Source organism: Prionailurus viverrinus, chromosome A3, assembly GCF_022837055.1.
Source record: "Prionailurus viverrinus isolate Anna chromosome A3, UM_Priviv_1.0, whole genome shotgun sequence".
Lineage (NCBI taxonomy): Eukaryota > Metazoa > Chordata > Mammalia > Carnivora > Felidae > Prionailurus > Prionailurus viverrinus.
Genome location: NC_062563.1, coordinates 32,254,897 through 32,307,296, shown reverse-complemented (window position 1 = coordinate 32,307,296; position 52,400 = coordinate 32,254,897). Strand labels below are relative to the sequence as shown.

Below are 52,400 nucleotides of genomic sequence, written 5' to 3'. Positions count from 1 at the left end.
AGAGCCTGGCCCTCAGGTCATCCCTACCAAGGTGCCAGACCCATGAGTAAATCCATCTTGAAGCCTCAAAACCAGTCCACTGAACAGCTGAATACTACCAATGACTAATCAATGCTAAATGGAACAAAAGAGTCATCTAGCCAAACTCCGACCAAATTCCTGACCCTCAAAAATCATGTAATAGAATATAATAAATGTTGCTTTAAGCCACTAAGTTTTGGGGGTACTTACTGGGCAGCCATAGATAACTACAACGATATTCCCCACCTTGTAAAAGGTTTGAACTCTGCCCCATTTTTCTGCTCCTGCTCACAGCAAAAGTTCTCTGAATACGTAGGAAAGCTAACACATATTTTCTCATGCCCTTAACTCACTCCTCTCTGGCTTCTGTCCCTCCCCCCCCCACCCCCAATCAACCCTTCTCTTGTCCAGCTCATAAAAGTCCTCCATTATTTAGTCTGTCAAAACCTGGCTGGCTGTGCCCCTCTTAATGAAATATTGTTCTCTCTTAACTTTCATGATTCAAAATTTTCCTGATTTTTCTCCTACCTCCCTGGCTTTCTCTCAGCCTGCTAGGCTGATTTCTCTTCCTCTGTTCCACTAGCAAATGTTGGCTTGTTCCTCTTCTCTTCTCTTTCTACGCACTTGCCCTAGGTGGCCTCAACCAGTCTACTGGCTTCAAGCACCATCTATATGGTGATGCCTCCCAAATGTAACTTTCCAGCTCTGACCTCTCCCCAGAATTCCAGTTGGATGTCCAGTTATCTCCCTCAGTATCTCCTTGTAGGTCTAACAGACATCTCAAACTTAATATGGTCAAAACAGAGCCTATGATTTTCCTCCCCCAAATCTGTTGCTGTCTTAGACTTCTCTTTCCCAGTAAATGGCCTCTCAGTCCATCAATCCTTTCAATGTCCTCAGGTCCAAGAACTTAGGGATCATCATTTTTTTTAATGTTTATTTATTTATTCTGAGAGAGAGAGAGAGAGAGAGTGAGAGTGACAGAGTGAGAGTGAGAGCGAGCGAGCGCACCAGCAGGGGTGGGGCAGAGAGTTGGGGGAGAGAATCCCAGGCAGACTCTGTGCTGTCAGCACAGAGCCCAACGCAGAGCTTGATCTCACAACCCGGGAGATCATGCCCTGAGCCTAAATTAAGAGTCAGACACTTACCCAACTGAGCCACCCAAGCGGCTTAGGGATCATGCTTGATACTTTTTCTCTCATCCCTCATGTATTAGTTTTCCCTAGCTGCTATAACAAATCACCACAATTAAAACAATATACAATATCATTCAGCCACAAAAAGGAACGAAATTTTGATATATGCTACAACATGATTGACCTTGGCATTAAACATTATGTGAAGGGTACCTGAGTGGCTCAGTTGGTGAAACGCCCAACTTTGGCTAAGGTCATGATCTCATGGTTTGTGAGTTTGAGCCCCGCGTTGTGTGCTGATACCTCAGAGCCTGGAGCCTACTTCATATTCTGTATCTCCCTCTCTCTCTGCCTCTCCCCTGCTCATGCCCTCTCTCTCTCTCTCTCTCTCTCTCTCTCTCAAATAAATAAATAAATAAATAAACATTAAACATTATGTCTGGTGACATAAGCCAGACAAAGGACAAATATTGTACAATTCCACTGAGAGGAGGTATCTAGAATAGACCAATATAGAGACAGAGAGTAGAACAGAGGTTACCAGCAGTTGGGGAGGCAGAGAAAGGAGAGTTGTCATTTAATGAGTAAAGTTTTTGTTGTGATGACAGCAATGTTACAGGCATAGATAACAGTTACATAACATTATGAATGTATTTAATGCCACTGAATTGTATACCTAAGGAGTGGTTAAAATGATACATATTGTTCTATATATTTTACCACAATAAAAACGATGACATACACATTTATTCTCTCAGAGTTCTAGAAATGAGCATTCTGAAATCAGTTTCCCTGAGCCCAAATCAAAGTGCCAGCAGAGCCATACTCCCTCAGGAGGGATTGGGGACAATCCATGTCCTTGCCTTTCTAGCTTCTGCATTCCTAGACCCTCCTCCTATCTTCATTAGTTAAGTATATTTATTTGTTTTGAGGAAGGGGGAGAGAGAGCATGAGCAGGGGAGGGGTGGAGACAGAGGGAGAAAGAGGGAGAGGGGGAGAGAGATAAACTGAGAGAGAAAGAGAGATAGAAACAGAAAGAGAGAGAGAGGAGAGAGACAGACTCCCAAGCAGGCTTCCTGCTGTCAGCACAGAGCCCGACACAGGGTTCAATCTCATGAACTGTGAGATCATGACCTGAGCTGCAATCAAGAGCCAGATGCTTAACTGACTGAGCCACCCAGGTGTCCCTTCCTCTATCTTCAAAGCCCGTAGCATAGCGTCTTCCTTCAGTCTCCACATGGTCTTCCTCTTCTCTGTAGTAAACTCTCCCTCTGCCTCTATCTTATAAAGACACCTGTGCTTCCATCAGGAGCCCATCCAGATGATCCAGGATAATCTCTCCATCTCAAGACTCTTACCTTAATCTCATATGCAAACTCCTGTTGCCATTTAAGTAACATCTACAGGTTCCAGCAATTAAAATGTGTGTGTCTTTGGGGCCATTATCCAGCCTACCACACCTCACTTCCAACCCACTTACAAGTCTTGTGGATCCCACTTTCACAACATATTTCAAATGTGAACACTCTTCTCCACATTCACTATCCTCACTGTCAAACCAGCATCATCTCCTCCCCCTTGGACACTTTCAACACCCCCTTAATGTAGCTCTCTTGCCTACAATAGATACAGCAACTAGAGTGACCTTTAACACAACCCCCTTAATCACATCCCTTCCCACCTGTCCCCTCTCCCACCATCCTCTAGCCACAAAGATCTGCTTTCTGTGACTCACACACAGCAGGCTCTTTCCTGCTTCCAAATCTTTGCTCATTTGCTCTGGAATATTATTCCCCATGGCCCTTTGCTTGACAGCTCCATCCCACCCCAGGCCTCAGTGCAAATGAAGCAAGCTTTCCGATGACCACCTCCACTCTCCTCCCCAATTCCTTTACATCACATCAGTCTGTTCATATCCTTTATAATTCTTACTGTAATCTGTAATTATCATATTCACTTACTATTTCCCAATATAGGCACAGCAGCCTCAGGGGAACTCTGGTCTTCCTAAGGACCCAGGCTGACACAACAGCCACCTTCCCAAATACTGCCAATTTTCAGAGGGGAAGAGAGAGCCCTGGAGGGTCTCACACCAGCAGCTAAATGCATTGTCTGGAAGTGATACTCATTGGCCAGAACAAAATATGGAAACATTCAACCACAAGGGGCCAGGAAGTATAATCTTACTGAGTGACCAGAAGGAAGAAGAGCTGAAATACGTGGCAAATAGCGCTAATGATCACAACAAAGCCTTTTACAAAATGACCCCCAAATAATGTTTCTGATGTCTTCTCCCTACATTCCTCCACCATGGCTCCTGCTAGTCTCCTACCATATTGAACTGTCCCTCCCCTCAACACACCAGGTCTTGTCATACCTCCAATTCTTTAATACATACTGAGCCATGCACCTCAGATGCTCTTCAAAAATAACCACTACTCTGGGGCGCCTGGGTGGCTTGGTTGGTTAAGCGTCCGACTTCGGCTCAGGTCATGATCTCATGGTCCGTGAGTTCGAGCCCCATGTCGGGCTCTGTGCTGACAGCTCAGAGCCTGGAGCCTGTTTCAGATTCTGTGTCTTCCTCTCTCTCTGCCCCTCCCCTGTTCATGTTCTGTCTCTCTCTGTTTCAAAAATAAATAAACGTTAAAAAAAATTTTTTTTAAATAACCACTATTCTGAAGATTGATTAGTTTTGCCTCTTCTTGAACTTCACATAAATGGAACCATATAGTACATACTCTTGTCCCTGGCTTCTGCTGTTCAACAAGTGTCTGTGAGAATCATCTCTGTTGTTGAGTTCATTGTTCACTGTGACTGTGCCGTCGTATGACTATGCCATAATTTATGTATTCATTTTCCTACTTATAGCCTTTGGGTTGTGTTCAGTTTGGGGCCTTCATGAATAAAGTTGTTATAAACATTCTTTTGGTGGATATATATGCTCATTTCTCTTGAGTATCAAGAGTGCACCTGCTGAGTCATTATGTAGATATATGCTTGTCATTCATCAAAACTGCCAGTTTTGGGGAATGCAAGCTGATACAGCCACTCTGGAAAACAGTATGGAGGTTCCTCAAAAAATTAAACATAGATCTACCCTATGACCCAGCAATTACACTACTAGGCATTTATCCAAGGGATACAGGTGTGCTGTTTCAAAGGGACACATGCACCCCCATGTTTATAGCAGCACTATCGACAATAGCCAAAGTATGGAAAGAGTCCAAATGTCCATCGATGGATGAATGGATAAAGAAGATGTGGTATATATATACAATGAAGTATTATTTGGCAATCAAAAAGAATGAAATCTTGCCATTTGCAACTACATGGATGGACTGGAGAGTATCATGCTAAGTGAAATTAGTCATAGAAGACAAATATCATATGACTTCACTCATATGAGGACTTTGAGATACAAAAAAAGATGAACATAAGGGAAGGGAAGCAAAAATAATATACAAACAGAAAGGGGGACAAAACATAAGAGACTCTTAAATATAGAGAACAAACAGAGGGCTGCTGGAGGGGTTGTGGGAGGGGGGATGGGCTAAATGGGTAAGGGGCATTAAGGAATCTACTGAAATCATTGTTGCACCATGTGCTAACTTAGATGTAAATTAAACAATAAATTTTAAATAATTAATTAAAAAACTGCCAATTTTCCAAAGTAGCTGCACCGTCTGACATTCGCACCAGCAGTGTCTAATAATTCTACTTACTCCACACCCTTTCCCAAACTTGGGACTCTCAGTCCCTTTAATTTTGGTCATTCTGGTGGGTGCACAGTAGTATCTCATTGTGGTTCGAATTTGCATTTCCACATTAAGTAATAACATTAAGCACATGCTCATATGCTTGATGGATAGTGTGCGTTTTTTCTTTCAACAAAATGTTATCGTGTCTGCAAGTCGCTGTAGCAATGGGGAATAAACAACATCCAAGCTCTGTAAGATTCTAAATTATGACCTTGTGTATGCAAGTTGAATACTTTTGCTTCGGGAAGAATCTTCTTTAACATACTAAAAAGTCTATATAAGCAAACCATCATTGTTCTGTGGAAAACCCCAAAGAAAGGAAATAGAACCGATCAGAAACAAAAGAAGCGAAGGACATAGAATAAATGCTCATTTGTTCAGCAAATGTTTCTTTTTTAATTTTTTTTTATGTTTCTTTATTTTTGAGAGACAGAGGGTGAGCAGGGGAAGGGCAGTGTTAGAGGGAGACACAGAATCCGAAGCAGGCTCCAGGCTCTGAGCTGTCAGCACAGAGCCCGACATGGGGCTCAAACCCACTGACTGTGAGATCATGACCTGAGCTGAAGCCAGATGCTCAACAACCTGAGCCACCCAGAGGGCCCCTCATTCAGCAAATGTTTCTTAAATACCCATTGTATGCAGGTACTGCCAAACGCTGGGATGCAGAAGTGAACAAGCTAGACACACGTTCCCTGGGCTAACAGAGCTTGCATTTCAGCCTTCTGTGACAAGAAGATAGTGTACTCACACTGATGGTGACTTTTCTCTGTCTTCCACCCCTTCTAAACTGGGAACTGCTTGAAGGGCATGGTTCAGGTCTTATTCATCTCTGAGTCCCCATTTTATACACCGAGCACCTAGGGCATGCACTGGCATGTTCTCAGGGACGTGTGTGCTGAATTGTTAACCCTGGACTGATCTATTTACTTATAGATGAGAAATATGAGACAGAAGCTCAAGAATACAGATGTTGTATTCTTATAAATAATTCTTATAAAAAATTCTTATAAAAGAATTCTTATAAATTCTTATAAAAGAATAATATAAATAATTCTTATAAAAAAAGGAGCAGCATTAAAATGCAAACCCAGTGGGGCACCTGGATGGCTCAGTCTTTTAAGCATCCGACTTCGGTTCAGGTCACGATCTCGCGATTCGTGAGTTCGAGCCCTGGGTTGGGCTCTGTGCTGACAGCTCAGAGCCTGGAGCCTGCTGGGGATTCTGCGTGTCCCTCTCTCTCTGTCCCTCCCCTGCTCACACACACACACACACACACACACACTCTCTCTCTCTCTCTCTCTCTCTCTCTCTCTCTCAAAAGTAAATAAACTAAAAAAAAACATTTTTTTCAATGCAAACCCAATATCTTACCCCAGTTTTAGGACCTTTCCACTCATGTGCTGTCTCGGGCTGTAATGAATTCCAGAATGTGCTTTATAAAAACAGCCCATGTACTGTCTTCTCCCACTCCGTACGTGCAAAATAAAGGGGCAGATTAAAGTCTGACCTCTCATTTCAGTTTGAATCCTTCCCACTACAATTTTAACAGAATCTCAAATGGCATTTTTTTAAAACTCTAAGCATTCTACAAATCCTTATGCTGCAAACTTACTGCTATTGAGGGACGCCTCAACAGAAAAATAAACAGGACTCTCAACCCATGACTATTTTATTCCCTGAAGATCATTTCCTCACAGGCAGGTCAGCCACGTCAGTGGAGCCCACTCAGGCATCTTGGTCCCCACCACCTGAAGGCCCCTTTCCTGCATTCCATTCCGTGAGAGCTGGCTGCTGGAGACCTGACAACCTGGTACCATCTCCTCCCTCAGACACTCCCCCATTCCTCCAGCTTATCTCTATCAGAGAAGAATGCAGCCTTCAAGCTAGTACATTCCGGCTCCAGTGCTTACAGGAAGAACCCTCAGCAGAACTGTCTGGCATCTGGAAAGCAGGGCAGAGGCAGCTGGCTGAACAGTCACCTGCCACCTAGGCCAGCATCCCAGGCTGCTACAGCTGTGAACAGAGCTGGACAGGACTCCTGGGGAAGCACCAATTCTGGATCTCTGGGGCAACCTATATTAGGGGTATTCATTTCTGGATTTTTGGAGAGAACAGGGGTAAGAACCCCCAGAAATTCTGCCCAGCGACGTGATGCTCATCAGATGTGTTCAACTGGTCAGACCAACGGGGAAAGACCCTGCTAATGCCAGGGCAGGTGAAACCCGCCTATGCAGATGGCTATGCAGATGAGCCCAGAATAGAATAGGGAGAATGAGGTCACCCTTCCTTCTCACTAGATTGCTAGGATTCACCTCTGTGACCTCAGATAAGCCAATTTCCCTCTCTGGGGCCATTTTCTCCCTCTAAAGTGGACAGGGGAGGGTAGAACCAGACATGTTGTAATGTCACTCTTAAGGCCAAGAATCCACAAGTCTGATTTTGATCTAAATCCAGAAAAGGAGTGTGACCAAATGTATAATTAATTGCTGGCTCATTTTTTTTTCTTCTGCAGGCTTTGGTTTTATTAACACTCTGACCTTGCGATCTTCTTCCATGTGATCTTTCCCCAAAAAATCCATGAGAGTGTCAGGAGTCTGAGTTGGAAATTTCTTTGTGACCCAATTCTCTCCTTCCACTTCCACCCCCACCCACCATACCCCTTGTCAACCCTCACCTGAGCTCTTTCAATGCTGGGATGCTGGCGGGCCTGGGAATTCTATGTTTACTGTTTTGAGTCCTGCCCCATCCACTCCTGGCACTGTGGAGGACACCGTGACTCGCCACATACTCTTCCCATTCATTTAGCGAACATTTCTCCGGAGTGCCAGGTTCCACGCCGGGCACCAGGACTACTGAGAACAACAACGTGGTGCAGTTCTCAGGAAGTTTTAATCCATATATTAGAGAGATGCCATGTCAGGGCGCTTAGGTGGCTCAGTCGGTTTAGTGTCTGATTCTTGATTTCACCTCGGGTCACGATCTCATGGTTTGTGAGTTCGAGCCCCATGCTGGGCTATGCGCTGACAGCACGGAGCGTGCTTGGGATTCTCTCTCCCTCTCTCTGCCCCTCCCCTGCTTGCACACTCTCTCTCTCAAAATAAATAAATAAAATATTTTAGAACGATGCCATGTCAATCCACCTGATGGCAGTTGACCTAGGTCAGAGAGAACACCAAGAAGGGCCTGCCTGGGCAAAATCTTGAAGGGTGCTATAGCTGAGGCTTTTGGTACCCACTCCTAGCCCACTCAATCCATGCTCAGGACAAGCCAGGCATGTCAGGGAGTTGAAGCCCCAAGAAGAACCCTCAAGCCAACAAGAAACAGAAGCTGGCAGGTAAATGCCCCAATTCCTCTCCCACTTGATCCTGATCAAGTATGCTCAAACCCAATGGGATTGAGTGATCAGCTCATTAAGGCACCTGTAGTGGCTTACTTTCCCTAACTCATTTCCTATTCCCTCTCCATGCTCCTTGGGGCCACTAACCCCAATAAACTACCTGCTCCGAAGTCCTTATCTCAAGGTCAGCTCTTGAGAGACCCCAGAGTAGATATGGAAGAGTAAGCTTAAATGGAAAGCCAGGTGGTCAAGGGGGAGAGCACCTAGGCAGAGGGAGCCACTTGGGTAAAGTGATGGAGGTCAGGACGTGGCATGGGATTTGGAGGACACAAACTTATTGTTTCCAGGACTCTGTTGTGGGACCTTAGCATCCTTGTCCAGACGGGACAAACACTTCAGTCATCTTTTCCTCACCTCCCAAAGGGGCTGGAAGAGAAGGGGCTGAAAAAGATGGCCAGGGCCTTCCTGAGAGGTACCCAGTAGCCCTGCCCAGGTATCTGCCTCAGTCCTGCACCCTCAGGGGTACAAGAGGTTTCTTCTGAAAATGAGCTGCTCAACTAGGAAAAGGAATTTCCCAACTGTCCTGGCTGCTTGCATAATGTGGGTCTATCTAAATATTTGGAAAAGGTTCTCTTGTGCTTATAGGGAGTATTACAGTGTCAAATGTTGAGGCCTATGGAAGGCAGTATGAAGGAGTGGTTAAGCCAGAGAGACTAGCTAGTCTAGGCAGCCCCTGTGAACCTGTTTCCTTATCTGTACCATGGGAATAATAGTACCTGGCGAGGATTCAATGAGATCATGCATATGGCATTAGGCTCTGACTATAACAGATGCTCAATTTTTAAAAGATGGTGTGGTGACAAGCAGAGCGCGCCCACTGGGGCAAGGCCAACCAGCCACCAGGAAGCAAGTTCTGCCATGAAGCGTCTGCCACCAGACTCTCCAGCTCAAAGCCCAACTGGGCAGCCCACCAGGGGCGTGGGCCAGAGCAAACCAGATGGCCAAGCTCAGACATTGGGTCAGCCTGTCCAGGCCAGGACTTTGCCACCATGGATGAGGTAGCCAGCAAGCAGCAGGGACAAGAAGTTGGCTCAGAAGGCCTGGGGCTCTGGGCAAGTTCAGGGCAATGCCTCAGTGGGCTTACTCAGCCCTGGTCTCTCCAGACCCCTTACCCCACTGGAGTACAGAGGAGCACCCAACATTCACTGGGATCTTCTTTTATAGGCCTCCATGGCAGTGGGGGGGACCACTGCTTTCTTCATCAGGGTCCCTGTTTCAATAGATTTGGCCCCTCACATCTGGGGAGACCTGCCTGCACTCCCTAAACCCCTGCCAGCCTGTAGTGTAGACCTGGCTGGTTTAACTCTGAGAGAAGGTTGGAAGGGAGGGGCACTGGAGCCTAGTCTCTGGCTCCCTGGACAGAGACTGCACTGCCCCAGACAGGGTTGTACAGAACAGGCCTCTCCCTGCCCCCCACCTGGGCCAGACGAAAGAATGCTTCCGAGCAGCAAGCCCCAGACTGGCACTTCGGCTGATATTTTGAGGCTGTGAGTAGAGAAGGCCTCAAAGGAGATCCCAGGGGACTTGCAATTATCCAATTAACACAACATGCCAGTCTTGAGGTGTCCTGGAGTTCCTCAGGGCTACTCAGATAAGGACTGACAGGGGGACAGATCCATGAAGTTCTGGTCCTTGTCTGTGTGCACAATGCTGGGGATGATTAACCCCGGGCCTGGGAGCGGTGGCAGGAAGGGGATGAGGGTGGGGGGTGAAGATCAAAAGCTCTCAGATAAAATGGCCAGTCTTGGAACTCTGGGGAAGAAAGGTTCTGCTCTAAACGAAGCATTTTTAGCATCGTCACAGCTTCAGCATCAACCACTTCAGTCCTAAGGCAGAAATGTTCTTTCTGCATTTCTGCCCTCTTTATTTATCTTCACAAGATGGAGAGACAAACATCCATGATGTCACCGAACTGGGTCCTAGAGAAACCAACCCCAGCGTTCTTGGGGACTCCTAGATCTGGCTCGAGCCTGCCCCTGCTCCCCAGGCTCCTCTGAGGACCTCTTCTCCTGCCACTTTGTCCTCTGAAGCTCTGCAAGCTTTCCTACGGACTGGGGTGCCTTCCTCCTTGGGAAGAGGGCTTCCTCCTCATTCCAGCTGATCATTCAGCCTCCAACCATCCCAGGAGTGGGAACTACCTGGCAGGAGGATCAGATTCCTGGGAGGTGACTGTGCTGCCTCTGCATCACTGCACCCTTGAGCCCTCAGCACTCCCTTCAGCCAAGGAGAGCTGACTCCCTCCCTTTGTCAGGCCCCCAAAAGGCAGTGTCAGGAGAGGTGAAGATGGGGGAGGGCAGGGAGGAGGTGCCAGGCCTGAGAAAGAGCAGGTTCAGGCCCAGTGGGGGAGGAGGGAGACAGGCAGTGAAAGTGTGGGCTAAGAACCATACTGTTTTGGTGGGGAGGGAGGGGCTGCAGGGACTGGAGTATCTCAGGCCCTTGTAGTGGGTGGGGCCAGGAGCAGGGGCACCTGGGAAACAGGCCTCCCTCTGGAATTCACAGTTTAGCGGCTAAGTCACTGACCCCTGGAATCTGCAAGACAAGATAGAGGACTGCAAAGGGGCATCCGGGGGTGCTACACTCCTAAAGGACAGCTTAGGGTGAGTATGACACATTGCCGGATGGGTGGACTCCTGGCCTCAGTTTTCAGGATCCTTCTCACTGCCATGACCCCCAACTAGCAGGAGGGAAGCCCTTCCCCTGTAGCCTGGCTGCTCTGAAACCTGGTGGCCAGCAGAGACAGCAGGGTAGAGGAAGTGGGGCTATATGAAGCAGTGACCTCAAGGCCAAGCCTGGTTAGAAGTAACTTTGCCGCTCCCAAACCAGCCCACAGCCACATGATCTACCCCTACCTGATCTCCCAGCTGCTCTGAGAAATTCTGGGTACTCTAGAAACTCCACACCTAGGAGCCTTCAGCCATCCCTCCAGAGCAAGGCTGACCTCAGGGGCCCTAGCTTTCTCTGGGACCAGCATGAGACCGGGAAATGTTGACTCCATGTTCTTAACCCTCACAGCTTTCTGGGGGCTCTTTTTTTCCCAAAGCGAACCTCTCAGGAAAGAGCCCTCTCAACAGAAAGTTCTGCCTTCAGAACTTGCTTTAAAATAAGGGGTGCCTGGGTGGCTCGGTCGGTTAGGCATCCAACTTTGGCTCAGGTCATGATCTTGAAGCCTGTAAGTCTGAGCCCCGAGTTGGACTCTGTGCTGACAGCCCGGAGCCTGCTTCGGATTCTGTCTCCCTGTCTCTCTGCTCCTCCCCTGTTCATGCTCTGTCTCTCCCTCTCTCTCAAAAATAAATAAACATTAAAAAATTTACAATAAAACATGACCTGCAAACCAGATCACATGCAAAACAGACTCACCTGTGGCTGGGCAGTTCTCAAGAGGAAAATTGAGGCAACTGAGTTTCCCTGGAATTGATAAAATCTTCCAGAAGTTCCATGTTTCTATTCCAATAGGGCTTATCCTGACGGGAGTCATGCACTGGCTCATTATTAATAGATGTTTCTGGAGCAGCATCTGTGGACCTGGGGAAAGTTTACAGTAATAAAGAGCACAGTCTCTTCCCTCCAGAAGCTCATGCAATGGGGACAAGGAAGGAGGTTACTTGAAAGTTCAAGGCCAGAGGGGACAGATGAAGGAGGCCTTTTGCAAGCGGTCACCTGTGGATGCTGAGCCACAAGGGAATTAGGGGGAAAGGCATCGCTGGGAGCAGGAAGGTCAGGTGTCACAGGAGCGTCCCCCGCCCTTCAGGGTACATCCAGGGCCTGTGCTTCTCCTCAGAGCCCGAGCGTAACTGGGGACATTTGCTGGCTTTAAGGGGCTGTCTCGCTCTTCTCTCCCCAGCCACGCACCATGTGGTGGTTCCTGCTGCCGCTGCTGCTGCGCCCCAGCTGGGCAGGGCCTCTACAGGAGAGGGCCCCTCTTTTCCGGCTGACTCAGCAGGGCCCCTGGGAGAGCGGGGCCAGCAACGCCACGGTCTCCCCCTGCGAGGGGCTGCCCATCGCGGGAGCCACGACCTTGACCCTCGCCAACAGCAGCCTGGAGCGCCTGCCCGACTGTCTGCCGCCCACGCTGCGCAGCCTCGACGGCAGCCACAACCTGCTGCGCTCCCTGAGCGCGGCCGAGCTCAGCCACCTGCCGCAGCTGCAGGTGCTGACGCTGCGCCACAACCGCATGGCGTCGCTGCGCTGGGGCCCCGGGGGCCCGGCGGGGCTGCACACGCTGGACCTCAGCTACAACCGGCTGGCCGCGCTGCCGCCCTGCGCCGGGCCCGCTCTGCCCGGCCTCCGCTCGCTGGCGCTCGCCGGGAACCCGCTGCGGGAGCTGCAGCCCGGGGCCTTCGCCTGCCTCCCCGCGCTGCGCCTCCTCAACCTCTCCTGCACCGAGCTCGGCCGCGACCCCGGGGCGGGCATCGCCGACGCGGCCTTCGCGGGGGCGGGCGCCGCGCTCGAGGTCCTGGACCTCAGCGGCACGTCCCTGGAGCAGGGTGAGTCCGGGCCGCGCCGGGAGTTGGGAGCCGGACTGGGCATGCCCTCCGGGGCAAGGCCGTGAACTTCCTCTAGGGGTGGCTACCGGGCGCCCTGTGCCAGGGTGGGCCAGGACGGCTGGAAACTAACCCCACCAAGACTTCCAAAGCCCCTCGGGCCCTGTTCGAAGGGCCACAGTGAGGTCAACTTCCGGAGGCCCAGGAGGTGGGAATTATTATTATCTAACATAGGGAGTTAACTCCTGGAAGACCAAGAGGTGGGGACTGTTATTATCTATCTCTGCTTCACAAAGGGGGGAAGGGCATGGACGGGAAGGCGACGACTGGCCTGTGGTCTCACAGCTCGTGCTAACCCAAAGCAACAGATGTCCTGAGGGTGAATTCATTGGTCTTTCTACTTGGTTGACTCGAATTGTTCTGTGAACGTTGGGTCTTTCAAACAAGACACAGGAGGGAGGTGAGAATACCAGCTCCCCTGTACTTGGCCGTGTTATGACTCTAATTCACAAGGTTGGTTTTATTTTTTTTAAAAAACACTTCATGTGTCTGTAATCACCTGTTCCACCACAGACAGAAAAAAGAGCGAGAATGGGAAGTAGGGGAAGTGGTATGGTCTCCATTTGTTAAGAGAGCCACGAAGCTAGGTTCTGGGCCCTCATCCAGCCTTGCTCCTCCTCTCCTACTTCCTCACCTCTCTCAAAAATGTCTCCAGTCCTTGTAGCCATCAGAGTGAACAAGAGGGTGTTTAACAAGAGGGTGGGGCAGCAGAGGCCTTGGAGACAGTGTCCTGGGTTCAAGTCCTGGTTCTGCTCCCACCCAGCTGTGTGGCCCTGGGCCTGTCATTCTCCTCTCTGACCTTGGCTGCCCCGGGGCCGGCAGGCAGGCAGGAAGGACAGACAGGCAGTCTCTGAGGGCTCTTCCAGCTGAAATAGCTATGCTTCTAGATTCCCAAAGCTGCTAACTGTGCCCATGCTCAGCAATGACCTTCATGACTCACTTTGTCCCTCTTTGTTTCCTTAATGCTGGGCTAGCCTCTTAATGTCTTCCTGGGTAGTGGGCAGTTCCCCCTCTGTGTTTCAGTTCAGTCCGGGTGGATCAGAGACCTGAGAAAGCTCAGGTCTCTCCACCTGAGGAAGATGCCCAGGCTGAGAACCCTGGAGGGGGACATTTTCAAGATGACCCCTGACTTGCAGCAGCTGGATTGTCAAGACTCTTCAGCACTTACCTTTGTCCACACACACATCTTCGAAGACACTCCTCGCCTACAGGTCCTTGTATTCCAGAAGTAAGTGTTTCTTTCTTTCTTTTTTTTAATGTTTATTTTTGAGAGAGAGAGAGAGACAGACAGCAAGCAAGGGAGGGGCGGGGGGACAGAAGATCCAAAGCAGGCTCTATGCTGACGGGAGAGGGCCTGATGCGGGGCTTGAACTTGCAAACCATGAGATCATGCCTGGAGCCGAAGTCAGACGCTTAATGAACTGAGCCACCCAGACGCCCCCGAAGTAAGTGTTCCTAAGACCCATCTGAATCACATAACTGATTTCTGCCACTGCGCTAAGTTGAACACGTGTAACCATTTATAGAACTAACCAGACCTTGATTCTTCTCCCTCTGCTCCTTCCCATCCTCTCGGGGCTTCTGTTCTTCCTCATCCTTTGGGTGATATCGTGGTCAGGTACCAGATAGTGCATCGGCCTAATAACCATGGAACTCAGTCTTCTCCAGAGTAATATTAAACTCCCAAGTCTCATGTATGTAAACTTCCCTTTAAGCCCAGGCTGAGAAACTTGTAGCGGAAACAGGGGACGAGGCATCAGGTTCTTTTCTATCTATGGATCCACCTGCTTCCCCAGGTGTTTATTTCAGCCTTCCAAGGTTTGAACGGGCCAAGGAGGAAAGGTGAAAGGCTAGAAGGGTCCTTCTTGCAGTTGGGACCCCAGGTCAGTGCTTTCAGGCCTACTTATCTGAAGTATCACTACATTCACCCTCCTTCTCAACAGGAAGGTGACTTCAACAGGAAGGGCAGTGTCACTTTGAAGATGACCCCAGGCTGCCTGCTTTCCTGAGGGCCCACATCTGGGCCCTGGGAAGCTGGCACCTTTGCCCTATCATCACTTTCAATGTAGCCATATCTCTCCTTTCTCTGCTAGCCCCAGCCACAGCTGGACTATTCACTCTGGGGCTTGTCATGACAGCAAAACAAATAGAACAGGCACACAGAGCTCTTAGCTCAGCGCCTGGCACAGGGCCCATGCTGTAACATTCGTGAAGATGATGGTGGCTGTGAAGAAGGTGATGGGAAGGATGGCAGTAACAGTGATGGTGGTGATGGTGATGATGTGGGTAATGATTGTGAATCGGTGATAGTGGATGGTAATCGTGATGATGATGGTGGTGGTGATGGTGGTGAGTGTAATGTCCTCTCTGGTTCAGACTCCTCTTCTGAGCTTCAGACTTGTGTCTAAGGTATCAGATATGGAGCCAAACTGCCCCGGCTCAAATCCTGACTCCATCCACTTTCACATACCCTGTCTCTTCCTACCCCCAGTTAAGAACACTGGCAGTTCAGCCAAGAGATTCTTCTTGGCTGAAGAAGCCAAGGGATCTGTCTAAATCATAATCTGATGGAGTCTCCTACCAAATGAAAACACTGCAGTGCTTTATGAAGGACAGGATTTAATTCCTTCTGGCTCATCCTAGGCCCCCCACTGCACCACCTGTGCTCCAACTGGGGGTGGGGAGGAGCCACTTGCTTTCTGGGTGCTCTCAAGCTTCAGAAGCTCATTAAATGCTATCTGACCTACTGGACCCTCTCTCCCCCTTTTCAGCCTGGCCTGCTCTTGGCTCTCCTTAGCTCACCCACAACCTCCCCCAGGAGGCTGTGATAAATCCTGAGTGATGTTTGGCTGCCCTGACATAGGGAGCACCCACTAGAGAGGGGATGGGCACCTTCCTGGCTTCTCTGCCAACCCAGCATGCCCAAAGCCCTCCACAGTCCCCTCTGACATGCAGGAGGGAGGGGCGGTATTTCAGCAAAGAGTGAAAAGAGAGAGCAAATGGAAACTTCTTTCACACTAGGGCTCTGTCAGTTCAGATGTAGAGACATACAGGCATGCACCAGGATGTGAGCCATCCCTCAGCATGTGGGTGGTAATTCAACTTGATTTTATCAAGTGCAAGTCACATTGGTGGCAGATATGACCACCAGAGAAGGAAAGGACACATTTTCCTTATCTGTAAAATGAGCAAAATATTATTACCTCACTGAACTGTCCTAATGATGTCAACATGAGATAATGGATGTAAAGCACTGGGCAATGTTACCTGCTCAAAAATACGATAATCCTTTCCTCTCTCCCTTCAGGCAAAAAGAGCAATATTTCCTTCGTGTGCTGAAGTGCTAAGTAAACTCTCATTCTAAGATTTCTACTCTAGCTCTGTGAAATCTCCTAAAACAAGCACATATATGTATATGCTCACATGTGTGCATATATATGTATATACCCATATGAGTGCGTTGAATTTCAATATAAATAGCACACACATATGTCTGGTGTCCCACGGGAACAGCTGCCAGGTCCCCATCACCCCGGAGTGTTAGAGCAGACCTGGGGAGTGGGTCCTTCCTCCTCTAGTACATGAGTAGCCCCCTCAGAGCAGTTGGGGAAGGCACATGGTTCCCAGGCAGATGGAGGAAAGCCAGCCTTTGGTCAGAAGAAACCTGAAGGGAAAGTGCAGCTCCTGTTGCTCTAGATAAATTGTGACTGAGTATATGTAAAGGAGGCTAGGGGGCTTGGGGAGTTGAAAACGTTGAGGCCAAACACTCTGTAAGACCCTAGGGAAGAAAGAACTGAGTGTTGGGAGGGGCCCTGCCATTGCTGGGTGTTCTAAACCCTTTGCAAAACGGCCCCAATAAGTCCTCCCATCCTTGTAGACACACCCCTTCTCAATGTGACTTTGCAGCTCCCCCTGTCAAGAAGTGGAGTCTATTCTCCACCTCTAGAAGCTTGGCTTGGCCATGTGACCGGCTTAGGCAAGTGTGGCATTAGCAAAAGTGATGTGAGGTGAGACTTAAAAGCAGTTGAGGAGGATTGGAGCTTTCCCCTCTTCGATGGTGGGGACCCCTCCACCACCATATGCACTAACCTGGGGCTATCCTCCTGAATGATGAAGGGCGCATGAAGAGGGGCCCCAGCCTAGTGGAGGCTCCATGTATGTGAGGCCATCTTAGATCTTCCAGCCCTAGCTGAACTTGCCCAGACCACAAGAACCACAGAAGCATAAGAATAAATATTTGTTGTTTTAAGCTACTAAGTTTTGGAGAAATTCTCTACTCACAAGAGCTTCACTGATACACTTCAGTGAGGCGTGTTCCAAAGGACTGGTGTTGAGTGTCATCAGCTACAGTTCAACTGCAAGAGTATATATTCAAGAGTGTTCTCATTAATAAACAGTTTCTGTCACTTCTTGTGACTGGGTCTGGAATAACAATACCTTACTTTTGTGTGGAGATTTATACTTACAAACATTTTCGTTATCACAGACTCTTTTTTTTTTTAATTTTTTTTTCAACGTTTATGTATTTTTGGGACAGAGAGAGACAGAGCATGAATGGGGGAGGGGCAGAGAGAGAGGGAGACACAGAATCGGAAACAGGCTCCAGGCTCCGAGCCATCAGCCCAGAGCCCGATGCGGGGCTTGAACTCATGGACCGCGAGATCGTGACCTGGCTGAAGTCGGACACCCAAACGACTGCGCCACCCAGGCGCCCCTCACAGACTCTTTTTTGATACAACAGTGGGCAAGAGAGTATTGTCTTCATTTGATATGAGGGGTGACAGTGACTGAATTGGGTTGGTATCTCCACTTTACAGATGACAAAAAATGAAGTCTAAGGTCATTAAGAGTTTTATCCAAAGTAGTATCGCCTAAGCCCTAACAGGATGGTTTTGCCATGACACCACCATGGCTCTGTGGGGATAGTCTTGACTTGATTTTTAAAGCCTGACTTGGGGTGCCTCTTTTGGTTGAGCGTCCGACTCTTGGTTTTGGCTCAGGTCATGATCTCACGGTTCATGAGTTTGAGCCCCACGTTAGGGGGGCTGTGCTGATAACGTGGAATTTTCTGTCTCCCAATCTCTCTCTCTGCCCCTCACCTACTTGCGCTTTCTCTCTCTCTCTCAAAAATAAATAAATAAATTTAAAATAAAATAAAATAAAATAAAACCTGACAATGGATTTTTTGTGTATTTCAGCTGCAACTTGAGTTCCTTCCCTCCTTGGAGACTGCATTCCTCCCAGGTCCTAACCATTAACCTCTTCGGCAACCCCCTCATTTGCAGCTGTGAATTGTCCTGGCTCCTGAAGGATGCAAAGAGGACTGTCTTAAGCAGGTAATACATTTACAAAGCAGATGACTGAGGGGTGAGCTGAAGTTCTCACAGCATTTGCCTTGCTCACCTTGGGCAGTATAGCGGTGTTGGGCAGGGTGGCCACCCCCAGAGAGTCACACGCAGGGCCCCCAAGGAGAACGGCCTTTTATTGCAGCCAGCCAGAGTAGCAGAGAGCATGGAGGAACAGACATGGTGGTTTTAATGGGCCAAGCCAGGAGGAGGGGGGGCGCTCATCACTACCACTCACATCTCAGTGGCCAGATGTCAGTCAGAGGCCACACCTATCACAAGGGAGGCTAGGAAATGTAGTCTAGTTGTATGCCCAGTGGGGGGGGGGGGGGCGGGGAATGGGCTAAGTGAACAGCTAGCTTGTCTCTGCCAAGGCAGTCTTATCATTGCCCCATTTTACAGATGAGTGGGTTGGGGCCCAAAGACAGGAAGTGCTCACTTAGGTTCATGCAGCTTCTGGGCAGAGGAGGCAGGATCTGTCTTCCTTGAAAACTGTGCTCTTAATCACCGGGCCCCTCTACTGAGTCCCCAAGATGTAGCCTGGTCTCCTGCATCATTCAGTCCAAGACCAATGGGCTCTTATGGGACAGGGGAAAAAAAGAAGTCCTTCAGACATCCCATTGGCTGTTGGTTACAAGAGCTGTTTTTACAGTGGGGAGCCATGCCCAGGCTGGCCACCAGGAGAGAATGGGGTGGGGGGGGGCAGGGCTGGCAGGGGACACTTCTGATCCTGAATACTCTCAAACCAGCTCCACTAGCTAAACTCTCCTCCTTGCAGCTCACTTTAGGAGAGCCCCCCCACCATCCTGTGTGTTTTTTTCTCATGTCCCACCCAAACCCAGCCATGAAACAGGGCTCGGTCTACCCCCATCCCCTTCGTGTTACCTCCAAAGATAAGTAGCTAGGCCCTTTGCAGTGAAGGGTCTCACTACAGTATTAATAAGGAGGTTGAAAAAAATGAAGACTGAGAAAGAAAGAAGAAAAAACAAAAAAAAGAGGTTGAGAGTGCAGCCTCTTCACAGCACTTACTACTATTGATTTTGGCTGCATGGCTTTAACCTCTCTGTGCCTCTATTTCTTCATCTGTAAAATGGGGATAGTAACCTACCTCCTAAGGTTATACAGATTAAATTAGTTGATACAGTTAAGTGCTGACAGTAGTCACTAGCACATGGCAAACACTCAGAAAATGTTGGCTAGTGTGAGTATTGTTACTGGTACTCAGCCAGGAAGCAGACAGGTGAGAACAAGATGGCAGACCACACTGGGAGAATCTGGACCACCATTCACAGTGCTGGCCCTGGGTTTTGGTTCTGCCACTTGCTGTCTTGGGCAGTCAGTTCCTCTTGCTGAGCTTGGGTTTCTTTCTCTGCCCAATGGGAGTGTCTCCTCCACAGGTTGCCCTGAGGGTCAGTGAGTGAAGCAGGTAGAGTGTGTAGCATGTTGAGACAGTTTGAGGGGAGCAACTGTCTGCACCGAGGAGGACTCAAAGCCCAGCACACAAGCGGCCCTGATGCCGAATACCCTCTCACTGGTTGGCCTCCCCTCTAGGGCAGCAGACACTGTGTGCACACCAGCTGCAGGATCCCAAGACACCTTCTCAGCCCCTCTTTCGCTGTCCTATCTGCCCAGTATGTGCCATTTGGACCAAAGCACTACCCTCCTGGATTCCAACTCGACCTTCTCTGTTCTGGTCACCCACGTACTATCTACACAGAGTCCTGCCACCCCACAGAGCACAGCCCCCTTTACTCCACCTTTGGAAGTCAGACAGAGTGTCACCAAGACCCCCTCCCTCCCTGCGGATTCCTCCACAAGGACTGCATGGTCGCGCAGTGGCATCAGGACGGGGACCACCCCCTCCGCTGCCATCTCCCCAGCAGATGCCAGCAACTCTAGCGCTCTGCGCAGGGCTGCAAGCACAGCCGAGACAGAGCACCAAGAACACGCCGCCAGGCTTGCCCATGAGTCTGGCATCCCAGCTGCCGCCACCCCATCCACCAGCAAACACCTTGGGCTCTTCCCCACCTCCTGGAACCCGGTGAGGATGCCCCAGCCCGACCACAGGCCACAGGCCACCCCGCAGGTGCCCCACCCGAGTCCTTCCGAGGACACGATTCCAATCTTGCTGTTGGACGACTCCAGTGAGGAGGAGGAGGAGGAGGAAGGGGCGGGGAAGAAGGAGGAGGTGGGAGCGCCTCCCCAGGACGTCCTCTGTGATTACCAGCCCTGCAAGCACCTCCAGACCCCGTGCGCCGAGCTGCAGAGGCTCTCGCGGTGCCGGTGCCCCGGGCTCAGCGGGGAAGACACCGTCCCGGACCCCCCCACGCTGCAGGCGGTGACCGAGACCACGGACACGTCGGCGCTCGTGCGCTGGTGTGCCCCCAACTCGGTGGTGCGCGGCTACCAGATCCGCTACTCTCCCGAGGGCCGGCCGGGCAACCAGTCGGCGTCGGTGGTGGCGGACATCTATGCCACCGCCCGGCAGCACCCCCTGTACGGGCTCTCGCCGGGCACCACGTACCGCGTGTGCGTCCTGGCGGCCAACCGGGCGGGCCTGAGCCGGGCGCGGGCCTCGGGCTGGACGCGGGCGTGCGCCGCCTTCACCACCAAGCCTAGCTTCGTGCTCATCTTCGCGGGGCTGTGCGCCGCCTGCGCCCTGCTGCTCGTCGCCACCCTGCTGCTCTCCGCCTGTCTGTGCCGGCGGGCCCGGACGCCACACCCGCGGCGCTACGACACGCACCTGGTGGCCTACAAAAACCCAGCCTTTGAGCACAGGCTGAAGCTCCAGACCGTCAGTTAGCCCAGCGCCCCCTCCTCCAGTGGAACACAGGCCGCCTGGGTGCAGAAGATACAGAGGGTCAAAGATGGCACCCCGTCAGCTCCGAAAGCCCCTCCTTCCTGTGAAGCCAGCGCTCCTCGGGCACACAGGAAGCTTGCCCCGCTGTTTCTCAGTCCAAGGAACCACCGCCTTCCCTTCCTCCTCCTCCCCTCTGTGCCCAGAAACGTGCACACCAGTCCACTCCCGATGCCCGTTGCCACCGGGCATCCTTGTGCGTTACTTGGGTCTTTCAGCAGTTAATGCCGCTTGTGTCCAGTCGAATAGATTGCGTATGGAAGTCGATGGAGATAAAAACTAGTTCACACGATTCAGGCTCTTTTGCCATATTGGAAGTGACATCCTCAAGTCCTTTCAGGAAAGGAAGTTCCCTTCATGGTCAAGCTCTGGCTAAGGCAGGTGTTATTCAAGGAATCAACTCCAGTGGAGTCTTCATCTGAGAACTGGGGATAAGGGAGAACTACTGGTTATGTTTCCCCGAGGCCTCCTGGGTTTATTAGTTGTGTCTCAGGATATGGCACAAAATGTGCTTTTGTCTTTGTCGTTAGAACTGCAGTCTGCTGGGAACACTTGTGAGACACAAGGAGAATCTGTGCTTTTTACTCATTGTTTACTGCATTTCACCTGAGACTAAGTAGTCAGAGGAACTATGGACTCCTTTTCTTAAGAAAGCATAATAAGGTCACTTTCAGGATTTTGTTTTTTAAGAGAAAAGAAATGAGCTTAGGAGAGAAACCTCTGGAGGCCTAGGTGGCTCGGTGGGTTAAAGGTCCGACTCTTGATCTCGGCTCAGGTCTCGATCTCCCAAGTGGTGAGCTCTAGTTCCGGGGGGTGGCGGGGGGGGGCTCTGTGCTGACAGAGCCTGCTTGGAATTCTCTCTCCCTCTCCCTCTGCCCCTACCTGACTCGTGCTCTCTCAAAATAAATAAATGAAAAAGAGAGAGAGAGAGAGAAACCTCAAGGCTCCAACTGGAAGCTAAAGCATTTTGCTCTCAGTTGCATCAAACATCGCCTTTATGATTTGTATCTGAGTGTGCATGCAGTATCTCACTATACCCCTTTTCACTGGTATACAAACTTAGGGGGGAAAAGTGATTTTACAAAATTATAGTGTGGGTCATATTTCTAGATATTAATTTTCTGCATTAGAATTTATTTTTACTTTTCTGTGATGACTGCAACAATTACCACAAACTGGATGGCTTTAAAACAACAGAAATCTATTCTTAACAGTTCAGGCCAGAAAACCATAACCAAGCTGTCAGCAGGATTGGTTTCTTCTGGAGGCTCTGAGAATTACTCCACGCCCCTCCTGGTTACTGGCAATCCTTGGTGATCCTTGGCTTGCAGATAAATCCAGTCTGCGCCTCCATTGTCTCATGGCATTCTCTGTGTCCAAATTTCCCACCTTAAATAAAAATTTCTCCCATCTTTATGGGGATATAATTGACATATAACTGTGTGTAAGTTTACAGTGTACAAGGTGAAATGACATACATATATATTGGGAAATGACTACAAAAAGGTTAGTGAACACATCCTTTACCTCACATGGTTACCTCTGTGTATGGGAAGACCTCCTTTCTAAGCAATTTCAAGTATACATTAACTATAATCATCATGCTGCCTTCTGGGGATCATTAGATCTCCAGAATTTCCTCATCTTACAACTGGAAGTGTGTACCCTTTGACCACATTCACCCATTGTCCCCCACCCCTATGAAGCACCAGTATACTGCTGTTTCTAGGAGTTGTGTTTTTTTGTGTTTTTTTTTTTTTTAGATTTTCATTTAAGTGAAATCATACAGAATTTGTCCTTCTCTGCCTTATTTCGCTTGGTATAATGCCTTCAAGTTCCATCCGTGTTGGTGCAAATGGCGGATTTCCATGTTTATGGTTGAATAATTTTCCTGTGTCTGTGTGTTTGTATATATATATATACATATATACACATGCATTTTATCCACTCATCCATTGACACTTGAATATAGTTTGAGAGAGACTGAGCAGGGGGTAATAGGCAAAGGAGGGTAGGGAAGAGGGGGAGAGAGAGACAGAGACGGAGAGTCCCAAGAAGGCCCCATGCTGTCAGCCCAGAGCCCAACGCAGGGCTCAATCCCACAACCCTGGGATCATGACCTGAGCCAAAATCAAGAGTTGGATGCTCAACTGATTGAGCCACCCAGGCGCCCCCATGTCCTATGTCCTGACTATGGTAAATAATGCTGCAGTGAACATAGGGGTGCAGAGCTCTTCAAGAGGATATCATTTCCTTTGGATATATACCCAGAAGTCAAATTTCCTTCTTCTTACAAGGACACTAGGCATTGGATTAAGGCCCACCCAAATCCAGATTACAGCTACAAAGACCCCACTTCTAAATTAAGATCATACACACAGATACCAGGGGTTAGAACTTGAACATATCTTTAGAGGAGACACAATTCAACCCAAAACAGCATTTATTTCTATTAAAAAAAAAAAAAAGTTTGATTTCCATGTGTCTTGTTTCCAAAATGTGCTGCAGCACAAAAACCATGCTGCTGCAACTCCATGTATCCAAGTTCAAGTTTGACCTGAATAGGTGTTTGAAGTTTTGAAAAGGCTTCCCAAAATTCTAAGGTGGAGCCTGAGTTTCATCACATATGTAACCAACAGAATTGGACGAAGCAATCTTTTAAGGTAGCTACCAGCTCCTGATTGAAAAATTGGAAAGCAAAAGCCAAAAATGTGACTAGCATAGTCTTCAGACATGTAATGATCTCAATGCCTTTTTTAGTTCCTATCAGGATTGAATCCATTATGTGGAGGCACCAAAATGAGTATCATGACTAACTCTGTACGCATGAGTATACACTCTAACATGTCTGATACAATTCCAGTGTTTTGTCAACTAGCAGAATTTACATTTTGTTACAGCTCAATATCCAAAACCCTGAAGAAACATGTACCATGTTTCTAATGGTTGAGGTGTACTAACCAGAGCCAGATTAAGACCTTCATACAAAAGAGACTATGGGCCCAACCCGTAAGTAGCTCCAAATAGCATCAACACTAAACCATAAAATAAACACAATGAAGTACAAAATTGTAATTTTTCCCATACTTTATCTCAAGTTATCCCATTTTAAAACGTTTGTGTGCTTGCACTTTGCTAGTGCCACGGCGTGGTCAACGTGCTCCTGGGTGGGGATTCCACCTCCAGCTTCACCACCTCCCAAGCTATGAGACTATACACAGGAGGTTCCAGAAGGAGAAAATGGCCAGCCACAGGCCATCCTTCTCTTCCTCACACCACCGTCCATCTGATTCAGTGACCGTGTCCCTGGATGCAGGCTTCAGTATACTTCAGGCCACGGGCAACTCAGCTGCTAGTCTGGAAACAAGGAAGCCAGGACCGAATGTAACTGAGGGACACACTGATCCAAGGATGCCAGCACCAAGACGCGTGAATTTTGCTTATAACTTCGCATCTTAATTTAACACAGCTCAATAAGCTGTGTTTGGATAATCTCACTGCACACTTCCATATTTCACTTGGGACAGGGGGCAGCAACAGGCCTCCACTGTTAAGAGGAAGAAACCAGCAACAGCCATGGTCTTCCTCCCCTCTCTCCCTGCATCTCCCACTCTTCCAAACATGATGGTGTAGCCAGAGTAAGGACTTGTCAGATGGTCCCCCAAAAGTTATTTTTACAATGACAGTGCGAGTGATATATCTGAATGGATTTTATGAATCAGAAAACTTACACAAGACCAAGGCTCATAGCATGTTATACAGACCACCACCACCGAAGGGACTTTTCCAGCTCTTTTATTCCTTTAACATCTTAACAAAAGATTCCCCAAAATTTAAAAAAACTTTTGAAAAATATACAGTTTCATATTATTTACATAACGTGGGTACAGGTTCCAGTAACATACAAACATTGCTATGTTAGAAACAGTGGAAGGCATGATGTAACTCACTGCCTCCTGGATGGTGCAGGCTAATGGACATGCTTTCACATTTCAACCACCTCTGTCACTTGTTATCCTGATACATAAACTATTAGGCACCTGAGAGGCTGGAAGACTACTGAACATGGACTTCAATACCTTCTATTTTGATCCTATAATTTTCAAAACTTACTGCATTTTAAGTCTCTTTACAAGTTTACTTCATCCATAACTAAGCTACCTTTATTGTCATTATCCTAAATGATCAAATATTAACCACGCGAACTATTAATGTATACACAGTTCTAAAAATCAAACATAAAACTGTGTAGCCAAGTTGTGTAGGATAGATACGTAAATCCAGGAAATTCCCTAGTGCTTTGTAAGCAATCTAAATTCTGTTAAACAGAGGTGGCAACTCTTCAGTTTCCATGCTCTGGACTATGTTTTTAAAAAATGTATTAAAAAGTGACAATAATTGGAATAATTGGTACCTTATAAATTAATCAAGAAACCTAAGATAAAAAATTCTAAATTATAGTTTTATTTGTATTTAAAAATACATTGGAAATTCTGCATATGCCCATGATCAAGCTGATTTTCAATGCACATTACTTAAATTCTGACGACATGGTTTGTTCTGACAAGTCCTTTTTCAAGCTGAACACCCAAATATGGAAAGTCCTGTGGGTCTCCACCAGCCCTGCCACCAATGATGCATATTGCTTCCTTGCTAATGATGCTGGATGACTTTCATCTGCCCTTTATCACCTGAACAGTTTTTCGACCATAATGATAGTAACTGTAAGCGGATGCAGCTGTGGTGAATGCTGTAAAACACCTTTTATGGAAGAAAGAAAGAAAGTTTAATTGTCAAGTCTAAACAACAGTAACCATGAGAATCACAGAGAATACATTTAATAGTTCTTTAAAAAGCAAACGGGCTATGGGTGGAATTCTTTTAGCTACAACAATCTAAAGCTACTGCTTACAAGATTTCATTTGAACTAGTAATGTCAAACAGAGTTAATCTAGTTAATGAGCCTGAAAATAAATAATACTAGCAACTGTCACTTTTACCCAGCCGTTACTCTAGCTGTCTTATGCTATTGTTTTATTTTCACAACCTTATCTTACAGAGGAGCAAACGGAGCGCCAGAGAACTTTGCTCAGGGCCACAGAACACTGTGGGAGCCTGGCATGGTTTTATCTCTAGAGCCCATGTGCTCTGTCCACTGCTGCATGCTTGCTTAGAATATTAGGCTTTTATTCCCTGCAGAATTCTTTTTTCTTTTAATATTTATTTATTTTGAGAGAGAGAGTGTGAGTAGGGGAGATCTCAGCAGAGAGAGGGAGAGAGAATCCCAAGCAGGCTCTGCTGACAGCATGGATGTGGGTCTCAAACCCATGAACTCTGTGTGAGATCATGATGTGAGATCATGATCTAAGTTGAAATTAAGAGTTGGACACTCAACCTACTACACCACCCAGGAGCCCCTTCCTGCAGAATTCTAGGGTCATTTTAAATAATTCCAGCTTTTTTTTTTTAAACAATTTTTCCTTAAGTGAACAGCCAAATTAACCAGATTCTCTTTGAAGTTACTGAGTGATGCTCATGGCTTGCTGAGTGCTTATGCCCTAACGGGTGCACCTGTGCATGTCTGCTTCCAGTAGCCAAGAGCGAGATCACTGAGACTCTATTTTTGTTTCATCCCAAAGCTGTCTGTGCTAGCTTGGTAATCTAAATTCACACCTAACCAATGAAACATACATGTAAGAAGAGGTGCTATTTCTGAGAACTAAGTTGGATGCCTTGGAAACACTTTATAACAAAGTGAGTTGCTAAAAACTACTGTCAAAGGAGGCAATATGATTGTTGAAAGGTCAGAAAAAATGGTAAAAATCTAGAAAGTTTCTGTACTTAGACTGCTTTGTAAAAGTCTTAGGAAGCAGCATAGAGCCTGCTTGGGATTCTCTCTCTCTGCTCCTCCCCGACTCATGTGTGCTCTCTCCCTCTCTCAAAATAAATAAACTAAAAAAAAAAAAAAAAGTTCAAAGAAGCAGCAAGTAAAAATCAGGTTATATCAGGAATGTAGTTTATTCACAGAGGAAAACTCCCACAGATGGAACAATACTCAAAGAAAAGGCATTGGTCCTATATCAGAAGATGTAGGATGAATCAGAATAAATGTACACTTATATTTTAGAAAATAAAATGTTTAGCATGTGTATCATTTTTATGCTTCTTTAGCTTAGCTGACTGGTTAACCATTCTCTGGCTCAGACTGCATCAGGAAAGGTTTTAAAGTGTACTACAATACAGTGCTTCAGTATCATCGTGGCACATCTGGACTCTGAACATTTGAATTTGACATATTTTCAAGGTGATACGTTAAGGCTCTAAGTAAGGACAATAAAATAAAAATCAAACTCCTTTCTCCAAGTTTCCCTCCCACTACGTCCCTATGCCACTAGGCTGGATGCACTTTCCCCTACCTGCTCTCCTACTCCTGACTCTGCTCAGGTCAGTCCTTCACCTCAATGGCCTACCCCCCAACCCACCCACACCCATCTCTCCCTGTATAAACCCACTAGACCTCTTGCTCAAACGCCACTTGCTGCCTGAAGCTTTCCCTCTTCTCCCTACCTGGAACCAAGTATCTTTCCCTCCTCCAAAATCCCAATACTTACTTTATCTATATGTCTCAACCCTTTTAACTTGCATGAAAACTGTAATTTCTACATCCCATGCTTGATAGTAAATTTAAGAATAGTATCAATTATACAATAAAATACCGCCCACAGCTTCACCTAGCTGGTGCTCAATAAACACAATAAGAACCGAGTAATTCTAAGACTACCATAATAAGCCAATTTGCTGACATTTGAAGACAGTAATTCTAAATTTAGCTTACCACAGTATCTGAAGATAAATGCTGTCAGCGTAATTGAAAACTGGAGCTGCCAAAGAAGCTGCCACCAAGATTAACTGGACTGCTGTGTTTACCTAAAAAAAAGGAGTCATAAATGAACAATGCCAACCAGATCCTGTTTCAAGCTCAAAAGACAAAGGCACAGCCCATCACGCTGTAACATGACATACCCTCAGCATGCTTGATGTTGTAATATCCTTGCCAAAGAAGCTGGCATGCATACAAAAGGGTGAACTTCACTAACCAGCTCCTCTGTCTGAACAGCTGCCCTTGACAGTGAGGATAAGGGCATCTGTCAGAAAATACTACTACCTTGAATTTCCATGGCAATTCAATAATGTTGCAAAGTTTTTTGCCTTTTTCAGTTGTCTGTTAAAATAGCCCTGTGAGGGGCGCCTGGGTGGCGCAGTCGGTTAAGCGTCCGACTTCAGCCAGGTCACGATCTCGCGGTCCGTGAGTTCGAGCCCCGCATCGGGCTCTGGGCTGATGGCTCAGAGCCTGGAGCCTGTTTCCGATTCTGTGTCTCCCTCTCTCTCTGCCCCTCCCCCGTTCATGCTCTGTCTCTCTCTGTCCCAAAAATAAATAAACGTTGAAAAAAAAAAATTTAAAAAAAAATAAAATAGCCCTGTGAATGTGGAAATAATAAAGCTACCTCTTCACAAAAAATGTAATGAGCTGAGTGACTAGCCTGCAGTCACGGCAGGTTACAGAACAAACCTAGAACCCAGATTCTCTAGCACTTCATTTGGTGCTCCTTCACTTGCCCAGACAGCAAACCCTATAAGGTCAGAAAACTGAAATGCACTCATCTCCATAAGAGAGGCCCTGGAAGAAATGAGTAGGTTTCCCTACATTACAAGACAGCAGGGAAGAGATAAGGAAGAAAACAGAACCAAAAATGCACTGGAGACTGCCTCCTCATCCTGAGAAGCATGCTGGGAAGTGTGTCAAGTATGAAGCACTGGGAAACATGCACAGAAGCATCTCTGTTCTAGAGTACAATCTGCAACCAAAAGACAAGGACTCCACTTCATCTTAAAAAATAAATAGTGAGGGGAGCCTGGGTAAGCTTCCAACCTTGGCTCAAGTCATGATCTCACAGTTCATGAACTGGAGCCCCACACTGGGCGCTCTGCATCAGCGAGGAGACCACTTCAGATCCTCTGTCTCCCTCTCCCTCTGTCCCTCCCATGCTCATGTGCACATGCTTTCTCTCCCTCTCTCTCTCGCTCTCTCAAAAATAAACATTAAACAAAAATAAAAATAAATAATAAAATTGTCTGGAGAACTTCTTGCACCTCTTTAAGTCACTCTCTAAACAGTGCTACACTCAAACTGCTGTACTTAATACAAATATAAGTCATTTAAATCCAAAAACAAAAAAAAACCCCACACCCTCAGTGTAGATAAAAGTCAACCCCAGGGAGTTTTAGGTATAAAAGTATTTAACCCCTCTGCCCCAAAGATGATCTGTGTCCCTAACCTAGGGACAAGGCAAAAGAATAAAGTTATCAAGGCTACTAGAAAAACAAACATGCCGTGAGAGGCATTAATAGTGCGCTCTCTGTATGCAAAGATTGGCACAGTTGCTGTCCTAAAAAGGGCTCAGGAAAAACAGATGGACAATTAAGAGGAGCAGTGGTTTATCAGTAATGAAAACTTGTTCCTATCTTTTCCATGGAATAATCAATCTTGAAAATGAAGGGCCCAATTTTATGGTGTTTCCACCACAGAAAGGTGGGTAATGAAACCAGAAAGGAACCTCCATTATATTTTTGTATCTCAATCAAGCTGTGATTACATTTCCACCTCCTCCTCCTTCCCTAAACGGTGGCCCTAATACCTCATTCAGAAACTTAGATGCTCAGACCACCAATAGAAAATACAACGCATATACTAAAGACCCAAAAAGCTAGAAAGAAAAAAAGAACTGGGTTAATGACCCCACTCTCTATCCCATGCAGTCAGGGCATTTAAATTTGTCTCATTGTCAGCTGCTCCAGACTGAGGTTTATACTCATTTTAATAACCATTCACAGGGGAGTCACTTAAAAGGACATGTGTATCTCTTACCTTGCTGATGAAAGTTGGTTTTAACCTAGCAGTGGCATAGCAAGGATTGAAATACTTAGAAAGTGTTCGCTGGCAGAGGACAAAAAGATAAAGTTTATTGAATTTATCATTCAAGTTTAAAACATTTTGGTATTATATGTAGCTAACAGTTACTGAGTATTTACCACATGCCTGGTTCTATGTTAGGCAAGCCCTTTACCTGCATCTTCTTTTATTACCCTAAATGAGCAGTGTCTATATTCCTTTTAAGTCATACACAGGTTACTGAAAACAGATTTTTTTTTTAATTTATAGATTACTCAATCCCTATAAAACTCTAACATAGTACCTATCATAAAGTCTACTTGACTACATCCTTTTTCTACATAAACTCAATAAATCTCCCTTATGGTATTTTCTCTCATAGACTAAAAAATAAAATTAATAAAATACTGCTATCTTCACTGCACTGAGAATCAAAAGATGAGGTTATTATGCAATCCCTACGTGCTCAAACATCGTAGAACAATGAATATGCAAACAAACCATTACACTGTGATTTTAAAAACTAGATCTAGACAATCCATAGTAGAGGCTAAATCAGACAGCAAAAGGGGCTTGGTTATACAAAAACTCCTAACAGTTTGCTGCTAGGGACAGGGCTAGCTGGTCTGGGTTTTATGTGCTATCAACTAAAAATGTTTTGACTTATAAACTTATAACTTTAAATCCAAGACAGTTAACATATAGTGCAGTACTGGTTTCAGTATAGTAGAATTTAGTGATTCATCACTTACATATAACACCAAGTGCCCATCCCAACAAGTGCCCTCCTTAATGCCCATCACCCATTTAGCCCATCCCCCCACCCATCACCCCTCCAGCAACCCTCAGTTTGTTCTCTGTATTTAACAGTCTCTTATGGTTTGCCTCCCTCTGTTTTTATTTTTTCTTTCCTTCCCCTATGTTCATTTGTTTCTTAAATCCCACATATGAGTGAAATAATATATTTGTCTTTCTCTGACTTATTTTGCTTAGCATAATACACTCTAGTTCCATCCACATTGTCTCAAACAGCAAGATTTCATTCTTTTTGATTAGCAAGTAATATTCCATTGTACATATATACCACATTTTTATCCATTCATCAGTCGATGAACATTTGGGCTCTTTCCATAATTTGGTTATGAAACATGCACTTTTAAAATTGGTCATTCACATGTTCACTGAACAACTACCATATTAGGTGATTCAAATAGCAAGATAACAGTTGTGTGTGTTTTTAAAATATTCTTGGTAAATGGATCAAAAACTAATGGCCATAAATTACTCCCATAAAGTGAAACTCTGGATTCAATATAGTGGGGTTTTTTTCTTTTCTTTTTTTTTTTTTTTTTTTTTTTTGCCTTAAGTTATAAGTAATAGTAAAAGAATTTTTTTTTTAAACAAACTCACCGGTGTTGGAAGAGTTCGATATCTGACATAAAAAACAGCAGCAATCAACATTACATCTCTTGAAATTATCATATAAGTAAGTGGAACTGAAAATGAAGTACAAAAAATAATTCTGATTGGGATTTTGAAAATTACTGATATTACACTTACTCTAAAGCCTCATTCAACCTTAATATAAACTGGTGTTTCACATACATAAAAATGTTATAATAAATACTTATTGATGGTTTAGGGACCTTGTAGTGAACCAGTAATTTTTATGTTCTTCTTTAACCTATCTCAAGCCAAGTGAAGAACAGACTATGGCTTTTAAAAGTCTACGTCTGCTTTTCAGAATGTTGATCCTCTTGCCTCTTTTCCTTCTTGCATATGTTTTTAAGCTGTAGCTATTAAGTGTCAGCTCTACTCAGTCCCCACAATCTCCTTTGTTACTTCTCAGCTTTGTGAATTTGGAAAAATGATCACCATGATCACTATACTTACGTGGAATGAATGGGACGGTGAAGACTGGAAAGGTTACTGGAACACTTTATTATGGTGACTCAGATGCTCTGATGGCTTCTGCATTCTGGACTGTTTTATAAGCAGTAAAATTTGCTATATGTACCACTTATGGAGAAGCCAAATATTTTAATTCGTGTCTGGCCAGTTCCTACCCCTGCAATTGCTATTTTTTTCTCCTGCCCATTCATTCAATAAATTCTTATTTAACCTGTTAATAGTTTTCTCATTATTCTTAAGGCTCTATAGCATGGCCCCAGAGCAAGAGCCAGCAAAATATTTTAGACTGATACCCAAAGAACTCTCTTGCTGAATAACAATGGGAGGGCGGAGGTCTTATTTCACTTCACATCCTCTGTGCTGCAGGAAGTCTTAGCCAAGAACATATACTGCTTTTATTAGAAAAAAAAATTTTTTTTAAGAGAAAAGGGGCAGAACACCTGGGTGTCTCAGTCGGTTCAGGCTCAGGTCATGATCTCATGTTCAAGCCCCGCATCAGATTCAGTGCTGACAGTTGGGAGCCTGCTTGGGATATTTTCTTCCTTTTCTTTTTTCTTTTCTTTTCTTTTCTTTTCTTTTCTTTTCTTTTCTTTTCTTTTCTTTCTTTCTTTCTCTCTCTCTCTCTCTCTCTCTCTCTCTCTCTCTGTCTTTCTTTCTTTCTTTCTTTCTTTCTTTCTTTCTTTCTTTCTTTCTCTCTCCACCCCTCCCAAGCACACTCTCTCTCAATATAAATAAACTTTATTTAAAAAACGATAAAAAAAAAAAGAGAGCGAAAAGTGGTGCCTGGGTAGCTCAGATGGTTAAGCCTTAAACTCTTGATTTTGGCTCAGGTCATGATCTCACAGTCCTGAGATGGAGCCCTGCATCGGGCTCTACACTGGGTGTGGAGCCTGCTGGAGATTCTCTCTCCCTCGCCCTCTGTCCCTGCCCTGCTTGCACATGCGTATACATGCAAGCACTCTCACTCTAAAAATAAATAAATAAAGTTGTTTTAAGAAGAGAAAAAAATCCTGACTCTCAGTTAAATTGTTTCAAACTAAAATAACAGGGTCACGAATATCCCTTCCATTATACTTTCGAACAGTTTTTCTACGAATTACTTTTGAGATCATGTTTATTTATGGTCCTCTCCAGTTCTGCCATTCTATTGGTTTTGCAACTTGAACAAAATCTAACTACAGATTTAACATTTAAATCTCTGTTGGTTATAGTTATGATGTATGGGTAGATCCTTGATGTATGGGTAGTTATGATGTATGGGTATGATGTATGGGTATGTCCTTGATGACAAGACTATTTCAAAGAAAAAATGATCATGGTACTTGGAGCACACAGAAGACACAGCTGTAGGAGTCAAATAACAGAAGAAGCCAGTCACGATTTTAGGAGAATTTTCGTGTTTGTAAAACAAACTTTTCAACAGCAGTCATTAGCTGACAGAACCCATCAGATTTTAAGATGCAACAAGCTCATGCAAATTACATATAGTAAACGTCCTAAACACAACTTTAGAAGAGAGTAAACACCTGTTACTGTGTCATCATAGAGGAAAAAGGAATATTATCAATCCTAAATAAGAAACTTCTACAAAAAAGATGAGGCAATTTAATATACTGCAAAGACGCGCATTTTTGTTCTATTAACCACCAAAACTACCATTTATTGAGCATCTGGCACTGTTTGAAGCAATTCATACATATTGTCATCTAATCTACATATCAACTCCACAAAATAGGGACCATCACTGTCCCCTTTTTACCAATAAGGAAAACAAGCCTCAGGCAGATTATATAATCTGGCCAAGGTCACCAGTTAGTAAGTAGTACAGTCAGGAACGGAACCTAGGTCTACAGGATTCACAGCCTATGCTGAGGTCAGTGTATTCAGCTCCAACCCAGCAGTGTGAGTTGCAATTAGCATCTCTGGTCTCAGCTTACCATCTGTAACAGCCTGGAGGAAAGGACTGTTAACAAAAATCAAGTGCTCTCTAAACTGACTGCCCACCACAGTATCACCCTGGGAGGGTTTCATAAAAGCGCAGATGAAAGCTCCCTGGGGGATTTTCACATATGGCCAGGCTGGAACCCTACCGCAGCACCGGGTGATCTCTAAGGCCTCTTATACACTGACAGCATATATACAGGCTCTTACTTTGGTTCTTTGGGCAATTCTATCCAGGTCCCTGGCTTTTGTATCTTCTAACTGCTCCTCTTTTCTCTCCAGCCTTCCCTTCCCTCTTATTCCAAGGCTAAAGCAGCTTCCACTTTGCCTATCAGAGTATGATAGTGTGTTAGTGGGGGTAGAAATGTGTAAAAATGTGTCAGGTATTGTTCCAAGGTTTCCTCCTTACTTGCTAACCCTGTCTGAAACATAGGTGAATGTCTGCAACAAAGACGTACATCATTGGCAAGTTTTATTAGCATTCAAGGGAAATTAATAAAACAAAGTCACTTTTACATATTACAAGTGGTACTATCAATATCATAGGTTACTGCATTGAAAACAATAAAATTTAATTTAGCAGAATAATTATTCCAGAAATGGACTTAAACCAGCAATAACAATTTGCTATACAGTAAACCAGTAATAATATAATGAAAAGAATGGAAATCACTATTTAGTAAATGTGGCAGAATACATACACAGTAGAAATTAACTTAGACTCACATCCCAGACTGTTATAAATGTAATAAATCAAGTAAGTTTTTTTCATCCTTATCTCCCCTCCCATAGAAAGAGCAAGAAAAGTGGAATTACCCTAGCTGAGGAAGGAAGCACATTTTTTACTCTCGGCAAAACAAAGCTATTCAAACCAAGGTGGATGGAACTTTTACAAAAATGCAGGCAGTATAAAAATAACAAAATGCTAAGACAACATATATACATTTCTCCCCCTAAAACCCTTCTAAAATGACAGTGAAGGAATGAAAAGACATAAAGTCACAAAGAGAATGGGAAGAGGAAACAAATTTCCCCATTCTGTTTGTTAGTAAGAACTACTTTAATTCCAACTGACTAAGGACATCATAAAAAGCCCAACAAATCCCAAGCAAGATAAATAAAAAAGACACTCATAACCAGATATATTACTGTGGAAAACCCCAAAGGCAAAGAGAAAATCTTAAAAACAGCCAGAGTAAAAAAGTTAACTTCAAAAAAGAAATGGATTAGCAGTTGATTTCTTATATACCAATAATGGAAATGAAAAGATAACTGAACAATATGTTAAATACGATGAAATGGCTACCAACCTAGACTTCTACACTCAATAAAAATATCCTTCAAGAACAAAGGCAAAATCAGAGAAAGACAAACACTGCCCAGTATCACTTATATGTGGAATCTAAAAAACTGAAACAAAATAAAAGCTGAACTCATAGGAATAGCAAGTAAAAAAGTAGTTGCCAGAGGCTGGAGGATGGGAGAGAAATAGGAAGAAACTGATAAAAGGCTGCAAACTTCCAGTTTTAAGATGAATATGGTCCAGGGATCTGATGTAGAATATGGTAACTAGAGTTGATTACACTGTATTAGTATTGTATTAACTGAAATCTGCCAGGCGAGTAGAACTTAAATGTTCTTATACATACAAAAGAATAAAGGCAAAATAAAAATATTTTCAGAGAAACTAAAGACAAGAATGTACCACCAGTTGAGTTGTATTAAAAGAATTTCCAAAGATACACTTTAGACAAAAGGAAAATGATCCCAGATGGAAGGTGTGACATACACCAAAAATATAAGCCAGAAAAAAGTAAATATGAAGATACATCTAAATGAATACTGTATAAACAATATCATGTGGGTTTAAGAAGTATATAAAATCAAAGTATGGCAACAATAATCTAAGTTGAAAAAGGAATAAATGGAGGTAAAGCATTCTCAAGCCCTGCCAGTGCCCAGAGTGCATATTTGTTAACAGTGAACTTTGATAAGGATGCATAATATAATTTTGAGAATAACTCAATGAAAACAGAGTGTAACACTTCCAAACTGGCACACAGGGAAAACAAGTATAATGTAAAAGATATATACAAATATAGAAAAGCACATATGAGCCAAATAGAACACATAAAATAAAGACTGCTACACAAATATTAGTAATCACAATAAATGTTAATGGATTAAATGTTCCAGTTGAAACACAAAATAGTGTTAGACTGGATAAAATAGAGAAAACCCATCTATGTATATGCTATTTATAGGAAATATCTAAAATATAAAGATATGGAGAAGTTGAAAGTCAAAGATTTATCTATCAGGCAAACACTGACCAAAAGTAAGCTAGTGGAGGTATAATATTCAACAAAACACACTTTAAGGCAATAATCATTATTGAAGATATGGAGGGTCACTTCATAATAAAACATTCAATTTACCAAGAAGACACAAAAATCTAATTCACATACACTTAACAGGACTTCAAAAGGCACAAAGCAAAAATAGGAACTACAAAGAAAAATCATGGAAAACTTGACACAAAGTAGAAAAACTAACCTACTCTCTCAGTAACTGAGAAACAAACAGATCAAACAGAAAAAAAGAAGTCAGTAAAGATTTAAACATCAGGATTTAAAATCTGACCAACTGGATGTATATAGAACATCACTACAGAACATCACCAACTAACTACAGAATACCCATTCGTTTGTTTTTGTTTGTTTTTAAATGTATATTCACTTTGAGAGAGAGAGAGAGGGAAAGAGGCAGGGAGGGAGGGAGGGGAGAGAGAGAAAGAGAGAGAGAGAGAATCCCAAGCAGGCTCTGCACCATCAGCACAGAGCCTGACATGGGGCTGGATCTCAGAAAGCGAGAGATCATGACCCAAGCTGAAATCGAGAGTCAGACGCTTAACCAGCTGAGGCACCGGGGTGCCCCAGAATACACATTCATTTGAAGCACACATAAAATTTTTATAAAATTTGAATACTGGGCCAGAGCGCTACTAAAATCTGAGCATGTTCTCTGGATACAAAATAATTATGCTTGAAATTAATAATAAAAAGATACCTAGAAAACCCCACAAATTATGAAATACATTTCTAATAGCCCTAAAAGCCAAAGAAAAAAATTAAAATGGAAATAGATTATTTTGAACTCAATAATGGCAAAAATATTCATATCAACAGATGAAATGCAGTGAAAGTGATACTCAAAAGACAAAATGTATAGCCCGCCCTAAATGTGAACTTTAGAAAAGCTAAAAAGCAATGAGTTAAATATTCATTTACAGCTGTGCTGTTCAATACAATAGCCACAAGCACTTGAAATGTGGCCAGTCTGAACGACAGGTGCTATAAATGAAAACTACATGCTGGCTTTTAAGAGCATAATATGAAAAAAACTCACTGATTTTTTTACTGATTACACATTGAAATGACAATATTTTTCATCCAGTAGGTTAAACATTATTAAAATTATTTTCACTTATTCCCTTTTGTTTTTAATATAGTTACTAGAAAGTTTTAAATTTCATATATGGCTCCCATTTTACTTCTACTAAACAGAACTGATCTAAAGAATTTAGAGAAAGAACAGCAAAGGAAACCTGGAGAAATAAATGAAAGAGCAAGATTTAGGGGTGTCTGAGTGGCTCAGTCAATTAAGTGACCAACCCTTGATTTCAGCTTAGGTCATGAGTTCACATTTCATGGGATCAAGCCCTATGTTGGGCTCTGCACTGACAGCGCAGAGTCTGCTTGGGATTCTCTCTCTCCCTCTCCCTCTGCCCCTCTCTCACTTGTGCTCTCTCTCTCAAAATAAATAAATGTTTTTTAAAAAGCAAGATTTAATGGAGTAAACCTATCAGACAAAACCCATAATTGGTTCTTTGAAAAGATTCATAAAACTGACACACCTCTGTTAAGACGATTCAAGGGAAAAAAGAGACAAAGAACTAATAATCAGAATGAAAAGGGGGGCATCACTACATACCCTACAGACATCAAAGTTAATGTGGATACCAAATAGTTAACGGTAAATCTTTATAAATGGAGCTGTAATGGACAAGTTCTTAGAAAAACACCATAACTTACCAAACAGACAAAAGATGAACCAGAAAATCTGAATTATCCTATAACCAAAAAAAATGAATCACCTATTTGAAAACTCTTTCCTAAAAAAAACTCCAGTCCTCAATTCAGTAAGTTCTACCAAACATTTAAAGAGGGAATGTTGCAAACTCACACAAACATCTCCCAAGATGGGGAAAAAAAGTAGACTTCCTAACTCTTATTATGAGATTAACATAAATTTGATACTAAAACCTAACAAGGATATTCAGAGAAAAAAATTCCAAGTCAACTTCGTGAGCATGGATATGAAATCCTCAACAAAATATTAGAAACCAAATTTAGCGATATTTTCATAATATATCATGACCGTGTTAGATGTATAGCAGGAATTTCAGGTTGGTTTGACATTAGAAAATCAAAAATATAATTCATCACATATTAACAGCTTAAAAGGAAAATAAACACAAGTCTCATAATACATGAAGAAAAAGAATTTTATAAAATTCAAAACCCAATTGTAATAAAAACTATCAGCAAACTCCCAAGAGAAGTGAACTTCCATAACCTGAAAAAAGGAGATCTATCTACATAACCGTATAGGAAATACCTTATTTAATAGCAAAATGTTGAGGAGCGCCTGGGTGGCTCAGTAGGTTGAGCGTCAGACTCCGGCTCACATCATGATCTCACATTTTGTGGGTTCAAGCCCCACATCAGGCTCTGTGCTGACAGCTCAGAACCTGGAGCCTACTTCGGATTCTGTGTCTCCCTCTCTTTCTACCCCTCCTCCACTCACTCTCTCTCTCAAAAATAACAATTAAAAAAAAAGAGAAAATGAAATAGTAAAAGCTACCATTTAGAAAACATCAAAATTACCCAGCAACTTGGAATAAATTTAATAAAAAATTGTTTATTACCTCTCTGAAGAAAACTAACATACTGACATTATAAAAAGACCTAAGTAGAGCAGATATATCATGCTTGTGAACTGGAAGATCAATATCGTAAAAATATCAATTCTTTCAAATAGATCTAGAAACTCTATGAAATCCCAATTAAAATTCCAACAGGTTTTTCTTGGGAGCTGGAAAAGCTGATTCTAAAATTTACACATGAGGAACACCAGCCTGGCTCAGTTGGTGGAGCATCAGGCTGTTGATCTCAGGGTCATGAGTTCAAGCCCCGTGTTGGGTTTAGAGATTGCTTAAATAAATTAACTTTAAAAATATATATTTAGGGGCGCCTGGGTGGCTCAGTTGGTTAATCGACTTCAGCTCAGGTCATGATCTCACAGTTTGTGAGTTCGAGCCCTGCCTGCATTAGGCTCTGTGCTCACAGCTTAGAGCCTGGAGCCTGCTACAGATTCTTTATCTTCCTTTCTCTTTCTCCCTCCCCTGCTCGCGCGCACGCTAAACAAACATTGGGGAGCCTGGGTGGCTCAGTCCATTAAACGTCCAACTTCAGCTCAGGTCATGATCTCACTGCTAGTGAGTTCAAGCCCCGCATTGGGCTCTGAGCTGACAGCTCAGAGCTGGAGGCTGCTTCGGATTCTGTGACTCCCTCTCTCTCTCTGCCCCTCCCCTGCTCATGCTCTGTCTCTGTCTCTCAAGAAATGAATAAACATTAAAAAAAAAATTATAAAAAAATAAACATAAAAACAAATTAAAAAATAAAAATATTAAAAAAATAAAATTTACACACAAAATGGAAAGGGGTTAAGAATATCAAAGGACTTGCTCTATTATTTAGTAAAGCAATAATAATTAAGAATGGTACTGGTGCAAAAATAGACAAATGAGTGGGGAATAACCAGACAACCCAGAAATGGACTCATGTATATATGACAGTACGATGAGTCTGGAAAGTAGACTTTTCAATAAAAAGTGCTGGGATAACTGGGTAACCACAGAAATAGCTAGAAAATTAATTTTTAGGAGAGAATTTTTTTCTAAAACATCAACTAGAAAAAATGTGAATTAAAAAAAAATTCCTAAAAACTTTCCAGTACAAAACATAATCACATATCAAGAAAAAGGTATCAGAATGGCATGAGATATCTCAACAGCATGATGGAATTTGGAAATCCACAGAACAGGATTCTTCAAAATTGAGTGAAAATAATCTGCAATTGAAAATTATGCTCAATTCAAATCTCAATCAAGTATGGAGGGCAGAATAAAGATATCTTAGAAATCTGTATAATAAAGACACTGTGAACCTCTAAAATGCTGGCTGCCACACTGCATCCTTGCACAAGAAACAACTAGAGGCTGCACTCCACCCAAAGGAAGATCTCAACAAGGAAGCCATAGGAGCTTGGAAAAACAGACCCACACAGAAGAGAAACAACAGAAATTCCCAGAATAATAGAAGAGAAGTCTCAGCTTGCAAAGCAACCTACACCAATTATTTAGGTAAAGGTCACAGCAACATTATCTATAATTACTAAAACCTGGATACAAATTCTATGTTCAAAAGTGAAATATCTGGTCAACCTCCATAAAATAATACAACAAAATACAAAATAACTCTAAAAAATCGGAGTCATGAAAGTATGCACACACATGCACACATGCACACACAAGATCATTTGGATTTTAAACAGTGTCAACAGAATGCTCCTTAGGTTCCTTTCCTCCCCCCATACTGTATTAGAATGAGAGTACCCCTACCCCTTCAACACCCCCCAACCATATGCATACCAAAAATCTGACTTTCAAAGAAACACATAAACATTAATCCGATTTATTTTTAATTTGTTATGGGAATTTAAAAGCCTAAAAGTAAAAGCCTCTATATTGAGGAAACTATACTAGACTGAAACACCATTACACTTCTTCCTATCAAATGTCAATAACATGCTATTTATTGAAGGACCATGTGGCAGCGCTTTCTTTATTCTCAGATTCTAACACTTGGAAATTAACAGTTTCATCTGACCCAAGGGAGAAAAACTAAGAAATAATAGCTTAAGTAGAAAATGAACAACAGAAAAGCGCATGCAAAATACAAAGCAAAAGATTATACAATTCTGTTAGAAAGAGTATTCAGATATGAACAAACTATATACGATTTGAAACTCCCTAACAGTGTCTAAGTAATACTAATGTGAAGTTTTATAGACATCCTCAGGATTTCAAAGCTCTCGTTTTTTATGATCAAATTGCACTTAATATATAATAGACTTCTGAAAACTTTAAATTGCTTTCAAAAAACTAGGCAATAAGGGTATAAAATATTATTTCAAAAAATTCTAGACTGGTATGAACTGGCACTGTGAAATAATATTTGCTTAAATTTAACTTTCAACAATCTAAGAAAACAACAGATTCTACTAATATAACGAGGACATAAATTCTAAAGTAAAATAACAGCCTGACAAGCAAAGCAATTCAATAATTTAAAATTAGGGAAATAGTTTAAAGTTGAAAAATATACTTTTGGAACAAAAATTATCTATCTCTCAATCAAGAGAAATCCTAAACTGACTAATGTCAATCTTCCCTATGCTATTTAAAAGTACTCATGATGGCGTTCTTACCTGGAATAAGATCTGCATAGGTCAAGCTAACATATAAGATACTGATAAGTATTTTATCAGCAAGTGGATCAAGAGCACTTCCCAAAGCTGATTTTTGATTGGCCCAGTTTCGAGCAATAAATCCATCCAACTGAAAATAGAAGTTTTTTTTAATAAATGTCAGGATCCGTACAGAGCAGATACCTTGAAAGTTAATAGATACCAGAAAACAACTGTATTTTCATAAAAAGTTAATAAAACCTCTTCTGTTTCTTACCTCCAAACCTTCTCATTCTTTCACTAGTATATATTCAGCTTCCAAATTACCAACTGGTCTGAAAATAACTTCACTTTTCTACAGTACTTTTCTTTCTCAAGGCCTTCAGGTATTTCTTATATTTTCATAAGGCCCTTTTGCGGATTGAACTCAGACGCAAATTTAAAGATGTAAAGAACCCAAATAAAACTCACAGAAAGCATGGCTGACAGAACAAGGACTAGGAGCCCCTCCCCTTTGAAAGCCTTGGGCTATTTCACTACAGCCAAAATAGCTGCTTTTGCTTGCAAGGCCAGACTTGTGACTCTCACTCCTACCTACTTTTCTATGATATGATCCAACACTCTTAAGCTTTCACTGTTACCATTGTTCTTTTTTTATTGTTTCGTGCAACTGTTAGTTTCAGGTCTGACTGTATGTGAATAAAAAACTCAATCCTCTGTACCTGGCCTACATAAAAATTTTGACATGCAAATTACTTATTAACTATTCTTGGGGCGCCTGGGTGGCTCAGTTGGTTGAGCGGCCGACTTCGGCTCAGGTCATGATCTCGCGGTCCGTGAGTTCGAGCCCCACGTCGGGCTCTGTGCTGACAGCTCAGAGCCTGGAGCCTGTTTCAGATTCTGTGTCTCCCTCTTTCTCTGACCCTCCCCTGTTCATGCTCTGTCTCTCTCTGTCTCAAAAATAAATAAACGTTAAAAAAAAAATTTAAAAAAAAAATTACTTATTAACTATTCCTGAAGGCAAATTGCATTTTAAAGCAGAGGGTGTACATGGTTATCAATGGGCCAAATCGGGCCTGGGAGGACTTTTGTTCAACCTGCCCAGCACTTTTAAAAATGTAAATTCGTTGCCAACATTTAAATATTCAAAAATTAACCACAAAAATCCAGACCTCAAGTTTCACTTGACAAATGGGAAGATCTCATCACCCTGGGGTCACAATATGAATCGAAACCAAGTATCTATCATCTATTCCCATTAAGTAAGGGAGGTTATTTTCTGGATTTCCAAGTCCCTACTTGGCTTTCACTCATTTAACTTCAAGCTTCAACAAATGTTTGGATTTTCTAGTCCTATTTCCAAGGAAAAAGATCAAATTAACTTAGACATAATTTAACATGGTACATTTTAAAGGATAAATAAGTTCTGTATATCTCAAGTATTCCAGTGAGTTAGAGACAGAAGTACAGGACAATGGTTAAGAACTTGCTCTGTGGCAGAACATAACTGGTTCAAATCCTGGTTCAGCCATTTATTACCTATGTGACCTTGGGGAAGTTATTTGGCATAAGTTTCCCCTTCCATATCTGCAAAACCTACCTCAAAGGGTTGATGGTCTTCAGCACATAACGGGGATGAATACTTGTTTAGTACTTGGCAAATCCTCAAAAAAAGCAGTTACTAGCTATTACTACACTAACCAAAATAACCTACTTTTTTTTCTTAAGTATACTACAAGTAACAATGTCTAACAGAAAGTACCTAGAACTGGGTACTGGGGCCTTGGAAGATTCAGGTTTCAGTTCAGTTTCTGATCTTGAGGAACTTAATCTCCCACTTTTCCACCACCATTCCATCTGGCCCTCCCCGTTCCTCCACCCACATTAGATTCCAAGGTCATCAACATCACCACTCCTTTGCAAACATCTGTTAACTCCCTTACTTCACTCTTCACCCTGCTTACACACAATTATCCATTTACTCCAGGCCTGCACCTAAGCAGCTGACCATTGCTCAAGAATACATAAATGGGCTAACTGGTCTCACTTCAAATTCAGGACCACAAATCTCCCATGGGCATGCAGTACTGCCTGGAAATCCCATACCTGGCTGCATTTACCTTCTCTTTTCATACTGTTGTTCTCACCTCAAGCCTAGTCTTCCTTCACTCCACTCATGTTCTTATCTATACTTTCCTTGAAAAATAGAAACAGGTTGTTAACACTCCCTTATATTCCCACCTGCAAATCCACCACTTACCTGCATCCATTCACATTCTCTCTGCCTTCCCTGATTCCTGATCCTAGGCCCTCTCCCCTTCTGTGATTTGCCTTTCTTCTCCTCCATCTCTCCTGCATCATCAGTCTCCTTTTTACCTGGTCATTTAATTAACCAGTTAATTAACAACAAAAATTTCCCCAGTATATATAGCTTTAAAAACTACCTTCCCTTGACCCTACACTTCCCGGTACCCGTTCAAAGCAAAACTTCCTCAAAGCAAGGTCTCTGTCATTACACCTCACATGTGTTGCCAACCCATTCAGTCCCCATTCCTTTAGAGATGGTGGTCAGAAAGGTCACCAACGTATTCTACATTTTTAGCGTACTTGACCTCAATGCAATTGAAGTACTTTCTTCACTTAACTTCTGGGACATCTGATGGCCTAATTTTCTTCCTTGCTCACCAGCTGTTCTTTCTCAGTGTCCTTTCCTGGCTCCTTTTTCATTACTCTACTCACTGCTCATTTCTCTGATCCTATCTCTTCTTTAACCCAGTCATTTAATTTCACCCAGACTTGATCATCCATATGCTGACAACTCTCAAATTTACCTCCAACCATGACTTCTTCCAACTCTAAACTACTATATTCAACTACCCAATTGATACCTCTATGTCAACAAGCATAGATATTCAACAGACATTCTTGGTATTTTTCTACCCTGTCCTACCCTGAGTGCTTCCCATCACAAAAATTATTACCTTCATGCATCAGTTGTTGAAAAGAAAACAAAACAAAAAAGTAACAGCCTATCACACATATTTCTCACTGCACATATGCAATCCATCGACATCAACTCTATCTTCAAAACATATCCCAAACCCATTGACTTCTCTCCAAACTCCCACCCCAGGCCAAGCCACTGCCACTCCCCCAGGTAACTGTAAGTCTCCTAACCAGCCTCTCTTGCTTCCACTCTCACCTTCCTACAACCTATTACCCATATACAATATCAATCAGGCCTTGCCATCCCCATTTAAACCCTGCATGGCTCCAGCCATCTGCCCAGTGGCCAACCTAGATATCAAAACCTCCACAGAGTAAATGTGAAATATGGTGCCAGATAACTCAGGTTTTCACATACACTCTCATATATATTTAGAAATATGGCAAATGAGGCCTGAGTTCAGTGAATATTGCAATCACATGTGGCAGCTAAAAAAAAAGGTACAAGGAGGGGTGCTTGGATGGCTCAGTCAGTTAAGCTTCTGACTTCCGCTCAGGTCATGATCTCATGGTTCTTGAGTTTGAGCCCCACATCGGGCTCTGTGCTGACAGCTCAGAGCCTGGAGCTTGCTCTGGATTCAGTTTCTCTCTCTCTCTGCCTCTCCCCGGCTTGCACTGCCTGTCTCTCTCTCTCAAAAATAAACAAACATTAATTATAAACATTAAAAAAAATTGTTTTTTAAAGGTACAAGTTAAAGAAGAGCAAATTGAGTAACTAAAAAAGATCTCATCTGTTACATTAAAAAAAAAAAGAAAATACAACCCCATTACCAATATAATGGCCTTTGACAGACTTGGAGTGTGTCTGAGTAAAGGCCTTCAGACTTCAGAGGCAAAAGCAGGGATCAAAAAAAAAAAAAAAAAAACATTGTGAGAATGGGGAGAAATAGTGACAAACAGGAGCTAAATTCTGGAAAAATAGAAGTAGGAACCATTTTGAGAGAATTTTTGATGCATATTTGGAAATGCTATATAACAATGCAAATGTTCTCCTTTGTTTACCCTATAAAATCTTCTATCTTAATTCTTCTATGTTGCTCACCAATGCCAACGGGCAGGTGGAATTTTGTTTCTGTGAACCTCAAAGGGAATAGTTGACACTACAGATACTATATAACTGTTATTTATAGAAAATTAGTTTCTCTTCATTCTCACTAAGTAAGTATCAAGGAATGCTTTTCAAACATAAATCCACTTGAAGAGGCACCAAATCATTATTGACTGTCTAGGTGCTCACATGGATCTCAGATCAGCCTTGTACAAGAATATACTCTATTTCTACAGGCTAACTTTGCTCTGATTTTAAATTTTCCCTCCATCTTTTCACCACTTCCCTCAACTAGGTTTTTGTAGGACATAGTTTTAAAAGCCTTTCAAATCCATTATGCAACAAGGTGGGTGATAAATACAAGTAACATCATACACGCAGCTGGCTGGTCAGTCCACAAAAGCCTATTTCATACATATGTTGCCCTCTCTTATAAAATGTTTGCCAAGTTCTAATTTGAAATAACCTGAAAAAATGCTTCCCTCTACCAAAGCTGAAACAGTGTGTCAAGTAGCTCTTTTCTCACTTGTCTACTAGGGGAGTGGAAGAAGGAAGGATGCCTAATGCCTGCACCAAGGCAGATCTTCTGCTGGGTGGTCAGATGGGTGCAGAGCAGGGAACAGGGAACAGAAACCAAATGTGTGTGGGTGCCTATGGCTTGCTCCCAGCATAAACCTGAATAGAGCTCTGACCTCTACAAGTGTCCTGGCCACAACAACTGACCCACTGTCTCTCTCTCCACCAGTAAAACCAACTATTGTTGCAGATCAGGTATCACAATAAATAGAAAAATAGTCTCACAACTTTTTTCCTTTATTTCTATCCCTAAAGCAAATACTTGGCTCCTTGGGAATTTCTAAGGGTTTTTCTTTTCCAAAGAAGTGAAAAACCAAGAACAAAAAGCACCCCCTCCTACACCTCCCAACAACTTTCACTTCCTTCCTTAGATCATTTAAAAAATAAGAGTCCCACACAAATGCTAAAGCCAAGTCGTTATACCAAGTACTAGGTCAAATTCATCTTGAGGATTTCCTTCCAGGGATAAGCAGACTTAAGGCTGTGATATTTCAGTGTAGCAGAGACCCTGATACTTGAAAGGGAAGCAAAACAGAAAAAGTGCATTTACAACTTACCAAATCAGTTAGCCCAGCTAGAGCAAAAACTCCTAGTGCAATATTAAAATCCTCTTCAATAATCAAATAGCCCAAAACTGGGGCCAAGCCAATTCTCGTCATTGACAATATATTTGGGATTGTCCATGGGTTTTCATACTGAAACGTAAAGACAACAAAATTTAAATTAAATGCTATGAACTCATACTTTAAATTAAGTATATTAGAAAAATATATATACACCAACTTAGGAGTCAGAAGCTACATAAACTTTAAATTTAGTATTTTGAGCTTTAAAATCCAATCTATTATTTACAGACCATAGCTCTAAAACTGTCTGGAATACAGAAGATGGAGATATATCACGTAACCCACAGACTAAAGTGTCTGCTATACAGAGCATATATATATATATACACACACACACACACACACACACTACCTAAAGAGAGAAAAAAAAACAAACATATATCATCTACCATACAGGTCAAGACTTCATGATTTGAAGTCAAACCTTACAACACTCTGCTTTTAAAATTGTAACTTCAGGGGCGCCTGGGTGGCTCAGTCGGTTGAGCGGCCAACTTCGGCTCAGGTCGTGATCTCGTGGTGGTGAGTTCGAGCCCCGCGTCGGACTCTGTGCTGACAGCTCAGAGCCTGGAGCCTGTTTCAGATTCTGTGTCTCCCTCTCTCTGACCCTCCCCCTCTCACATTGTTTCTCTCTCTCAAAAATAAACATTAAAAAAAAATTTTTTTTTTAATTGTAACTTCAAGAAGGTCTTATACTTCAAGTAGACAGTCCAAATAGAGTGTTAGGGGAAAAAAGCACCAAATGATCAACCCCAGGCATTTTTTGGTTTAAAACACTAATTGCAAATAACCTCCCTCACTCCTCTGCAAATACCCATCAAAAGAAGGCTAACTGCTATGGTGTATGGACATATGAGTGAAGAAGAAAAAAATTTAATTCCATAATCTCATCCCTAAATGGATAACTGCTGGAAGAAAATGAAGCTAGGAATAGCAATTGAGATCCTTAGGAAATACAGAAAAAATCTGCAAATCTGTTCAAAATAGTCATGAAAATGAAATGTTAAGATTCCCACCTAGAATCTGAGTGTTTTATGATTCCTTGAAACTTCACTTAAAGGCAAGGTGTTTGCAGTTGGCACTAACAAAAGGGCTCTTTGGCAGCTACTCTGAAGAACATTCCTTCCTTGCCAAACAAAACGTTTCATGAGAATATTTCAACTTTAAAAAGCCCCAGCCTAGTGAAGCTAAGATAATCTGCCCAACAGGATACAGAAATAATACCAGGAAAATGTCTCCCTAAAGCCTGGATTTTTTTTCCCCACTGGTGAAGGTTGCCAATTCTACCCCATGGGACTGTCTCCTAACAAGACTAACCCTACTCTTAATCAGTAACCAAATAACCTGAACCTTAATTTCGATTTTTTTAAAAAGTGATAGTTTCCATTTCTTTCTTTTTTTTTAACTTTTTAAATGTTTATTTGAGAGGGAGACAGAAAGCATGAGCCGGAGAGGGGCAGAGAGGGAGACAGAATCCGAAGCAGGCTCCAGGCTCTGAGCTGTCAACACAAAGCCAGACATGGGGCTCTAACTCACAAACTGCGAGATCATGACCTGAGCTGAACGCTCAACCGACTGAGCCGCGCAGGCACCCCTACAGTTTCCATTTCTAAAGAAATCTTTTAAAATTCCAGGAACGGTCCTGTAAGAAAAGGCAGTTTTCTAAAGATACTAAATTTGTGTTTATAAACAGAAACTGGCAACACATGTTCACCTTAGTTTGAAGAGACAGTGGGGTTGTTTTGGGGTCAGATGGCAGAATACTGCCATTGAAAACTACAGAAAAACGTTAAATTCTCTAAGAAACAATTGCCAACCAAGAAGCAGTATAAACCTCCACTACTCAAGGACCTTTTACTGAAGGTGGGCCATATTATGTAATGAAATGGGAACATTCTTGGAACATATTCCAAATTCAAGTTCAAAGGCCAGAGTGTTTCAGAGTCCAGAGAACAAAAGATAAGCCTGTTCACCATAATGTGGTACAGAATAAGTCAAATACTGATCTAATGTTACAGCAACTCAGAAAAAAAAAAAAAAAAAAAACATAGTTCATGACTGAAAAAAAGGAATCACGAGGCAAAAGGTCAGAATAGAGCCCCAAATATACATAAGGCAAATATCCATAATGTCAGAATAAATGACCAGAAATATCCATAGGGCAAAATTAAAAACGAAGCTGCAAATAGCCAGATTATTTCATTTGGAGAATTAATCAACAGAACTGTAATGTTGTTGGAACAGTGAAGAGTTCTTTTTAGCTCCACATAAAATATTTTAAAGTACCTCATTAATTTCTAATCATTACATTTGTAAAACTTTATAAATTGAATTAAGAGAGCTAATCTCAGATTACCCAACCAGATAACCTGTGGCATACTCGACCACTACTGCCGTTCTTGGGAAGGACTTCAGCCACGATACGGCAACCTCAAAGCATCCAGCATTCAAACTCCGACATGCTTTAGCTATTAGTGGAGTTGAGACCCCTGCCAGGATGTGGCCACCTCAACCCATGCTGTACAACTGACAAAAGCAGTACAAGGGCCCACTGAAGACATAACAATTGAAGATGTAATAATTGCATGAGTCTTGCTAACATGACATCAAAAGCTCTCCCACATTCATGATCTGGTGTCTTCTGCTTGGGCAATTATTTCAACAGGTAAGTGGAACGATATTTCGTTCCGTTACCTCAAGAAGAGACTTTAATCTTTTTCTATAATAAGAAATTAAAGGGTCTTTTAATTACAACTTAATTATCCTTCATCTTATAATACTTAAGGTTACCAAAGGTCAAATGATAGTGAACCAAACCTGCACAAGCAAAACAGGCTGACATACTTTTCTAAAGATTTCTACTGACTTGCCCTAAACATTAGGGAAAGGCTTCGGAGAATTAAAAATAGACTTAATGAGACAAGTGAAGGCTATTTTTACCAACGCAATATCCAGAGGCCGGTCCCGCTAAAGGTGCAGACAGAAAGGCAAGTAGGGAAGGAGGGATTCTAACTTGACCGCCGAGACTGACGGTGGACTCGTCTGGCACCCGTGAAATTCCTCCCAACTGAATAATGACCTGCCCATAACTTCTCTTCGGGAAACGGTTCCCAGGTTCTGGATCGGAAATGTCCGACTTGGGCCGGCCAGGGCACGTTATTCGCGTCCAGGTCCGAGCCCCGAGAGGGCCGGCGACGACGACCCAGTGCTGCCGCCCTCCGCCGCCTCCTCGATACGTACCAGGCTGGCGGCGCTCGCCGGGCCCCAGCGGCCGGCCCGGGCCTCGGCGGCGGCACCCCCTCCAGCCGCGGGCCCGGGGGCCGCCTTCCCTGCGCCCGAGCAGTGGCCTCGCGGGCCGGTCCCAGGCAACCTCAGGCCGAGAGCGGCCGGGCGCAGCCACCAACGCTCCACCAGGCAGCCTAGGCAGCCGGGCACGGAGCGTAACAGGGACCCACGGGCGCGCCCCTTGCCCGGCCGCGCCCCCGGCGCCCATGCGGCGCTGCGAAGGGCCCCCCATGAGCCGCGAGCCACGCGAGAAGCCAGCATGACCCTGCGGCCGCGCCGTGGGGACACAGGCGGCGAGAGCTCAACAGCCTGGGGCACTGGCAAGCCGCCTCTCCATGGAGTTCCCGCAACGTCGGAGAAGCTCAGCAGCCTCCATAGCAGTTTTCAAAACCCAGCACGCTCCGCTTATACAGGTGGCCAGGAGCCGCCAAGGACGGACGCCTTCGCGACGCTTTTGCGACACCGTCGCCCCTGGGCTTCCCAGCGCCCCCGGCGGCAGCGGGAGGCGAGTGTGGGTAGGCGGCGTGGGCTTTCGGGTAGCGGCCGGTGGGCGGTGCTGGCGTCTCTCCGCCCGAGGTCGGGAGCTGAGGGCCGTGGGGTGTGGAGTGCAGTAACGAGCTGGGCGGGGTGAAGGCGCGGCCGAGGTGGCCGGAGGGCACTGGAACCATCGCGCGCCCGGGCTTGAGGGCCCCTCCGAGTTGTGTGCGGCGCTCCGGGGGGCGCCCGTGGGAGGTTTAAAGATTAGTGAAGCGTCCGGTGCAGAAGTCATTAAAACAAGTTTCCTGCTCTCTTCCTTTATCTGAGCGTCTCATAAGCCAAAAATATGGGTATTAGAAAATGCCAATAGTGGCAATTACTAATTGTTTACCAGGAAAGTGTTTACTACAGCTAGGCTCTAGTGCATTCTCCCGTTTAACCCTCCAGCAACTCCAGAATAGGTTCCATCATTACCTTTACGTTTACAGATAAGGAAATTTAAGCTTAGAGAAGTTAAGAAACTTGCTTATTAGAGGAATATCCCAAAATAATTAAGAATCTGTTCATTGTTAACTGATTGGTATTATACATTAATTTTTAATATTGCAATGTCGCAGAACTGTTTTCTTATTGAGTTCTTTGAATGGTTCCTGCCGCCTTGTCACCATCTCTCCCCCCGCCCCCCATCGTGTCTGTGATGACAGACCCACGTTAAAGTTGTTCTTAATCTCTTAGTTCAGACAGCTAGGAAAGGAAAAGACCAGCTGAATTTGAAAGTCATTGTAGATCTGAGTATTTATCAAAAGAAATCCTTAATTACTTATGCACATGTTTAAATACGTATGTTGAGAGAAAAATTAAACTGTCCTAGCAATGTAAAAATAATTTTCTAAAAAAAATAATCCTACTGGAATCATATACCTACATTCTCATTCATAGACATTGGATAATCGTGTCCAGCAGGAGTGGGCGGTATTTCAGCCTCTCCTGTCTTTCCAGCCACTGAACTGTCTTTATTCACTCTTTCCACTTCTTCCTACTTTAAGACAGTTTCTCATTGTTTCTTGGGATTTTTCTTCTCTCTCCTCCACGATGTTCCTGCCGCATCTGCCTGTAATAGTTGGCACTAAGGGCATGGCCTTGCTTTTTTCTTATTGTGGTAATTATTTCCCAATGTATACTGTTTCAAATCATCATGTTAAATGTATGAAATGTTATATGTCAATTGTAGCTCAATAAAGCTGGAAAAAATTTTAATATAGCAAACTAATATATTTTTTCCTTTTTTTTTTTTTTTTTTTAAGAAAGCCAACTTTACTATGGAATACTGATATCCCTGCTAAGTTATCACAAAGTAGTACAGTAAAGTGTCTGGCATTTTGGCCTTATTTGTCATTTGACAATGACAGCTCAATAGACAGGACTAAAAAGTAGGGGTGCCTGGCTGGCTCAGTCAGTGGAGTGTACAGCTCTTGATCTTGGGGTTGAATCTGAGCCCCATGTTGGGTGTAGAGATTCCTTAAAATCTTTAAACAAAGCAATAAATAAATAAAAAGTAACAGTGCCTCTAGCAATTCATTTCCCTAACTTTTTTTTTTTTTTTTTTTTTGAGAGACAGAGTGAGCCCATGAGCGGGGGAGAAGGGGAGAGAGAGAGATAGAGAGAAGGAGAGAATCTTAGCCAGGCTCTGCTCTTATCAAGGAGCCCAACTCGGGGCTCCAATGCGCAATTTTGGGATCATGACCTGAGCCGAAATCAAAAGTCAGAGGCTCAACTGACCGAGCCACCCAGGGGCCCCTCCCTAACACTTTAAGAAAGGAGAATATCCAGGTATCCGTCTCTGATTTCATTTTCTAGAACATGATAGGTGTCAATAAATGATCAGGTTAATCTGAGATGAATGATGGAAAAAATGGAGAAGCCTATGAAAAC

The 52,400-nt window shown here is 43.6% G+C and overlaps 2 protein-coding genes across 4 annotated transcripts; one reads left to right on the top strand and one right to left on the bottom strand.

Moving 5' to 3' along the window:
- The first annotated feature begins 10,816 nt into the window (after window positions 1-10,816).
- Window positions 10,817-34,042, top strand: LRRN4 (leucine rich repeat neuronal 4). 2 transcript variants are annotated; one of them, XR_007151007.1, is made up of 7 exons: window positions 10,817-10,909; window positions 12,154-12,796; window positions 13,877-14,081; window positions 18,052-18,189; window positions 19,750-21,541; window positions 33,878-33,881; window positions 34,030-34,042. XR_007151007.1 is itself a non-coding variant. In XM_047853286.1 (5 exons), exons 2-5 carry the CDS (start codon window positions 12,163-12,165, stop codon window positions 20,999-21,001), a joined length of 2,229 nt encoding a protein of 742 aa, XP_047709242.1. In that variant the 5' UTR covers window positions 10,817-10,909; window positions 12,154-12,162; the 3' UTR covers window positions 21,002-23,035. The 2 variants fall into 2 exon arrangements, 1 of the variants encoding a protein (XP_047709242.1); XM_047853286.1 differs by lacking the exons at window positions 33,878-33,881; window positions 34,030-34,042 and having other exon boundaries at window positions 19,750-23,035.
- On the bottom strand, window positions 24,835-50,399 carry CRLS1 (cardiolipin synthase 1). Of its 2 annotated transcripts, none has more exons than XM_047853287.1 (7): window positions 49,947-50,399; window positions 46,638-46,775; window positions 41,472-41,601; window positions 31,416-31,501; window positions 29,982-30,050; window positions 27,891-27,982; window positions 24,835-25,816 (listed from the first exon to the last, which is right to left on the bottom strand). In XM_047853287.1, exons 1-7 carry the CDS (start codon window positions 50,250-50,252, stop codon window positions 25,729-25,731), a joined length of 909 nt encoding a protein of 302 aa, XP_047709243.1. In that variant the 5' UTR covers window positions 50,253-50,399; the 3' UTR covers window positions 24,835-25,728. The 2 variants fall into 2 exon arrangements, with proteins under 2 accessions (XP_047709243.1, XP_047709244.1); XM_047853288.1 differs by lacking the exon at window positions 49,947-50,399 and adding an exon at window positions 49,076-49,293.
- Between the last annotated feature and the right edge of the window lie 2,001 nt (window positions 50,400-52,400).

What these genes read in the sequence shown, in the direction of transcription:
- LRRN4 (XM_047853286.1), top strand. Translation starts at nt 12,163, where the DNA reads ATGTGGTGGTTCCTGCTGCCGCTGCTGCTGCGCCCCAGCTGGGCAGGG. An exon ending in CGGCACGTCCCTGGAGCAGG is followed by an intron (nt 12,797 to 13,876) that starts GTGAGTCCGGGC and finishes TCTGTGTTTCAG; the next exon opens with TTCAGTCCGGGTGGATCAGA. An exon ending in AAGAGGACTGTCTTAAGCAG is followed by an intron (nt 18,190 to 19,749) that starts GTAATACATTTA and finishes CCTCCCCTCTAG; the next exon opens with GGCAGCAGACACTGTGTGCA.
- CRLS1 (XM_047853287.1), bottom strand. Translation starts at nt 50,252, where the DNA reads ATGCTGGCTTCTCGCGTGGCTCGCGGCTCATGGGGGGCCCTTCGCAGC. An exon ending in CGGCGAGCGCCGCCAGCCTG is followed by an intron (nt 46,776 to 49,946) that starts GTACGTATCGAG and finishes TTTACGTTTCAG; the next exon opens with TATGAAAACCCATGGACAAT. An exon ending in ATTTATCTTCAGATACTGTG is followed by an intron (nt 25,817 to 27,890) that starts GTAAGCTAAATT and finishes CTTCCATAAAAG; the next exon opens with GTGTTTTACAGCATTCACCA.